Source organism: Salvia splendens, chromosome 11, assembly GCF_004379255.2.
Source record: "Salvia splendens isolate huo1 chromosome 11, SspV2, whole genome shotgun sequence".
Taxonomy (NCBI): Eukaryota; Viridiplantae; Streptophyta; class Magnoliopsida; order Lamiales; family Lamiaceae; genus Salvia; species Salvia splendens.
This window is the reverse complement of record NC_056042.1, coordinates 619,307-684,637: the sequence shown is the minus strand read 5'-3', so window position 1 is coordinate 684,637 and position 65,331 is coordinate 619,307. Positions and strand designations below refer to the sequence as shown.

Here is a 65,331-nt window from a genome sequence, read left to right as displayed (position 1 = left end):
GGAATTTTATTTGCCGAGGAGCTTGTGGTAGTGGTCCTACTATGTCTATACCCCATTGCATAAAAGGCCAAGGGCTTTGCATAGTGGATAGATCGGTCTGCGGCATCCTTGGGATATTTGCATGGATTTGGCACTTCGGGCATGTCTTGACGAGCTGCACTGCTTCTTGTACCAAGGTTGGCCAATAATATCCCCATCTTAGAACTTTTTTAGCTAAAGCTCTAGCTCCGATGTGGCTGCCGCACGATCCTTCATGAACTTCTCTGAGGATGTAGTCCGTCTCTTCTGGCCCTATACATCGTAATAACGGCTGAAGGTAGGACTTTCTGTATAAGACTCCTCCATGAAGTTCGTACCGAAGTGCTCGGCATGTGATTTTCCGAGCTTCTCTCTTATCCTCGGGCAGTTGTCCTTGATCTAGATACTGTAAGATCGGCGTCATCCAGTTCGGCGAGCTGGTTACTGAATGTACCTCAGCTTCATCAATGCTTCGATGCATCAATTCTTCCACCTTTGAGCTTGGACATGCAGCTAACTTACTTAAAGTATCTGCTCGGCTGTTTTCTGCTCTGGGAATACGGATTATCCGAAAATAAGAGAAACTTCGGCTAATGCTTTGCGCTTTGTCTAAATATTTCCTCATCCTCTCATCACGGGCTTCACTTGTACCCAACATGTGATTCACTATGACTTGTGAATCACAATGGATTTTGAGAGACTTGATACATAGACTTTGCGCTAGCTGGAGTCCGGCAAGGAGGGCTTCGTATTCGGCTTCGTTATTAGTGGTTGGGAATGAGAACCGAAGTGAATAGGTTACCTCGTGTCCATCGGGAGCGATAAGCAGAATACCAGCTCCACTTCCCGTTTTATTCGAAGCTCCATCTACGAATCCGCTCCAGCAGTCTGGCGGCTCTTCTTCGGATTCCAAGGGCTGTGCTAGTTCGGCATTGGCAGAATTTTTCTGTTCGGCAATGACAGGGATTGCTTGATCGAACTTGGCCTCTGCAAGAAAATCTGCCAAGGCTTGTCCCTTGATGGTTTTTCGAGGTAGGTACTCGATTGAGTGTTCTCCCAGCTCTATGGCCCATTTGGCGATTCTGCCTGATGCTTCTGGCTTGGTCAAAACTTGCCGAAGAGGCAGATCGGTTAAGACGCATACCTTGTGAGCATAGAAGTATGGCCGCAGTCTCCTTGCTGCATTTACTAACGCCAGAGCAATTTTTTCCAGAGGTTGATACCTTGTTTCTGGACCTCTTAATGCTCGGCTTGTAAAGTAGATGGGAAACTGCTTTAGGCCTTCTTCTCGTACAAGCACCGCGCTAATGGTTTGATCGGATGCCGCTAAGTATAAGAAAATCACTTCGGCATCTGTTGGAGCAGAGAGAATTGGAAGCTCGGCTAAATAACTTTTGAGCTCGTCAAAAGCCTTTTTCTGCTCGGCTCCCCACTCAAACTTTGGTGCCTTTTTTAACACTTTGAAGAACGGCAGTTGCTTTTCGGCTGCTTGGGAAAGGAATCTATTCAATGCGGCTAGACATCCAGTTAGTCTTTGCACATCGTGTATGGACTTCGGCATCGCCATGTTCTGAATAACTTGAACTTTTGAGGGATTTGCCTTGAGTCCGTCCTTTGAAACCCAACAACCCAGAAATTTTCCCGAATCTACCAAAAAGGTACATTTTTGGGGGTTGAGTTTGAGGTTGGCTTTTCGGAGCACGTCGAGAGTGGATTTGAGGTTGTCTTCGTACTCCGAAGTGCTTTTGCTTTTGACAACTATGTCGTCGACATACACTTCAACCTGTTTTCCGATTAGGTGCCGAAAAAGCTTGTCTACCATCCTTTGATAAGTGGCTCCGGCATTCTTTAAACCGAATGGCATCTTTTTATAAGCGAAAATGCCGAAATCGGTAATGAAAGCTGTTTTCGGAGCGTCACTCTCATCCATCAACACTTGGTGATATCCTTTGTATAAGTCAAGAAAACAGAAAATTTCGAAGCCGATCAAAGCTTCTACTTTTTTATCTATATTCGGAAGGGGATAGCAATCTTTAGGACAGTGCTTGTTTAGATCGGTAAAATCTATGCACATCCGCCATCCTCCTTCTTTTTTCTTGATCATCACAGGATTGGCCACCCAAGAAGGATATTTCACCTCGAATAGTACATCCGCTTTTAGTAATTGGCGGACTTCGTCATGGATGACTTGGCTTCTTTCTGCCGCAAAGAGTCTTTGCTTCTGTTTTACTGGCCGGATTGAAGGATTAATATTTAACCGATGAGTGATTACCTCGGGGGGCACTCCGGTCATGTCCAACGGAGACCATGCAAAGACATCTTTGTACTCCTTGAGGAGCTGAATGGTCTTTTCCCGGAGTAGAGGCGTTCCTGCGAAGCCGATCTTGACCGTTCTGGATGGATCATCTTCGTATAACTGAACGGTCATTGAGTTCGGCTCTGAAGTGACTTCGGTCATCTCGCTTGCCTCTGACTCCGGTTGCTGTGATTGCTATGCTTGATGGTGCCGAACTGATTGCTCGGCACTTTTAAGCGCAATCTGCAGACATTCTTTTGCTCTCTTTTGATCACCTCGGATGACCGCTATCCCACCTTTAGTGGGGATCTTGATGGTGAGGTGATAAGTAGAGCAAACAGCCCGAACTGTGTTGAGCCAGTCTCTCCCCAGGATGATGTTGTACGGGGACCGAGCTTTCACCACAAAGAACTCGATCATCGTATTGGAGCTTGTAGGCGCTTTTCCCACCGTGATCGGAAGGCTGATAATACCTTCAGGGCGGGTGTCCTCCTGGGCGAAACTTTTCAGAGGAAGTGGAGCCGGACTGAGCCGAGCTGGATCCACTTCCATTTTATCGAAACATTCTTTAAAAAGAATGCTGACTGACGCTCCTGTATCCACAAATACTCTGTGGATCAGTTTGTTTGCCACTCCGGCTTGAATGACAATAGCGTCTTGGTGAGGAGAGATGGCTGGGACGGGATCGACATCTGAAAATGTAATCACTTCGTCTTTCTTCAGCCTTTTATGTGTTGGCTCCTCTTGATTGGAACCTCTGCGTTCTGCTTTTAGGGACGACTTAGTCTTCCCGGCAGGGAGAGCATCAATAGTCTGGATTACTCCATCATATTGCGGCTCGTCGTCGTCTTCGGGATCCTCATGCCTTTTCGGATCCTGAGGATTGCAGTTCGCACCTCTCTGCCTTTTGTTCTTTTTCGGCTGCTTGCTTTGGTATTTTTTTAACGTTCCTGTTTTCACAAGAACATCAATACCTGCAGCCAAATTTCGGCACTCCTCGGTATCGTGACCGTGGGCTTGATGGAAGGAGCAATATTGATCCTGAGGTCGCCGCGCGGCTGATTTCGTCATCCGCTTTGGTTTTTCGAACATATCGGAATGTAGTTCGAAAATTTCCGCTCTTGACTTGTTTAATGGTACGAACTGAGCGGGCGGCTTCTCAGGATTGAGACGTGGCCCCAATCTGCCTTGTACCGGTGCCCTTTGAATTCTTTCAAAAGGAGTTCGGCGAGGAAGCACCTGGCCGCTTTGATCGGGCTTCTTTTTCTCTTCTCGGGATGAGCTGTCTAAAGACCGTTTTCGACGGTCTGCCTCATCCGCACGGGAAAACTGGTCCGCAATGTCCCACATTTCTTGAGCTGTTTGCGGACCGCACTCCACGAGCTTTCTGTAGAGAGCTCCGGGCAGGATTCCATTTTGGAATGCCGAAATGACAAGTAGATCATTGAGATTATCTACTTGTAGGCATTCCTTATGGAATCTCGTCAGGAAGTCGCTGATCTTTTCGTCGCGACCTTGACGTATAGAAAGCAGCTGAGCCGAAGTAATTCGGGCTTCCGCTTTCTGAAAGAACCTCCTGTGGAAAGCATCCATTAGATCTCGGTAGGATCTAATGCTGCCTTGAGGAAGGCTGTCGAACCACCTTCTGGCGTTCCCGATGAGCAGCTCGGGGAACAGCTTGCACATATGGACCTCATTGAGACCCTGGTTCGCCATATTATATTGATAGCGTCCCAAGAAGTCATGAGGATCCACTAGCCCGTCATAAGTCATTGACGGTGTCCGGTAGTTCCGCGGCAAAGGAGTTCGGGTGATATCGTCCGAGAACGGAGTCTTTAATGCTCCGTACATGGCGAACCCGATATCTCTTCGGTACGGAGGAGATGGAGTTCTCCTGTGGTTCCGGTACCGAGGAGGAACAGGAACATGTCGGGGTTGAGGATTCTTTCTCCTGGAAGACACGTCACTACTGCGGTAGTGACTTTCATGTCTGGATGAGGAGGGAGAATCCGCCGTTGTCTTCTCCGGCTGTTGGCTCTTCTGCAGGAAGGTTAAGAACTCCTCCTGCTTCTCGGCCAAGAACAGCTTGACAGCTTCATTTAAATCGGGCTGCTGGGAAGACTCGGTGCGATCTCTCCTGGAGTGGCTTGTTCCTTCTTCGTGAGAACCGGAGGTAGATGTCTCCCGAGGCCGTTTTTCAGACCTGCGAGCTGGACTAGCTTCCTCACGGTTATCACGAACGGTATTATGGGTGTTATGTGATCTGGTATGCATTTTTTTTGGGGTGGAAAAAGGGTCAAAAATTCGCTTTATCACAAATTTGGTTCTCTGTTTCCCACAGACGGCGCCAGTGATGGCTTGGCGAATTTTTGATGGTGATGAATGCAGGAAAATGCAGATCACGACACAGAGATTTACGTGGTTCGATTTACTGAGGTAAATCTACGTCCACGGGAAGAAAAGAGGGCAGAGTTGTATTGCTTGATCTGTTTTCTACAGCTTACAATACAAACTTGCTATATGATCTTTTATGTCTAGAGAGCTTAACCCTTCTTTATCTGATCTGAGTTCTATTTATACATTGAACTAAGATCGTGGCTTGCATCACCACTAATGATGGTTGTGGATGTCGTGGAGGTCATGGAGATCCTGCATGGGTCCACTATCTTGCATGAGATCCTGCATGAGTCCACTATCTCTGTACTTGGTCCACTATCCTGCATGAGTTGACTATCTTCCAGTTCGGTCGAATACTGAGACCGAACTGCTGAACTATTGCCGAGCAGCTTTAGCCGATCTGAGAGTAGAGCTTGACTGGTCGGCTTTTACCGAGCTGTAGGCTAGGGCCGAACTCTTTGGTAATGCCGAACTGATACTCTTCCTTGGGCTTTGGGCTGATGGGCCGTCACTGCTGTTGGGCTTGTTTAGTCCGTACCCCATCAATAAACTTTGGAGCTGATGACAAAAATGATGGAGAAGAAAAAGAAGAACAAGTTGTGGTGGGGTTGGAGAAAGACGTGCGCAAGTTGGTTGATAAAGTATTATTACACGGTTGTTGTAGATACAGTGTTTGGCTTATCAAAGGCATGATTGGTATCGGAAAGACAACTCTTGCGAGACAAGTATACAACCATAAGGACGTCGTAGGCCTGGTTCGAGCACCTGGCGTGGGTGTCCATTACTAGTGACAAGAGTATCAAAGATACACTTGTGGATCTGATACAACAGATGATGGTAGACAGTGAGGAACTGATTGATAGAGATTATTTGTTGGAGGAAAGGATAATCGAAGTCTACGAAAGATAAGGAAAGCGATTTTTAATGGTTTTCGACAACATGCCCCAAGGAATGGACTGGAGATACATCTTGCGACATTTAGATGATGGTATATATTTTATTGCTCATCTCTGAAAGAAATTAAATATTGGTTCATTCAAATCACAATCATATATTGGTCTAATAGATGATTTGGATAAAACTTTGAAGTTATTGGAACCGGTGTATGATCAATTGGATTGGATGAAGATAGTAAGGCATGTTTCTTGCATAAGTCCTTTTTTTAAGGAAAATGCAATAATGAGGGAAGAAAAGTTGGATCAAATTTGGGTTGCATATGTCAAAGGAACATGTGCTGTTTTACTTTCGGAATCCATTATTGAAGCAGTGAACGAAATTCAATTCGAACATCAAGTTAAAAGGAGTCGAATGAATCCTCTACTACACATGCTATCAATAAAAAAAGCGGAGGAGGAAATCGGCTTGGAGATCTTGAACAGCAATCGAACTGCAAATCGAGGCTTCTCACACCACCATTATCTGCATTCTCTGCACTTGTCACTAACTAGCTAATTTTGTTGCTCGATTTTCTTCTCGATGAAGGCTTTGAACTTCGTCCTTGGATTTGATTGAAATTTTAGGTTTTTTCTTGTGTGACTAGTATTACTATTTGATTTGGCTGGTTGAATCGTTTCTGGTGACACCATTTGGCCTAATATTTAGCTGGATTTGATTTGATTGATAGACGGAGAACCAATATTGATCCTCTTCATTGAAGGAAATTTTTTTAGCAGGATTTGATTAAGGCGTGTAAGTTTAAAAAAATGCTTTCTGTATATGATGGATGATGATTAGTTTTCATTCCGTGTGATTAGTGTTTTTTCTTTTGTCTTATTGCATACTTTCTATATAAGTATGATGGATATTGCTGATGATATTTGAAATTGGACATTGAAGTCCTTTAAAATTTTAGTTTCAATTGACTGCACTCCAACCGTTCGATGAATGATCTTCCTCCGTCCGTTACATATGAGACATTTATTTTGGGCACACCTTTTAGTTTATGCAAACTAGATTTTCTTATTATATAAGTTAGTTTCTTCTTTTATACATTTTTATAGTGGAAATTAGATTATTTATTAAAGTAAAGGTTAATTTCGGTCTTAAATATATGACCAAAATATGAATTAGATGAGGAGCTCAAGCCATGTTTCTTGTATATGTCCCTTTAACAAATAAAATTGAATTCGTCTATCTTCAATTACAGTACTCCCGTCAGCCTTACATCGAATACCTGTGTTGTGAACTTTTCGATTGAGTAATTTCGTCGAGCACATCTTGTGCTCTGCTCTATTGCATTTTTGACGGAATGTATCACTAACTGCTTGATGAAACGCCACATCACGTCTCTTTTCTTGACCTCTTTCTCTGCTTATCATCTGATCTTTATTAATTCCATTATAAAAAACGATATGTCGAATATAGTATGCCCCAACCGTTCGACGAAATGCTCAATAGAAATATAACAGCTTTTGAAATGGAACATAAACACAAGAAAATTGGATAAACACAGAAATTAGTGTTAATTATAACAATTTGATTATATTGACTAAATTCCACTTTGTAGAGCAAGTTCATTATAGATAAGCACATGAACTACAGAGCTATTAATGCTAATTTTATGAACTATAGTTGATTCAATTAAGGCTAATCAGCCGATTTCTTTGTCTCTTTGTTTCTTCTCGTGTGGCATTAACGTTGCAAAGTTTTATCGGCAAAATGATATGCTACAAACGTATGCGAGCATAATCCTCATTCAATGTGTATACTTTATTTGTTTTATAAATTTAGTTTGACTCAAATATATTTAAAAATATTATTGGTATTTTTAATTTTATAACATTTTAAAAAATTAAAGTTCAATTTATTATTTTGTTCATTTCGAGTTTTAATTTTTATAATATTAAAAAAATGATCAATTTAATTTATCCAAAATATACTCCTATAATTGTTGTACTCTCCTATTTATTAGTAAATCATTTCAAAATTCATAGAAAAGCACAATACATCCAATTTAGTACGGTCAACCGCTTGAGCTTCAGTTTTCCCAATTCAGTTCCATTCAATTCATATCATACATTGTTTCTGACCATTTACTAATCTACTAGTTTTCCCAATCATGTATCTGACCATTCAATTCATAGACTCATCCATTTACTAATCTACTAGTTTTGATTATTTTGTACTAGATCTTTTAAGAGTTTATCTTGTGCTTTTTAGGGTTAATATAATATCGTATCCATTTTGCTATTAAGAAAAGACTAAAGTCCAAATTGGTTCTTTTAAGAGTTTATCTTATTCACAGTTGTTAAACCCTAGCTAGCACCTCGTTCAATTGGTGCTCTTTCTCATGTTGGGTATATCCCGTGCCTTAAACCTTGTCTTCTGCTGTACTTTATCTGAATTTTTTTCATAATTTTATAATAAATGTAATCTTGTCGGACAGGAATTATAGTGATACAACATAAAATGAAATACAACTCAATGGATGAAGGTCACAATTACAATTCAATTACAGTACTGTGGCCTCTGAAGGTGGATAGTTGTTTGCTCTTTTTTCCATTATTTTTGTATATTGTTCTTAAATCTTGATTGGCTTTTTTGTTGAAATGCAGCCAAGTCTCAGTCAAATGTGAGAAAATGTGACAGCCCCAGATATTATAAAATTTGGTATAATGGTGATACATCAAGCAAAGCTGACAATTGACTCATGAGAAGAAAGCTTTGGATTCTGAAAAGTTGGATCATATTTGGAAGCTTTGGATTCTGAAAAGTTGGATCATATTTGGACTATAACATGTTATCCATCAAAGTAGCAGAGGAGGAATTGGGGTTGGAGATACTCAGGAATAATGAAAATGATCGACCCTCTCAGAGTCCTCGTCATCGTATCATCCATGGTGGCAGAGACAAGTTTAATCACTCCACGAATCAAGACAAAAATCTTGTTTCTCTCATCTTCCATGGAGGTGGTCGCTACTTGGGCGATGCTTAGCCCGTCTTACTGAGAGAGTTTTGAACTACTCAGTATACTCGTCATGGAAGATTTTGGGGGGAAGAGATTAATTGAATCAATCAGCACATTGGCTGAGTTAAGGTATTTGGAATTGAGAAACAATTACATACAAGAGATCCCGCACTCATTGGGGGGCTTGAAAAAGCTTGAGGTTTTTGATATAGCTCTAAACTTTTTTTCTGGCTCAACTCAGATGCCGTTACTCTATTTCCTAGCTCAAAATTGGGTGCTATCTAGAGATCTTAAGCTCAACACTAGCCTTTCTTGGAGCTGTTAGAAAATCTAAATTTTTATGTGGTTTATGACTTTAAAAATCAATAGTGGCTATTTGAGATAGGGAATATTGTAAAAAGTGTATACCAGGTAGACATTATATTTCCAAAGATCATGAAACAAGTAAAAGGGTATAAGAAAAAACAACCAAACCTAATTTCTGCACAAGAACTTGTAAATGTGACAGCCCCAGATGTTACAAAATGTGGTACTGATGCATGAAATTGTGATACATAAAACGATATCGACTTCAACCATCTCCTCGCCTACTCCATCAGCGTCCACATTCTCATTGTTGCCTTTGTACTGCAAACAAGTCAAGTTCATAGTCTCATCAAAAGAAGAAATTCCTCAAAAAAAAATTAGCATCAAATTCGAATATAAATACCTGTGTATATGTTTTCTGAGGGTTAGGAGGAGGAGGTGGTGGAAATGGCAAGCAGGATGTTTTCAATGTATCTTCCAAGACATCAGCTCCGTTCGAGGGACCAACACTAACCTGAAACCACTCACTCATCTGTTTCAGCAACCTCGACGTCTTTATCAATTGCATTAGCCACTATGATTAATATATTTAATTACATCAAAAATGGATAAACATTCCAAAGTAGGGGATGGATGGTAAACAAATGATGGTTTATTTACGCAAATAGTTTAAATAAATACCTTGAGGTGATTTCCCATGAACTTCGACACGTGACCTCAGCCTACGTGAGGAAGAATTCGGTTCGCCCAAATTCTGAAGCTCACCCTGTGATCTACAAAGACACAAAATACCATGCGAGTCGTTACAAAACTTATTCAATAGACTGAGAAACTAAGGCAATAAAAACAAAGAGAAGGAAATATTATTGTCAAGCAAAATGCATACCTCTTCAGTTCGCCCTCCTCTTCACTCGAGGAAAATACCCTGCGAGTCCCTACATCTAATTCAAGCTGCGCAACCAAATTCTTAAGCTGAGCCTGTGATCTGGAGAGACACAAATACCATGCAAGTCGTTACAAACTTATTCATAGACTGAGAAACTAAGGCATTAAAGACAGAAAGAAAAAATATTATTGTCAAGCAAAATGCATACTTCTTTAGTTCGTCTTCTAATCGCAAGTGAGAGTAATGTACTTCGATGAACTTTTTGACGTTCGTAGTAAACCTAGAGAAATGGTTAAATTCAAGAATAACCGAATTATCAGACTACAATTAACAAGAACCTAGAAGTCGCGTAGTAAGGATACCTTTCCCGCTCTTCTTTCTCTTTCGAAAGTTGCCTCTTAAGTTCATGAACTTCAGAAGTTAACGAATCAGCTTCCTTAACCTTGTCCTCTAAGTACATCTGTTCAGAGAGCACAAATATACAGTTTAGAATAATAAAATCAAAGAACCTCGAGGGGATTTTTTCATGCCAAAATTTATGAATGGGAAGTAATGTAAAAGATAAACTAACCTGGAGCGTTTTTTTGTCATAGTGCGCTTCTCTCATCTGTAGAGAAAACAAAAGAACGATGAAGACGCCAAAAATGGGACAACCAGAAGATGAAAGAAGTTCTAAATCGGAAGGCCACTATCTATCAGACCTTATCTAAAGTCCCATCTGACATCCTGCCAGAGTAATCACCACGGGCATCCCAACGCCTTCTCTTCTGCACATTTCTGTCATCACTGCAGCAAAAGAAAACTAAGAGGCAAACACTAGACCATTGTCCCAGCCAAGTTTCATGCGAGTAAATATAGGATATAAGCAAAAAAAAAAAGTTTACTGAACCTACATCCTTTTCCCAGGAGAGCTGTCTCCTGCAAAACAGAAAAACACAAAAAAGTAAAGAATGAAAAACTCATTTGAAGACTATGGTAAGATGTGTCTCGTACCATGAGTGGTTTGTATTGCTTTTCCCTCTCTTTTATCTGGTGAGTTACGCGATGGAGAACGGTTCCTTTGGAGCCTTTCTCGCAAGTCAAATTCACCTCGATGTCCTGAAATATTGAGAAATGTCATAAAACATATATCGATCAGTTGTAATTGATACTTAAGCTTACCATCACTCGAACAAATGAGCCAAAGAAATAAAAGGCTCTCTGTGTAAAGATAAATAAAACCTTCAACGATCAATGAAGCAACTCAAATCATAGAAATCCTCTGCTACGCTGTGATAAAAACATAAAATCAACTATGCAGATTCTTCACATCCCTGTATGAAAGCCACAGATCCCTTCCCAGTATCTTTCAATGAAGAAATTACCACTCTCTCCAAGAATATATACAGTGCACAATATGCATTCGGCCTATTCTTGGGCCCTCATATATAACAGCAGATTCAAGATGGACGATGATTAACCAAGAGAAGCCGAGAAAAACACGACAAAAGCAGTATCTTGGACGAAGATTTTTAATTCCCACTGAGATGACAAAAGATCAAGACAAGCATCAGAAGTAGCATGAACAGAATGCATAAACTAATATCCTGAGTTAATTATATTTGTATTATTTCACCAACAGCCATCTATCTGTATCAAGAAAGAGACACCAATACAAACACTAACTCGAATTATCTGAAAACAATCAACAACACTAGCATAGAACAAATAATACATCAAACAAAAATTAGGGATTGTGAAACAGAAAAAAGAACTAACAGCAAGACACTCTAAAATTGGCAACAGAATACAATGTAAAACTCGATTATAAATTGGGCGATTAGAGTTAAGTGTCGAGAATTGGATATGTACGATAAATACCAGTAGAATAGCGGCGGGGTTCGGCGGAGCCTTGGGCAAATTGCCTTGTCTTGTGCGCATCCCTCCGATCTGCCATCGTTTTCTTCTTCAATTGAAATCGCTCCGCCGATTAAACTAAACAATGCCCGAAGTCAAATCGCAGAAGCTATAATCACGCAAAATTGGGAGCTCGCTCAAGATGAAAGGCGATGGGGATTACCTGCACCGCCAAGATCAGTTGATGAAATGGCGATCAATTGGATTTCAATTTCAAAACCGTTTTTCCTGTTAGTTTAATAAGCATTTTGGATTTGCTTTCCTTCATTTTATTTAATAAAATACTCTTTCAAAGCTTTAAAATAATCAACTTTTTTAACAGCGAATAAACTTCTAACTTAATTACTAAATTAGTGTAATATGTCTCTGAAATTCATTATTTCTAAATAACATCTTTTTAAATGTATAAAACTAATACATTAAAAATATGACTCACATCCTGCTAAATTTTTCAACCAACTTTCTATAACATTTCTTAAAACACGTATCCGATCAAATTATGAAGAAATTTAAGGGACGGAGGGAGGGAGTAATTAATTGTAGTTTTTCAAGAGGAATTATATTATATGTGTTGACAGAGTATTTATTAAATATTCCATCAGTCTGAGTAGAGCATTTTTTTTGCAAAAATTTATGGATTTTTTATTTGTGAGAATTTTATATTATGCATGAGATTTTATACAGTTTTAAATATTTTGTAAATTTAGTAGAGAAACAAAATACTAACAACATCAAAATACTCCATAAACGGTTGATTTATAAACATAACAAAAACAATATGAAAATTAAAACTTGGTGCTGATAAAGAGATGTTCTTAATCCTCATAGGTCTCAGTTACAGCTAACACAACTGATAATGTGAAAGGTTAAATGAAAAAAAAAAAAAAAACTAATTTTTGTGCAAGAACTTGAAAATGTGACAGCCCCAAATTTGGTAAAATGTGCATTTCTCTCATCTGTAGAGAAAACAAAAGAACGATGAAGGCGCCAACAATGGGACAACCAGAAGATGAAAGAAGTTCTAAATGAGAGTATTATTATTGGAATTTGAAATATAAAACATTTATTCGTGCAAACATTGATTAATTTGACATGTCAAATGGCATGGCAATCATCCCGCCATCCACCGCCAAATCAACTCCGGTGACAAACGCCGCCTCATTCGAGGCCAGAAACGCCACCGCGTCCGCCACATTCTCCACCGTAAGCATCGCCCCTTTCAAGCTCGTGTAGCGGCCTATATACTTCTCCACATCCGCTGGCGTCTCAGTCCCCTGCCTCGCGGCAAGCGGCGTGAGCACCGCCCCCATCGACACGCTGTTCACCAGAATCCCGTGCTTCCCGAGCTGCAAACTCGCCGACCGTACCAGCCCCAGCACCGCCCTCTTCGACATCACAAAGTCCGTCACGTTCACCGTCGCCTTCTCCGCCGCCGCACCCGCCGCGCAGACGATAGACCCTCTCGTCCCCAATTCCACCATCTTACGCGCCGCCTGCTTCACGCACACCGCCATCCCACGCGCATCACGCGCTCGTACTCCGACAAATCCAAGTCCAGGATGGTCTGAGGCAGTGGCGGATCTAGGGGGGGGCAGGAGGGGGCGGTCGCCCCCTCCGTGCGACTATTTTTCCCTTATCGGGATGTAATTTTACCATGTTCGCCCCCTCCGTTTGCCTCCGGCGTCGCCCCGAATAACAAAAAAAATAGCCATGTCCGCACTAAACCAAGCTAATACTATATATTCCGCCCCCTCCATTTCCGGATCCTGGATCCGCCACTGGTCTGAGGGGAGCTGGCCAGGATGCCGGCGTTGCTGAACATTATGTCGAGGCCGCCGTACGTCGTCGCCGTCCATTCTATCATGGCCTCAACATGTTCCTCGTCGGTCACGTCGCACTGGACGTAGCTGCAGCGCTGTAGGCCGATGGATTCGGCCACAGCACGGCCCCTCTCGGACTGGATGTCGGCGATCATCACCGCGCTGGCCCCATAGTCAGCAAGGGCGCGGGCGGTGGTCTCGCCGATGCCGCTGGCGCCGCCGGTTACAATGGCTACTCTGCTGATATGATCATATCTCTTATGATCTCCCAATTATTTAGGTTTCCTTTATTCACCATATCTTTCCCATATTTGTTTAGATATTTGTTTCTTGTTCATTAAGTTAGGATAGTAGTATTCTAGTATTATAAATTGGAGAGATTATATCATTGTAATGAATGAATCAAGGAATCAATGAAATATTTTTCCTAAATTTTACTTGTGCAACGAGCATATTATCGTTCCCTATTGCTGCTCATCGGAGAACGTCCGAGAACCGGCAAATCGTGAGCTTTCCTTCGAGCACGTCGAAGGTTTGGTCACAGCAACTCGCGCGAAGATCGCCATTCGGTCACGTTACGGAGGACGTCCGTAACAACTGGTGCTTTCATTGAGAGCTCATCCTCCATCTTCGTTCATCAATAACCTATTCACCACCAATATCCTTAACAGTGCCTTCATTGCGTACTCACCATGACTGGATTGGATGAACGTCTACCGCCGACGGGGTTCCTCACCGGAGGCAATGCGCAAGTCCTGATCGGAGACTCTTCGCGCCGCGCGTCCACAAGCGCTTCACGCGGCGACGATCAGCCGCGATATCCGCGATGCGATTTCCAGGCGGCCGCCGAGGCGCCGCACGATGTGGCAGGAACAGCCGCGATTTTCTCCACCGGGTTGGAGAAGATCTTGGCGCGATTTGACAGAATGGAACTCAGGCTGGAGAAGTTGGAAGCGCCGCGCGTTCCCGAACCTGATCCCCCTATTTCTCGGACGAACTTGATGACGAAGGGTATCACTCCCCGCGCGACGCTTGGGCGGCAGACGACGATGTCCACCAGCCTTTCATCCACGGACGACGAGACCGTGGTGGGGATATCCATCGTCGACGAGGCGCTGCCCGCGCATTACATTGGCGCGACGACCGTCTTCCGCAGCAGAACGTTCATCGGGCGCCGTACAGCGATCGCCCCGAGCCTCGGCACCGCATGTGCTGGGACAGGCCGCGGGATCGATACCTGGGGATGGAAGAGTCCGAACAACAACACTATGTGGACTTCTATTCCGGATCGAGGCGTCGCCGGACATGCTGGGATCCGCCCTCCCGTACATCCGGTTGTCGTGTGGGAGAGATTCGCGCTCCTCCGCTGCCGGAACCACCGCCACAGCCGGTACCAGAACCAGAACTATTTTATGGCCCGACGCATCGTGGAACATCGGACACTCCCGAGTCAAAACACACGACGCGCCCCTCTTTCGGCCCCCGAGGCTTTCTTCACACTGATTCAGACGTGTCGTCACGATTCCCACCTAGTGCGTATACTGGCCAGCAGCGAGAGCAGCCCCAAACCCGGAACCGGCACCTGCACCCCACATTCCCAAGCCCCCGTACCCCCGCACAGCCACAACTCATTTTCGACCAGAAGCCACCGCTGCAGCACGTGCTCGACCAACAACCACAGCCAAGTCACCGCCGCGCAGCAGCGCCACCGGCCCCTGCGGCTGCACCGTCCCCGCCGCTGCACATGGATCAGCAACGATCGCCATCCTGCGGCCATCCTACGACTCACCTCCGTCAAGCTGAGGGCTGCCTCGAATTGTCCACTACTGTGAAGCAGCCCCTGCTCCAACGCCCGCCCTCCTGCCTGCGTTCCCCGAGCCTCCACTCTGCTACGAAGCTTGTTTCTTGTGAAGAGAAATACTTGGGAATTGAGGGTGATGCAAAAGTATTGAATCAAGTTGACTTGCGGCTCAATGAGAAGAAATTAGTAGATGATGAAGTACGAGCTATAGAGGTGGATAAAATTGATGACGATGATGGTCTTCATGATTCAAGTAAAAAGAATGAGGAAGAGGCATCGTTAGACGATGTAGAGGAGGACGATTCCGTAGAGGAAGTGCCGAAGGTCATCGCCTCATTCCCTGTTGTTCAAGTGCAATCCAAATCTATTGTTGAGAATTGTTGGGGCAAGAAAGGAGATAGTGCTTACAACGGTTTGTGCATAATTGTTGGTGTCTATGTGGATTTGAGTATCAGTGATGTTACAAGTATGAATCATCGATCAACATCGCTCGATACCGATGCAAGGTTGATCCCTCCGCGCAATGACATGTTGGATTCGAACATTTTTGGAGGCGTGGACAAGCTTGTCGTTGTGGCGTGGAATTTTGCCAACAACATTGGGTCTCCTTTGTTGATTTTTGACAAATGTGATAAAGGGAGACGTTCAGCTGTTCGATACGTGTTTGATCCAGGAGGAGACGCTTTGCTAAAGCTTTTGCTTTCAACTTTCGTCAATGGTTCGTGGTTCCCACCTTGAGGACAAGGTGGATTTCAATCGTGGGGGAGTTGATACGATCATATCTCTTATGATCTCCCAATTATTTAGGTTTCTTTATTCACCATATCTTTCCCATATTTGTTTAGATATTTGTTTCTTGTTCATTAAGTTATGATAGTAGTATTCTAGTATTATAAATTGGAGAGATTATATCATTGTAATGAATGAATCAAGGAATCAATGAAATATTTTTCCTAAATTTTACTTGTGCAACGAGCATATTATCGTTCCCTATTGCTGCTCATCGGAGAACGTCCGAGAACCGGCAAATCGTGAGCTTTCCTTCGAGCACGTCGAAGGTTTGGTCACAGCAACTCGCGCGAAGATCGCCATTCGGTCACGTTACGGAGGATGTCCGTAACATCTGCCTTCAAGCTTTTTCTTGGTTGCCATATTTATTGGTGTTGATGTTGTATTTTTCTTAACCAAAGGTTTCATGTCTCTACTAATATATAGAGAAAGTATCGAGACAATATTATTATTTGTCTACACTTATTCTAAGTTATTCTCTCTTATTTTACTTTTTCTACCCTCTTCTACATTATTCTCTCTCTTACTTTACTTTCCTCCACTTTAACTATATATTACTCTTTTCGTCTCATAGTAAAATAAGAGAAAGAAGGTGAATGATATGGTAAAGTAAGAGAGAGGAAGAGAATGGTATTTAGAGCATTAGCAATAGTGGCCTATCTCCGAAGCTCATCTCAGAGTCTATCTCCATTTTTCCTTGCCACGTCAACAGGGCCCATCTCAGAGCCTATCTCCCTGCAATGAGAACTCATCCCATAGCCTATCTCAGAACACATCTCATTTCCACATCATCATTATTTTTATATATTTCACTTGTAATTATTGGTGTAAATTAAAGGCAACGTAATATATGAAAAAAACAAATTCATCAAAAATAAAATAAAACATAAATAAAACATCCTACATTAAAAAAACAAAAAAAAAGATAAAGATAGATAAAATTGAAATTCATATCACCATGGAAAGAATTAAAATTGAAATTGAGATCGAAAAGGGATGAATGTAAATTGATGGAGAATGAAGCATATGTAGGGGATTAAAAATTGAATTAAATTAAAAATCGGCTCCGTCATCGACCCGAGCCTCCGCAATGGAGGCCCATCGCAGGGCTGATGCGGAGCCCATGCGCTATCGGCTGGGGCGATTTATCGGTCATGGGGCGGAGGCGTTGGGGAGGGGGAATCGACTCTCCCTCTGCAATGGTGACCTATGGGCGCTGATGGGGAGGCCGATCGCTAAGTAGAGTTAGTGGATGCTCTTAATGCAAATATTTTTGTGGGATAGATGAAAATAGAAAGTGTATATATTTTTATGGGACGGGGGAGTATGATTTTTCTAAAAGACTTGTTATAAACGAAATCTTAAACTTAAAATGAGAGAGGGAGTACAGATTTATTGATTGATTTTTAAAATTGCAATGATCGGTTGGGGTGTTGTGTAGTGTTGACTAATTAAATAATTGAATCTAGTGACCATTCTTGAATTCTAGACGTGCACGACAGCTCTTACGTTCTAAAATTACAAATTTGCTAAACTACAAAGTCCACAATCAATTCAAAATAGCCAAATACAGTAGTTTGATACTCACGAAAATGTTGAAGTCTTGTAGAACAAAAGTAAATTAAGTCGAATGTCTTTCTAGATAGGGAAAAATAAAACGAGCGTAGAAAATATGGGCCGAGAATAAACTAAGAAAAAAACATTAAAAAATGTACTTTCTGTGCATACTTTTCCTTGCTTCAATAAGTCCGTAGATTGTATTAAAAAATTAATCTCGTCTTAAATCATAATTAAAAATGATTAATGTTATTGAATTTATTGATGAGCAAATTTGGACTTTAGTTTTATGAATATTGTATAATATTAAAGTTACACTAGACATGTGGCAATCACCCATGATCAAACCATAAGATGTTGCAAAGATTCAAGATCTTGCATTAACATTACATAGAAACAATCCAGGCTTTATTAGTTTATCATGGTAGCCTCAATTTATTTCTAATCTTCTATTGAATACCCATGATAACACTCCATATCTTCAAATTAGAAAAATAAAGACCTAAGAAGATGCAACATATCTTTTATTGAATTCATATCAATAGGATTGTAGGTACACCATTATGCAATTAAGAAATAAAGTTAAACTTGTTCTCATTCCAATTTTTTTGGCAGAAATCGTTAAAGAGAGAATATTGTAAAATAGGAGTCTCATTCACTTCCCTACAAATGTCCTCTCACTCTTATATTATCATTTCTCCAATATTTATAATTTCAAGTCAATGTAAATGGCAACAGGAGTATTCTATTTTCAAATTTTATTTATTTTTGTTAAATGGAATGAAGTTTAAAAGGAGCAATTACTAAATAGTTCAAAAATAGTATACTATAATATAATTGTTCAATGAAATTTAAGTTATAAATCACAACAACTATTTTCAACTTTAACTATCACTATCTATCTTGGCACACATACAAATTTCACTACTACTACTAGAAAATACTCCCCCCAATCAGCTAACATTAGTCCTGTTTTTCGATTTTAATCGGGGAGCCCCATTTTACTATTTTAGTCGTGGAGTCCCATTTTTCAATTTTGATTGGTCCGTATATAATAGTTTTAATTCACTTTTACCATAAATGATAATAGAGTCTCACTTTCCACTAACTTATACCACTCATTTCATTTAAAACTAATATATACAAATTCATTTCACTTAAAACTAATATATACAAATGAAACTCCTGTTCTATAACTTTTTTCCACCAATTTTTCATATTTCTCAAAACTCGTCCCTATACAATTTTCCAACAATGTGACTCCTATTAGGAGAAGGAGGGAGTAATTGGAAAAAAATAACACTCACATAAAATTATTTTACAGCAATGCATCCTCAAGAAAGAAACATAACAAAAATGTATGTGAATATTACTACGACCACTATATAATAAAGATCTGGTAAATCTGGGTACATCACTTCTGTTTATTGTCTTGGTCAAGCAACCAATTTCTAAAAAAAAGTAAAATATGATAAAACTGTAATCGCACAAAACGGCTCCATGGACGAACGGTCAAGATCGATCCACAGATTCCTATCAAGATGCGAAAGCGTTCGTTATTGGTTCAATCATGACATCGACGGTCATCGCTGCTGCTACCGACGACGTGGCATCGAACCGACGGCGGAGAAAATTAATACAAAAACAGAGATAAAAATTCAATCTTTAAACCCTCAGAGTCCCGTTTCAAATCAACCACACAGCGGCAGAGCCACCGCCCCGGACCGAGCACCGATTGCAATGCCACATAGGCCGACAATCGGTGGCGGTGGATGGAAGCGGCTAACGGCTCAAAACGGTGCATTTTAAAGTGTCATACGGCACTTCCTATTCTTGGGATTTCTTCCTCATTGGTAAAGATATAAAATTAAGCTATTGATATCGATGTAGGAGGAGACAGGTAGTTTGATGCCATGAAAAAAAATTGACATCAAACTGTTTAATACTACTGGGTTTGATCTATGCTTCGGAAACTAGAGCAATCCTCACTTCAATTGAAGAAGCTCACCATATGAAGCAACAAATTGGGGAAAAAAAGTGTTGAAGCAAAGCCACCAAAAAAGCAAGCTAAGATGAACTCAAAACCTGCTTATTTCACCGAAAGTGACATTAAAGCTACGAAATCGATTTATGCTTCCCGTGACACGTAAATTGGAATGCCAATCAACGCAACGCCTATAGAAAGCAACAATCCAATCAAATCGACTAATTTGCACAAAATTTATGAGGTGTTTCCGGGATTCAATGATATTAAAAACTCACCAATCAGGATAGCCACAAATTGAATGTTGCGTCCGTGCCATTAAACCGAGAGGAATGGATTAATCAACCGGTATTGGTAATGGACGCGTGAAATTGGAGATTTTGGAGAAAAAATTTTCTCAGTGGAAGGAGAAGTCGTTAATTTAGAAAGCTCACGGATCGGAATCCACTGCCTCAAACACAGAGCTTGTGCTTTATCTCATCATAGCAAAAACTGGATAAAAAGGAACTGATTTTGGGAAAGGCTTCAGTGTGTGTAACAATCAGATCATTGATGGTGATAAAAATCATAACCTCACTGAAATCCGCTAAGATAATTATTTTTTCATCATAAGCCAAAGTAAATGAGAAATTAAGAGCTGAAACGACTGAATTGAAGAGTGTGCTCAGACAGCCAAGGGTTGTTTCGTCAAATGCAAGATCAGAAACTCTAATCCACGAAAAATTGCATCATCACCACACACAAATTAGAGATAGGTAGCAAATTGAAGAGAAATTTCCAGAAAATTAAACAAGTTGTATGCTCAGACAGCCAAGGGTTGTTTCGTCAAATACAAGATCAGAAACTCTAGTCCACGAAAATTTGCTTCATCTCTGCATACATTTTGCCAAAAAATAAATTGCAGAAAACAAAAACGAATTTGGAAAAACAGAGATTAGAAAACCTAAATATGCAATTGGAGCTGGCGGAGGGCGGAGCGACCAGTGAAGAAGAGCGGTGGAGGAGAGCAGCTGGAGATATCTGAAGGAGAAGAGAAGGAGCTGTATTTATGCTTAAAATTTGAGCGGCTGAGTTTGCTAGGGTTTATGCGATAGATATGGTAACTGAATAATGGGCTTTTCTGATCTGCTATTCATGACTCTGGTGGGCCGAAATACCCAATTCTAAAACACAATTCATAATTCTAAAAGGCCCAGTATCACTTTATTTATTTCAAAACTTTATTTAGTCATTGCAACTTTAGACATTTTAAGTTAAGTCTAAAATTCCTTTTTAAGATGTCAATTCAGTCTAAAACTTGAGTTAGCCTGAATACTTTTAAATGTACGTAGAGCTTTATGGTTGAAAATTTCTATGTAAATTTTTAGTGTAATTAGCTTACAATTCGAGTATCTTAAAATCAGATGGGATGAATCAAGTTACTATAATTTAAATAATGTATAATAATAGATGAAAAATAAAAAAATATAAGAAATAATTTCAAATTCAAGTCTTCTCTTCAATAATGTTTACACGATTAACATTAATCAACATTATTCTGAATAATCACATTCACCAAATTGAACAAATCAAGAACTCAAATACAAATTGACCAACAATCACACTTTTAAAACTAAAATCATAATCAAACTCAATTAATGACATCAACATATCAATTAATAGCAGAGCAAATCCTCCTAATGTGGCCAGCATTGCCAGTCAAAACACCAATTTTCCCCATCTTCACCATTGATTCAGCAAAATCCTTGAAGAAACTTGAACTCCCTGCTGAGGTAGAATGTTGTTGCAAATATGCATTTGTCTCATTGTTGTTTAGTAGAGCTGCATCGGTCTCGAAAAGCCCTCTCCTATTCTTCACTATCGTGAAATAATCGATGTCGAACTCGTGGGAGCTCCCGGGGTCCATTTGGATAATGGACGTCTGGTCTCCGGTGGGGCATCTCCTTTTCAAAGCGGCCACGTAGTTTGGGTCCATGCTAGGGTCCGCGTCGTTTCTTCCCGTGAAATTGTATATACGGCCGGCGATGCTCGAGCAATGGGAGATTCCGATTGTGTGCCCTCCTATAGAAGATTGGTAACTATTAGGAATTTTCTGAATCAATCTATGCATATTATATTCGCCCCGTCATTAAATGCCTTTTTTTGTCACTCACATTTAATTATAAAATTAATACTATATAAAAGTGTGACACGGGTCTCATATCATACTCTTGTTTTACAAAATTTGGTTTGAGTATTGTATTCCTATCATGCATTTGATATGAGAATAATTTGTGCAATACAAAATATACAACATTAACCTATTCTTACATGCAAGTTAATGTAAATTTACAAAGTTTAATTATACCTATTATATCTTTACATATTTAATTATGAAGACAATAGAGTCACCTATATATACGTTTCTATGTTTGATATTTAAAAAAAATAATATCTAAAATTAATTTTAAGTACATGGTCTTGTTTTTTGAAAGCATGGTATATACAAGTAAATAATATTATACTTTTTTACCTGATAAAACAACAAGATCCTTCACATTCAAACCCTTTGAAGCAAATGAAGCAATCAATTGAGTAATATTGAAATTTGGAGGTGGTAAATTAGCAAAAGCCCCATTAGAAGTCGACACATTTCCATCTCTTCGACCCAAGGGAACTGACCAAAATGGTCCCTTAATCTGTAAAACAAATTTAAATTTACTATGATTATAATATAAATGACTCCAATAGTGCTTTGTGTGTTACTAATTTTATTAAAATTACTAGTAATTACTTGTGAAACTGCATCTCTAGCGACTAGAGCCAAAATATCAGCACAAGAAACTGTTAGAGGGCAATGTTTTTCCACGTCCGCTTTCACTGCATCGACTACTTGGAACCCTCGAAGGCTAAGGTTCGGAAAAGCATCCCTTTCTGCTGTGTTGTTCGAAGTTGAGTTCAATAGTATGGATCCATCACACCCCTGTTCAGAACAATGATGTAAGAAAATGGGGTTTCACCCTTTGATAATAGTCGAGTACTACGAGAGAGTGTGTTCTGAGTAGCTCGATTTAGATGGCGCGACTTGAGAAAATTAAAGCATATAGTATAATGTAACTTTCTAAGAAAATGGGTTTTCATCCTTTGACCTAATAGTCACAATCTGACTTATGCCAGTCAGTGACTGAGCCAGACATTTCACGTAGGGGACCAAAAAATTATTCATTCAATGTATAGAAATCTAACTTATCACTATAATTGATGATATATAGAAGTTTGAGTACAAGAAATAAGGATAAAATGACTACGTACCTCGACAAAGCAGTCGTGAAAGTGCATTCTCAAGAGCGCAGGCGCAAGCGACGGTGCACGAGAAATGAACCTCGCAGTTGTCTGATTAACGATGCTTTCTAGCTTAGGGCATGTATTGGAGTAGAAATTGGCTTTGAGCCTTTGTGCATTAGCCTCGTCAAGAGAAATGAAGGCTAAAACGCAAAGCAAAATAAGCTTTGAAATTGCCATTATGTGAAATTCTTGCTCTTAATTGATGTTTAATTTGAAAATAGTGATGTGTATGGAGCTCTTTATATAGTGCCATTTTGTGATGAACGAATTGTAATAGTAGAGTAAAGAATGCATGTATTGTAGTATGAAATTAAAAGGTAGGGCTTGACTTTTAAGAATTTAATTCCTTTTTCCTTTGGTGCAATTATTGTAATGCTTGGTTGGATGTTTGTAATTTATAAACATGCAAAAGACAGAGTGTTTAATCATTGAATTGTTAGTGTTGTTTTGACTTCGGTACCTGCGCGTATGTTGTCGTTTGATGATAATTTGACTTTGTCTTTTCATAATTCATATACAAAGTGAATGATATTATATAGTTTATATGTGAGAAGTAAATTTATGAATTAATTTAGCCATTTATATTTGAAAAGAAACTATATACTGTATATAGTTTATTTAAATAGATCGTTTCATGGATTTGGAATTAATATGTAGTAGTACCGTACTGCTTTCTATGTCCCTGAAAAGTACTCCCCCTGTCTATGAAATATTGTCCAAGTTTGACTCGGTACGGGTTTTAAGAAATGTAAAGAAATTGAGTTGAAAAAATTAGTGAAATAAGGATCTCATATTTATATATTGGTTTTATAATAGAATGTGGGTGTAAAAAGTTAGTGGAAAGTGGGGACCATTTACCAAAAATAGAATAAAAAAAAAGTGGATAACTTTTCACGTACGGACCAAAATGGTAAAACTGGACAACATTTCACGGACGGAGGGAGTATGAACTATTTTCTTTTTAGTCCGTTCCTGAAAAGTATGAACTGTTTCCTTTTTAGTCCGTCTCTGAAAGGTATAAACTTTTTAATTTTAGAAACTTTCTTTTGTCTAATGAGGTGTGACTCATTTTCCACTAAAAATACTTAAAAAAAATTCTTTTTTATCTACTGCATCAATAAATATATGGAGTAGTTAAATTTGTAATAATTTTTCACACACGATGCTCCACGAAACCCGTTCAATATCTTTTTCGATATCAGCACGTTGGATTTTATTATTTTATCATTTTACAGAAAAACGATTACTTTGAAACTATGTCAAATCAGTTATCCAATCATATGTTTAGAACATTGGTAATCTTTTCTTTCTCCATGTATTAAGCAAGCAAATCAATATTTAAATCTCTCTTGAAGCTGGAAACCGTAACACCAAAGTTACATAGGAAAATTTTGCTTGCGGGAATGAATTTTTCATTTGATGGTGAAGTTTAGCTAGCTGTCACATATATTAAATAAAATTAACGTTTTAAATAACAACTAGCATTAATTTGCATGTTCTTGGGGGTAATAAATTAATAAAGACAATGAATCGCAATAGTCTTCTAACAGATATATAACGATATTAATTATATGTTACATTACTTCTCTATAAAATTTAATCAAAATGTTTGTGTCAAATTTTAGTGAATATATTTATTTAGTAACTTGTTAATTTGCAAATGACGCTTTTACTTAATTAGGTGTCGAATATATAATGATTAATTATGGAACCAATTTGTGTTGAAATAATTACTATGATATCATATATATCAAATTTAATATTTTCATTTGTTGAATTACTATAGAGCCAGTTTGTATTAATTAAGAAAGAATGAGATGGAAGAGAGTCGGGAGAAAACAAGAAACGAGACCGAAAGGAGCCCAGTAAATAAATTTATTTGATTTAATATAATACGAGGTTGTTTCGCTACGTGCAATGCGACGTTGCTTTGATTAACGTTCGTTAATGTCACGTAAGCAAATTATCAAGCTACGTCAGCATCAAAATTGAGACAAATAAGAAATAAAAACCCTTTGACACAGTGATACAACACATATGGAGTACTAATAATTGGATCAGACCGATCCACTTTATTAAATTAAAGCAATAATATATGTTAGTACAAAATAATCCAAAAGCAGGTAGATCTAGAGCAAGTAAAGTACCCGAGTAGGTATATTTGCATAATTATCTAATTAATCTAATTAAATAATTAAGATATAGTACGTTTTTAATCTAATTTTAATTTCATATATAACCAAGATGATAACATAAGGTAATTATTTCAATCTATGTACAAAAGCATCTATTGTAATTCTTATTTGATGACTTTTTACAATGAATGATCTTTAATTTGCTGAATGAGTGTAGCATTGGAGTTTTTATCTTGGTATTAATCATGTTTTTTTGTGTATGCGCTAATGCTTTGTTATACATATATATACTAATGCTTGTTTATGTTAATACTTTTTTGTGTATGTAGTGTATTAGTACAATAGTAAATCATAGTAGGGTATAAAATTTTAAGGTCTAGAGTAGTGTTAAGTTAATATGATATGAATATTATTTTTTATTTTATTAAGAAATGAAGTTTTAGAAGACAATTTATACTATGTGTTTCAATAGTAATATTGGATTGAGATATAATTATCCATTGGAATTTGGAAGTAGAAGAAAGATTATCAAATAAAATAAATTTTTGTCGTGAGCAATTATATAAACATTAATTCCGACAAATTCAACGCCATATATTCTGTGAAATAATGGGCCATTCAATCCCATGTTACGACCTACGATGTGACACAACACAACATAATTAATTAACTAATCTTCCAATTTTTATGGGAGAGGTAACCAATTGATCATTACAAAATTACATAACAATTTTTAAATGGGAGAGGTATAATTTTGGTTCACCACCAAGAATATGGCTCCTAAATAAAAATCAATATTTCATGGGATTCTCTAATTTTCTTGCATAAAATAATTAAAAAATTAAAAGTTTACACACCATTTACTGAATATTTCAAGTGAGAAATCAACAAGCTAATTTGACTTTCAAACGCCATATTTTTAATTACATGTCAAAATTGTAACCTTTTGAAGAGTTTGAAGTTTTCTAAACTAAGCAATAATCTAAAATAATTTTTTAATTTCCAGCCCAATGAGTGGATCTTGCAGTTAAACTCTCCGGCCCAATAAAATTTTTACAATGGAAACAAAAATAAAGTAATGGGCCGTACTATAAAAAGGAAGGGCTTGCTATAATGTTTAAATTTGGATATTTTAATATTGCATTTCCCAATAAAAGTCATGATTATATACACTATTTCAAGCGTCAACTCAAACAACGATACTGTTAGAATTAACTAAGGTTGCGTCAAGTTTATATGTTGGAATTTAATTCTCTTGTTAGAGATTATATATGTATAGACACAGAGAATACATTTATTATGATTGTTTCTATTCGTTAATAACTTATGATTATAAATAATTACAGCGGAAAGCATGGGGCTGCGGATAATTATAATAAATATATATTGACAATCAATAATGTAAATCAAGACAAAATAAATAAAAAAAAGTGTTTTCCTCGATATGATAAAAAGGCGATTATAAGACCATCCACAACGCGTCTCGCGCCGGGCTCGCGTCTCGTCTCGGAGAGACGAGACCCCCGCGAGACGCATTGCAGCGCCCATCTCGTCTCCAGCTCGCGACCGTCTCGTCGCGTAGCTCGTCTCGGAGAGACACGAGACGAGCTGTCTCGCCACGCGCCCGAGACACGTGGCACGTCCCCATGCGTGCGTGACGCCCACTCGCTGGCCCGCGAGTGGGCGTCGTCACTGATGACGCAATAATTCATTTTTTTAAAAAAAAAATCGATTTTTAATAAAAAAATTTTTTTTCAAACGGTAATATTACCGTTAAATATTTATTTTCATTTTTTAAATTTTTAATTTTTTACTCTATAAATAATTCTATTCCATACTCATTTCAAACACAAACACACATCTATTCCTCTCAAATCCTCTCTATCACTCCAATTTCCATCTTCAATCAACTCAAACAAATGGATCCTTTTGAGCAAATGCGCCAATTAATGGAACAATCACTCGAAGAAGATCGACGACGAGAGGCGGAGGAAGCCGCACCACCCCCACGACGCTCCCGGAAGTACATCAATCGGAACCGGGAGGAAGCCGCCGCACGGTTAGTACGCGACTACTTCGTTTTTATTTTTTTAGAATTTTAATTATGTCTTCGTTTTTTTTAATGTTAAGTTGTAATATTGTTTTAATTTTAATAAAGTGTGTTTGTTTAAATTGAATTGGGTTTTAAAAAAAATTATAAATTAAATTGAATGAATAGTAATTAAGAGACGGTATAGAGACGGTTAAGAGACGGAGCGTTGCAGGTTCCGTCTCTTAGTTAAGAGATGGAGGAAAAAAGGACAGTGGGGCCCTCAAATAGTGCTCAAATAGTAGTTAAGAGACGGTTTAAGAGACGGTATAGAGACAGCGTTGTGGATGGCCTAATCCTCATGCTTTGATTTATGAACCATACCAATTACTCGTAGCAGTGTTTTGAGCCTTTTGTTTTCGTCAATTTATAATTTTTTATTATCTCTCCAAATTTATTCCATACCTCAATCCTTCTCCTACAACCTTCATAAATCATAGGAGTTGTTTGTATGCATATTCAAAATAATATTTGCCTATTAGACACAAGACATATATGCATATAGAGGTATAAATGATTTCCACCATTAATAATATGAAGAAATGTTAAACTATTTAATTTGGTACTAGTTCATATTATTAGAGAAATATTATGTTATAACATCTTATATAAGCATTATTCACGAGTATTGTTTTCGTTTAGGTGATTAGGTCACGTTGATATTAGTTTTTTATTTTATCCATTCTACTTAATTATAATATGTTAACAATGATTATTAGTTATTAATTTGTTAAATAACATAAAAATCAAAGTTCTGTTTAACTCAATAATAATTTATACTAACTCCATTCTTTCCATAAAGTCACATCTTACCCTTTTAGCATCCTACAATAATAATCATATTTTTTTTTTATCATAAATGATAAGTAGACCTCATATTCCATCAATTTATTCAACTCACATTTTATTAAGTATAAAACTAATACATATAAATGGGACTCATAGTTCACTAATTTATTCAACCTTCTTTTCTTTATATTTTTAAAAATTCGTGTCCACATCATAAATCACCTTTAATTTGACATATGCCATATAAAATTATTTAAATTGAGAAAGTAGTTTTAAGATAGTATTTTACAAGAGAATAGATATACTCAAATTTCAACGGTCTTAAAAAATAAATTGTCGTCATCAATAATTCAAAATATGTACTCCATCTCAATAATTAATGAGCTATACTTCAACACAAAATAGCTCTGAAATTAATACAAACCATGAAATTGATTGAAACCCAATTTAATCCTTATTATATTATCTGTACACAATCAATAATAACACATTTACGATTAATTCTTTTCAATTAATCTTTGTAAGGACGTGCATGTGTTGCCTCAATTTCTCCCTCTCCAGTCTCGTTCTTTTTATAAATATGTTTTCTTATCAACTAATTAATTAAGTCTAATTAAATTTAATTAATTAGTACAATGTGCATGCGTGCATGCAAATATATACTCCCTCCGTCCTACATAATTTGACCCAGTTTTCTATTTTGGCCCGTCCCACATAATTTGACCCATTTTACTTTTATCATTTTTGGTAGTGGACCCCACATTCCACTAACACATTCCTACTCACATTTAATTATAAAACTAATATATAAAAGTGAGACCCACCTTCCACTAACTTTTTCAACTCACTTTTCATTATATTTCTTAAAACCCGTGCCCGATCAAAGTGCCCCAAATTATGTGGGACGGAGGGAGTATATATATTCAGTGAGATGGAGATGAAGTGTAGGGGTGACACGTAAGCCTGATTTCGGCCTATGTGTCGAACCGGGAGCATATCCACGTGGCCAGAAGCCATTGTGCAAAGCCACTTTCAATATTTATCCGTTTAACTCTTTTCACAATAGTAATCTTCACGTCGACTTGAATCTTACTCAGCTTCAACATTTGACTCAATCTTTGTTCCTTCACTTTTGTTCTTACTCAGAAATTTAGTTTTTCCACAAATTATGCTCACAAAAATAGATTTTTGAAACTAGATAGCATTTTATTGATGAAATCAAGCCATTGGAAAAATGTTGACAAGAAAAACAAAATGAAATTAAACATAATTTGAAAATAATTTTTGAAAAAATGCCGAAAGTTGTAAACATTTAAATGTTGAAAAAATGCTGAAATATATACATATATTTATTTATAATACACTTTACTCATAAAAAAGTACTAGTAAATAAATAATCAAAGTGCTATGAAACCGACTGCAACCGTCAGCTGCAAATTTGGACTGCAAAATGTGGAGCAAACAACAGAATCGCAGCCAGAAACCAGCAAACCCATTAATGGAGAATTAACAATTGATCTCTCAATTTTTCTTGGTTTCTGCAATTTCCCTTATCCTCTCCACCGCTTATAAATACCGCCATTTCCCTCACCATTTCTCATCAATTCCTTCATTCACTTAAACTGTATATCGATTTTTAAAATACCAAAAAAGCAAAAAGAATTCAATTCAGAGTTCTATCATGGCTGCATCTTCTTTCTCAGTCCCTTCAATGGTGAGATTTCCATTTCAATTTCCCCAATTTCTTCCTACATTTCTGGAAAAAAGCTTTGTTAATTTTTAATTTCTATGCTAATTGACAGATCATGGAAGAGGAAGGGAGATTCGAAACGGAAGTTGCGGAGGTGCAATCGTGGTGGAACTCGGAGCGGTTCAGGCTCACGCGCCGCCCTTACTCCGCCCGCGACGTGGTGGCGCTCCGCGGCCACCTCCGCCAAAGCTACGCCTCGAACGAGCTCGCGAAGAAGCTATGGCGAACCCTCAAAACGCACCAGGCCAACGGCACCGCCTCTAGAACCTTCGGCTCACTTGACCCTGTTCAGGTAACTGAGCATCGCACTGATACTAGTTTTATTAAATAAAAAAAATATTAATAAAGCGTCTTATTAACTGAGTTGTGCTTTTATTTAGGTGACAATGATGGCCAAGCACCTCGACACGATCTACGTGTCGGGGTGGCAGTGCTCGTCCACGCACACGAGCACGAACGAGCCCGGGCCCGACCTCGCGGACTACCCGTACGACACGGTCCCGAACAAGGTCGAGCATCTGTTCTTCGCGCAGCAGTACCATGACCGGAAGCAGCGCGAGGCCCGGATGAACATGAGCCGCGAGGAGCGGGCCCGGACCCCGTTCATCGACTACCTAAAGCCGATCATCGCGGACGGGGACACCGGGTTCGGCGGCGCCACCGCGACCGTCAAGCTGTGCAAGCTATTCGTCGAGCGTGGCGCGGCCGGGGTGCACATCGAGGACCAGTCTTCGGTGACGAAGAAGTGCGGCCACATGGCCGGGAAGGTGCTGGTGGCGGTGAGCGAGCATATTAACCGGCTCGTGGCGGCACGGCTGCAGTTCGACGTGATGGGTGTGGAGACGGTGCTCGTGGCCCGGACGGATGCCGTGGCGGCCACGTTGATCCAGACCAATGTGGACACGAGGGACCATCAGTTTATCTTGGGGGTGACCAACCCGGCCCTCCGGGGGAAGGCGCTGGCGACGATTATGCTGGAGACGTTGGAGGCCAGGAAAACCGGGCCGGAGCTGCAGACGATTGAGGATAACTGGCTGGCGATGGCGAACCTGAAGACGTTTTCCGACTGCGTTGTGGATGCGATTAATGGAATGAATATCGGCGAGGCAGAGAAGCAGAGGAAATTGAATGAGTGGATGAACCACTCGAGTTATGATAAGTGCATCTCCAATGAGCAGGGTCGCGAAATCGCGGCCAGGCTTGGCTTGGGGAATCTTTTCTGGGACTGGGACCTGCCCAGGACCAGAGAAGGATTTTATAGGTAAAGGAAAAAAAAGAATCTTTACAATTTCCAATAAAAACAATTTTTTTAGAACTTGCCATGCTACGTGTCAACAGGTTTAAGGGATCGGTCCATGCGGCCATTGTCCGTGGATGGGCCTTTGCCCATCACGCGGACGTCATTTGGATGGAGACATCCAGTCCTGATATGATTGAGTGCACGGAATTTTCGCGTGGTGTGAAGGCGTTGCGGCCAGAGACAATGTTGGCCTACAATCTGTCTCCGTCTTTCAATTGGGACGCGTCGGGGATGACGGACGAGCAAATGGTGGACTTCATCCCGAAAATCGCCAAGCTAGGGTATTGCTGGCAGTTCATCACTCTGGCCGGATTCCACGCCAATGCCCTGATCATCGACACCTTCGCTAAGGATTTCGCCCACAGGGGAATGCTGGCCTACGTCGAGAAAATACAGAGAGAGGAGAGGAAGCATGGCGTCGACACCTTGGCTCATCAGAAGTGGTCCGGTGCAAACTACTACGATAGGGTGCTCCGGACCGTGCAGGGAGGGATTACCTCGACCGCGGCCATGGGAAAAGGCAAATTATACATCCATTCTTATCGTTTTATAATTCGTTTAGCGAATGTTATGTGGTTGATGTTCTAAATTTTGTTTGCGCGAATCTTGTAGGAGTGACGGAGGAGCAGTTCCAGGAGACGTGGACTAGGTCCGGGGCGACCAGTGTTGCGACTGATGGCAGTGTCGTAATAGCAAAATCGAGGATGTAGGGACGTGGAAGGACTATATATATATATTGGATGATAATATTTGTATTATCAACATATTCCATAAGGGAAAATAGATGTTGATTTCCTTTCTTAATCTATATATGGTTCTTCTTGTGTTCTTGCATTGTAAGCTCAAATTCTTCTAATATATTAATTTCTCGATATTCGATATTTTGCTAAAAAGAATTAAAATAGAAATGATTTGTGACAATAGTCTAAATCCAAATCTGGTTAAATTATTGAGAGAAATAGACTTGTTTCAACGTAAGTGTAGGATCTGAGATTTTTTTTTTAATTTCAGCATAAGTTTAGAATCAAAGCAATCACACGAATCCAAACCGCCGAGATGGCGAAATCGAGCGCCGACGACGACGAGCTCCGCCGCGCCTGCGAGAATGCGATCGACAACACCAAGCAGAAGATTGTGCTGTCGATGAGGGTGGCCAAGACAACCGGCGTGTGGAATAAAGCCGGCAAATTGGGGCGCGGCAGCGCCATGGCCAAGCCTCGCGTTCTCGCAATTTCAGGTGAATTTGTAATCTGAGGCTCTGTTTTCGTGAATGATCACGTGAAACGCGAGGACGTGGATGATTTGGCATTATTTGCTTGAGCAATTTGATGATTTTGTGTTCCTGAATTGAGCTTGGAAATTGATCAATCTGTATTTGTGGGTTTCATTTGCTCAATTTTGAAGATCCTCTGTTTTGAAACAACTAGTTTCAACTTTCAATGGTGTTAAAATGTGTTCAAGCAATCATGTAGTGCAAAATACATAGGACCGGTCGAGACTGAGCCCGCCGGGCTTATTCCTAAAAATCTATCGGGCCGCGAATAATGGAATCCAACTAGGCCTAAAAATTATTATACAGAGTGCACTCTTTTTTGGAATTGGACTGGGCTGGCCCGAACTGAACAGGCTTCTGAGAAGCCCGGCCCGGCCAAAAAAGAGGTTGGATCGGGCTGGTTTTGCTAGCTCTAGTTATGCATTGCTAACACCTCCTCTCATGATTGGCTGCAGTGACGACGAAAGGTAAAAGGACGAAAGCATTTCTCCGGGTCCTGAAATATTCTAATGGAGGTGTTCTTGAGGTACGAATGTAGTGTTCAGCTAAGCTGCGAAGGCTTCCTTCCATTGAGACCTGTGCACTAGTTTAGGTGAACGGGCTTGATTATTATAGTAGCTTGATATGTCATTGGATTATGTGGTCGAATATAATGACACTTGTCTTAGAAGATATATAGATACTGATAATAGAAGCTACACCTATGAACATTGATAATACATCACAGGGAAGCAAATGATACCGTGTAGCGAGATTTAAGGATTCTTTTTAAGGTTTTTTGAAGTTCATATTGGTAAGCTTATACTAAGATGTTTATCCACATATGTAGCCTGACAAATTGTACAAGTTGAAGCATCTTTCGAAAGTGGAAGTTGTATCCAATGACCCCAGTGGATGTACTTTCATACTGGTAACTCATTTCTATCTTTTTTCGTTTATCGCCTTATATGTCTTGTAACAATCAAGACAGTTTCTTACATTTTATGCATGATGTTTTTATGAAGGGTTTTGATAACCTTAAAAATCAAAGTATTGCCCCACCTCAGTGGATGATGCGCAATGTTGATGACAGGTATGCTGTGAGTTTTCTCTAAGATTATTTCCTAATCTATCATCTTTCTAAGATGATGATTTTGTGTTGTAGGAATCGTATTCTGCTTTCCATTTTAAATATCTGCAGGGATTCGGGTGATCTTCCTAAAGTTGTTGGCATAGACATTGTAGAGATGGCTCTTTGGGCTAAGGTGCATTTGTCATATGCTCCGTTTATCTCTGCACCTTCACTTTCTATAAGAGTTTCTAAAAGAGTCTTCTTAATTCAAGAATAATGTATTAATGATTTTAAATTTGCATTTTTAAAGATATGTCTAGTGTCAACTGGTACTGTGTTTGTTCTTAACTTTTACCTCTTATGCCTGTTGCCATCTGTTCATAATCTTAATTTGGCAGTTTCTTTTGTCCACAACAATATTAATTTTTGAATATTTTATATCTTCTATAGCAAAACACTCAAGTAATTCCTAAGCCACAGCAGACAACCTTTCAAGAAGGGTTTACTCCAGTTGGCATCACAGAAACTGACATGCAAGTGACAGTCGAAAAGGAACTAGTGTCTCAAGCTGAAGAAGAGGACATGGAAGCTCTCCTAGATACGTATGTGCTTTTATTTCGAAAAAAATATTCTCTCTTTTGCTGTTTTTATAAAATCTATTCAATTGTTTGTGAATATCCACCACAGCAAAGTTTTGGAAAGTCATAGTAAGAGAAGGTTACAGTGTGAATCGGTTTTTATGAATGTTGTTCATGAGTCAACTTGAAATCTCAAAAATGACCAAAATTTCCTCAAAGCATGTTCACAATCAGCAGGTTCAAGCTCAAAGATATGTCAGATGTAGCTCATTTATATATTTCATAAAAGTAATTCATGCTGAGTTGTTGTGAATCTGTGCAATTTTGCTTCCTACACTAATGAATCATCCCCATATTTCTGTGGATCAGCTTTTGTCATATTTCTGTTTTGTAGTTGCATACCAATTTGTATTCATTTATAAGCCCCATATTTCTTAACTTGGTGATATTGTTACTGAGAATTGGACAAAACTGCAGTTACGTCATGGATATTGGTGAAGCAGACGCGTTTTCTGAACGGTTGAAGCGAGAGCTTCAAGCTTTAGAAGCTGCAAATGTTCACGCAATCATGGAGAACGAGACTTTGATACATCAGGTAGTTCTTTTTTTCTTTTACCTTTTTTATCTCATGCCTGCAAACATTTGTGAACTATTTTTTTGACAGATGGGTTAATATATCTGTACTATGTAGTGATCCAATTTGCCATTTCTACAGGTACTGCATGGGATTGATGTAGCTAGTACCTGTGTCGAGGATATGGATGAATGGCTATGCATGTTTAATATAAAACTAAGGCACATGAGAGAGGACATTGAGTCGGTATAGATCTCTAGACACTTAAGTTTGATTTCTTCTTACCAACAAGCTATCAATCATTCTTCAATTAATAACCATCCTTGGTGGCCTTGGTGCAGATTGAAGCGGGTAATAACAGGCTCGAAATGCAGTCAATGAATAATAATTCCTTAGTTGAGGAACTTGACAAGCTTCTCGCTAAACTGCGTATGCCTCCTGAGGTCTTCCCATTTCTTTATGTACTTTTGTGAAAGAAACTTTATGCTTATGTTATATGGCATATTTGTCTAAGCTTTGGTTTTTAATTTGGTTTTCTCCACTTAAATGCAGTATGCAGCTTGTCTTATGGGAGGTTCATTTGACGAATCAAGCATGTTTGACAACATGGAATCGTGTGAGTGGCTAGGAAGTGCTTTATCGTCTCTCGAAGAGCCCAACTTGGATCCTTGCTTTGCAAAAATGAGAGCTGTATGTAGCCCATCTGCCTTGCTTCTTCATCTATGCTTTTTTATTGATAAATTTTTTTTACAAACACAGTTATAGTCTGATCCAATTTCTTATTTGTGAAATTGGGAAAAAATCTTTATAGGTTAAAGAGAAACATTCAGAACTCGAAAATATGAAAAGCACATATGCTCGAAGAGCATGTGAATTCTTGAAGAAATATTTTACGGGTTTGGTGGATTTCATGTTAAATGATAAGACCTATTTCTCTCAGGTACTGCTATGAAGAATTCTTTCTAGTTGACAGTGATTTGGCAGTGGTAACATATTAATCATACTCTTCATATTTTGGTGTTTATAGGTTGGGCAACTGAAGAAGCCCGATCATGCAGATCTGCGTTACAAAAGTAGGACATATGCTCGCCTTTTGCAACACCTGAAGGTGAAATGATAAGTAATGGAAACAAACTTCTCTGACGTTGTGTAGTCTTTTTGCTTCAGTATTTCTGATATCTGTTATTTCTCTCTTGTAAAGCATAGAGTCTTGACAAAAATTTCTTGGTCCCTTTACGGAGAGCATACTGCAGCTCGATGAATATGCTTCTAAAGCGGGAGGTGAGAAAATTTGACAAACTACTTAGCAATATGCCTTTGTATATAGAAATGTGCAACCAATGTTTAAAACAACATGAAAAATAGGTTTCACATCTCCATGACAGGCTCGTGAGTTTGCAATCGAGCTTCGCGCTAGTGTATTATTACCGAGGAACCCAATTGTATGGCTAGATGGTGCTTTAAGTGCTAATCAAAGTACTTATGAAGACACTTCTACTATATCTGAAGTCTATACATTAATGCTCACAGTTTTCATCCCGTGTCTTGCCGATGAGGTTACCATCAAACTGTCTCGTCTTCATGATTTCTGATTTCTTGTCCTTACCTCACAAGTTGCCTGTTCACATGAATCTCTCAGTGTTCCTTCTTTGCACAATTCATGTGCTTCGAACTCCCACCTCCTGCTCCTGCTCCTGCTCCTGCTCCTGCAGAAGATGATAATAACAGTAATAATGATGCCGTTGACAAGGGAAATGCGGGTAAAGACGAATCAGTTGACTTTTAGCGCACTTCAGCTGATTGAACACAGCTATCACATTGGTTTTACAGGTAAGCCAACATTGGATATGGGGGCGTTGAATGAATGTCTTCAGGAGTTGCTCGATGGTTTGCAGGTATATTGGATTCGAGTCCCGCACTGCAATTTGTTCGTATACTAATATATCACCAATATACATGTTATCAATGCCTTTTGTGTTAACCATTTTTAGGAAGAGTTCTTTGGTCTGATTGACTGGGCTTATAAGATCGATCCTCTTCGTTGTATATCTATGCACGGGACTACTGAACGTTATCTTTCTGATAAGAAATTCGATCAATCAGGGTTTGTGCATATGTTACTTGACGACATGGAAAGCAGAATCGGTATGCTATTTAGTCGTGTAAGTATCAGATCAATCAACTCACATTCTAATGAATTGTTTGGAGCGCTGGTTTGATGGTGTTGTTTATTCGCAGTTTGTTGATGATATTTGCCGCCAAATTGAAAAAAATGAGAAGAATCTTCGACAGGTCGGAGTGCTGTCATATATACCAAGGTAAAGCCAACTTATAATGTACATATTGCTTAATGAAATGATCTCACTTCAGTAACTTAATTGGTTCATTCTAAAAATTTGATGCTATATATTTGAAGGTGTGTCCAAAATAAATAAATGCCATTTATGAATTGAGGAATTTCCTCATCGAATTACAGTGATTTCGTCTGTTCTTGTAATCAAATTTATTGGATCTAGCTTGTGGATAGGTTTGCTGTTCTTGCCACTCGTATGGAGCAGTACGTCCAAGGGCAATCGAGGGATTTGGTTGATCAGGCTTACACAAAACTCGTGCGTGGTTGATCAGACAATGCATTTGTTTTCGTTTCTGGTCTTCTTTGAGATGATTAAATAACATCAATTGCAGGTCACTATAATGTTCGTGACGTTGGATAAAATTTCTCAAGGGGATGCAAAATACACAGACGTCTTGCTCTTAGAAAATTATGCAGCTTTTCAAAACAGGTACCATCAGCTTCATTTTTTTTTGGTTTGTGACTCTTGTTTTATTTTCCATTCCTCGCCGAATAAACAGTGTTTATGAACTGGCCAACATCGTTCCCACTCTAGCGAAATTCTACCACCAAGCAAGTGAAGCTTACGAACTAGCTTGTACACGCTTTATAACTACAATCATATACTATGTAAGTGCTCTCTCCCACATTTCACATCACTTTCTTCATGAATTTCATTTACATTACTTTCTAAAATGCAGCAATTCGAAAAGCTCTTCAATTTTGCGCGTAAAGTAGAGGATTTGATCACCTCAATCAACCCAGAAGAGGTAAAAACAGATCAGCATAAGCTCTGTTGTTGTGTATATATATATATATATATATATATGTTTCTTGATCTAAAAGTTGGATACAAATAACAGATACCTTTCCAACTTGGGGTGTCGAAATCTGACCTCCGGAAGGTCATAAGATCAAATTTATCCGGGGTATGTCGAGCTGCTAACCTATTCCCCGGGCATGGTCGATATTTTCTGAGAACATTTCGTGTTTGTAGGTTGACAAGTCGGTCGCTGCAATGTACAAGAAAATGCAGAAGAATCTGACCTCCTCTGAGGAATTGTTGCCTTCATTATGGGACAAGTGCAAGGTTTATATAGTAATTTACACAAATTTGGAAACATAGATTTTGTTCTTTAAAATACAAAATTCTGAATTGAACACTAATTGATGGTGTTGAATTATTGCAGACTGAGTTTCTTGATAAATACACTGTGTTTGCTCAGTTAGTAGCAAAGGTATATCCAGCTGAGAATGTTCCAGGTGTACCAGAAATGAGAGACATATTGGCTTCCATGTAGTGAATATTATTATTATTATTTATTTTTAATTTATGTGTAGTCTCTTTGATTTTAAAGTTTCATTTATTCATTAATTTCATTAGTTTTGTTGAAATATATGCATAGACTAATCTCAGATTGTGTCTGTAGACAATCTTAAGTTTATACAAGTACCCAGTTTTAACCTAAATTATAGTAACATGAACTTGATTTTAATAAATCAAAGTAGAGGGATTCAATATCTTCTTACTATATGTCATTGGCTTCTATAGGATTAGGATGCCACCTAAATTTCTTACAGCAAATTACTTGAAAAGTAATGAAGTATTGTCATAATTTTGTCCATTTCATAACTTTGAAAATTAGCCAGAAAAATAATGAAGTTTGAATTTATTCACAATTATTACAATGATTTTTATTGGTGAAATAATATCAGTTTTGACCGTTTAGAAATAATAGGTTGACGTTATTGCCACTTAGTTAAACAATGTCATTTACATAAAGAAAATGATTAAAAAAAACATCAAGAATATGTTCGTATTTGACATGGTAGTGGCTTGATATTTTTTTTCTTAGGATAATTGCAAACAAATCCAAACTACGTAGGCAGCCAGATTTTTTCACAGGGTAATAATTCCGAACAAATCTAAACTCCGTGATTTTTCAGTATGATTTTTAAAATTGCTAATAAAACAAAATTAACCAAATTTTATGATTTTTTCAACAACCAGCCAAAATTTTAGTAGCATTCTCCTTCACATTTTTAAGTTGGGTTGATTACTTATTTTATGTGAACTACTCGAATGTTTAAATTTCCAGAACTGAACTCATCTTTTTTTAAAAAAAAAGCAAAAATAAAAAAAAAATTGTGAATTAATTGTGTGTGAGAGAGAGAGATCTAAAAAGTTGGCAACTTGATTAAGTAAGAGTCATAACCAACTTGAAATATAATTTCTGAAAATGGTGGGAACAAAGTCAAGATTTATTTGAAAAAAATTACTACTATATCAGAAAAACAAAATCTTAAGTCTAAGCAAGTGTCCTATAGAACTTGATGAATTGGAGAACTGCAAAATCAAGAATCAAGAAAGAATTTGTTTTCACAATGCAGTTGTCAGTACTAAACTCTCAACCATCTGCTCATCAAAGAGTACACAATTTCCATTTCAAGCCCTCTTTTTCCGCAAAAGCGGCCGTCTCCCGATTGTAACGCTCTTCTCCAAGTAACCGAACAAACCACGCAACACGGCTAAAACTGCAAAACCCAAGAATGGGTAGTACAGGTTTAAGAGCTTATCAGATGCTCGGTTGGACTGTTTCAGCTCGGCTAGTATTGCAACCTGAAATCAAGTAATGTTCGGTTCAGAGACGAGCATGAATTCCATTGCACTGAAACGTATATACACACACACACACATGATCATGATAAGAGTAAATGCAAGTTCAATCAAGATTCAATTTTTATGATCATAAAGAGGAAGAAGAATAAGAATAAGAAGAATAAGATGTTCAATATGTACAATCAAGTTTCTTTTCTATTATCTTGTTTCCTTACTACTTTCACTAAACACACACATGATCAAACGCAGTTCAATAAAGATTCAATTTTTATGATCGTGAGAGAGGCCGAAGAAGAAGATTAAGACAAGATTAAGATATTGAATATGTCCAATAAGTTTGTTTTCAATTGTAAGGAAACAATCTTCTTTACTAACTACTTTCACCAATATATCGAAATTATACTCATCTCATGGCAACATCAACTAACACACTATACATATGAGAAAGCTCATCGGACGATTGACGGTTGTAATTTGAAAGCTGGCAATATGAAAATAGCTCTTAAAGGTTTCATTTGACATAAAAATGCTTCAATAATTTGACTATACATCGAAAGAAACATGAAGTTTGGGACCATTTTTCCCTTCTAAAATTTTAAGATGTTTCTAATCATATGCAAGATCAACATTAAACTCAAATTTAGGGAAAGTGACTGAATAGCTAAAGCTCCACATCATAAACAAAGTCGTAGCAAATAAATAAGTTCACCAATTTTCTCATATCATAACAAATACCAACAAGAAACAGAAAACAGAAACACAGCTCATCCATTCAAGCCAACACAATAAGTAGATGTTTAGCACAGCTGAACAGTGGAGCCAATAACCACATACGGATCAAACAAGCAATTTTCATTTTATCTGACAATTTTCGGTGATTACTAAACCCAGATCAGGGCAAGAACTGCTTCTTAATCATCAAGATTCAAGACGCAATCACACTAGCAAACAACCTAAAGCAAGTCATTTCATTCATATGCCTCAAAAGTTCCTACATTCACATATAATGATATAATCACCACCCAAAGTGATTGATTCCTTGATCAATGCTATAGGAAAAGTGTAATAATCATCTCAATCTAAGTAAATGAAACCACAAAAAGTCAATCTTCGTGCATATTTCCGAGATCAAACAATAATTCTAAAAACAAAACTTCTCCTTTTCTTCATCTCAGCAAATCCATCAATAGAATAAGCACATTGTAATAATCATCTCAATCTAAGAAAATGAAACTGCAAAAATTTAATCTTGGTGCATATTTCATGGATCCAACAATAATTCCAAACACACAAGATAACATATTTTTCAAACACCCAAAAAATTGTTTACCATGGAAGTCAAAGTGGAAGCGCCATACAACAAACAGGTGGTGCTCAGCCACGATCTCCCAGCTGCAATGGCGTAGAGAGAAGCGACAGCGAGGGGCCACTGGAAAACGAGCTCCAGCCAAACAATCCCGACGAAGAAATGCGGCTTTTCGGAGACCAAATAGTCGCCGTAGTTTTGCGTGTACCAGCTCTTGAGCTCCAAGAGGAACGGCGGAAAGAGGTGCTGCGGGAGGCAGGTCTGGGCGTCGAGGAGCGGCGCTGCGACGGCGATCATGAGGAAGAACACGAAGAGCACAATGTCGACTAGATTGCAGAGGACGCCCATCTCCAAAAAGATGGAGTTTTTAAGTGAGAAAATTGTGGGTTGTGAATTTGTCTGCGTTTCTTGATCGACGGTGTAATTTATGCAAAGGGGATCTCAGAGCATCCGCAAACAATAGCGGACGTCCGACCGCCGTGCCGATCTTCCGTCCCGGACGTCCGCTATTGCATCAAATGAGGCGGACGCGGACGTCCCCGACGGATGAGAGGTCGTCCGTCGGTTTCAGCGGACGTCCGTCGGTTTCAGCGGACGTCCGTCCCGACGTCGGCTATTGCGGCGTGACGACGAACGTCCCATTTTTCTGATTTTTTTTAAAAACTCTATATATACGGCTCGTCCCACTTCGTTTCATTCGCATCACTTGTATTAACGAGTTTCTATCTCTCTACTTTCATTTATTTTGAAGATAAATGGAGCACGACAGTGATTTTCCCGCCACGAGCGAGTCACAAACGCAGACGTTCCCGTTGGAGGTGGGGGAAACGCCGGCGGAAATGCAGGGATGCCCGGGATGATGCCCGGAATGGCGGCAATGATGCCCCAAATGCCGACGATGATGGGCGGGTACTATAATATGTACCCTTGGGCGGGTGGGATGGTGCCCCAAATGCCGGGGATGATGCCAGGTATGGTAATGCTTGGGATGGTGCAGGGGGTAGCAGAGTGAGGGTCTCCCAATCACATGGGGACAATGTGTATCGCCCCTACATGGATTTATTATGTAGTGACAGTACTCAACTGGAGACTCAGTTCACCGGTAATGAGACTTTCTCTTTGGAGGGGCTGGGGTTATCTCCGGTCCGGGAGTCTCCCACTGAGATACCACCGGCGACAGAGGGATGGGGCAAGGGCAAGGGTAGGGGCACTTGTCAGTCCTCGCGTGTCCTCATCGACGAGGGTGGGGCGGGGGACGAGGGAGAGGAGAAGGAGGAGGCCGCGAGGGAAAGAGGACCGTTTAGAGCGAGGCAAAGTGCGTCGCGCTGGCAAAGGCCTGGACGAGTATAGTTGATGATCCCTACATCGGGGCTAACCAGACTATCGCCAGGATGTGGTGGCGCATTAGCCAGAACTACGTCAAATTCAGCCCGCCGGGTGGGAAGCATCACAGTGGAGAGCAATGCCGGAAACAGTGGGAGCGACTGAGAAGATATCTCACCCGATTTACCGGCATCTACGAAAACAACGTCCGTACGACAACCAGCGATATGTCCATGGAGGACGTGAAGAGTTTGTCCATGCACCAGTTCATCGACAAGAAGAAGAAGTTTGACGTCTTCAAATACTGGGATGTCTATCTTGTGCTGCATGATTCCGCCAAGTTTCGTGCGGGTGTTGAAGCTGGCTGGCCGAAGCGGACGGAGCTCAACTCCTCCGGCGAGTACAGTAGCAGTGTCGGTTCCCACGACCTCCCTAAGCCGCCACAGATGTTCTGACCCCTCCAACGTTTTCCCGCCGCCGTCGCCCGGTTGGTCAAAAGACCGCGATGCAGGCGGCTAGGGGAAGCGCCAGCAGGTGGTCTGGCCAAGGGGACGACGAGGAGTGAGTCGGGGGCCGTGTGTGTTGAAGCTTTGGGATGTTTTTTTTAACTATGTAATTTTTTTTAATTATGTATGTTTTTTTAATAAAATGGTTGTATTTTTCCTATATTCGTGTTGAAATTTTAATTATGTAAAATTGCATATTTGTATACTTGTGAATTTTAATTATTGAGATGTCTGCCGGGATGTCCTTGGGGATGTCCGTTATTGTGAAGTGAGATGTCCTTATGACGGGCAGGAGGTATTTTGGGATGTCCGCCGGGACATCCGTCCTTATTGTGGATGCTCTGAGCTCTGAGTTTGAGTCTTGACCTTTCTAATTTGCATGTAAAACTAAAAATCAGTATATATTTTGGAAATATTTTGAACACCAAAATTTGGTAGCTAATCTAATAAGTTTGGGTATATTAGTATTGGATTTGTTGAACAAACTCATTAAGTGAAGTGATTTTACAAGAATTAAGAATGTTTTGATGAAGGATTCGGTATAAATTCGTTTATTTGGATATAGAGATATGAGGAATAATATGATACATACCTTATGTGAGCAACATTCCCGTTGACGCACGTTCAACGTTGTTCGTTTCGATTTACATATTTAGTTTGATTATAATACATTAGAGAATGTTATTGAAATTTTTAATTTCACAAAATTCAGAAAAATCAAAGTTTGATTTGTTATTTTATTAATTTATTTAAAATTACAGAGAAAACGAGCAAATCGAGCTTTGATTTTTTTTTTATCAATTTTGTGAAATTAAAAAATTTCAACAACACTTTTTAAATGTATTAGAATCAAACTAAATATATAAGCCAAAACAAACTATGTTAAATATGCGTTAAATGATAATAGTGCTGACATAAGATATATAGCATATCATTCTTTGCGAAAGATACTTATTCTACAAGTCTATAACAAATTTATACTATTAATGCTACTCGATTTGATGAACTGAATTGAATCTTATGAAAATTGTTTATTTAAATATATACGGCTATATATCCAATCTCGGGTAATATCATACTACTATAAAATTAGTCATGATTTATGAGCCTAAGTCTTTCGTGTAATGATATCAAACAATTTTGAGACAATTTAATTTCGAGCAATTGATCCCTTGTGCAGCACAATTAACTAATTCTCATATATTCCATTATAGTAAATTACTATTATACACATAAAAAATTAAATACTGTACAACCTTCCGCCTTTCATCTTGTTTGCAAAACCCCCCAATTTGGAACCCTAGATCACATCAATCAAGCCAGAAAAAATGAGCGAGAGGCCGGTGCCGAGAAGGCACAGTCCATGGGTCGACGAAGAGGTCTATAAACGCGAAGTCAAAGCTCACAGATGCAACGATCGCGTCGAAGATGTCATCTATGTTAGTAATCAATTCGATCAAATCTCCGCTGTCAATTTCTTTTTGTTTTTCCCCTATATTACTACTGCATGAATTCGGTCCATACCTTTAGGAATATGAAAATGGCGATGTTTTGGTTAGGCATTACGAAAATGCCGAGGAAATTATATGCTAAAAGATGTGCCCTTTATTCAACTTTTTCCTCATTAAACAGTTTTATCAGGTGGAGGCAGTTTCTAATTTGCTTTGTGCTGAGCCTTTTTAATCAGTTGTGGTATTTGAGAATTTTTACTAGGTGTAAATGATCTGTACAGATGATCAGCTAGGAAATAGTATTGAATTTGAACTGTTGAAATTCGTCTGTCTTAAGACAATGTGAATCTCGTTGCTCGGTAGGTTTCGACTTGCTAATGGAGTGAATACTAAATTGTTATCATTGAGCTGTTATGTGTCACCACATGTGTATGTGCAAAGGCGAACTCTGCTAGAACACAGTTTCGATCATTTTCTAGGATGACAATGTAGCATGTAATGTGTACGATGTTGCATTTATAATTACAGTATATAGTTCCTAACATTAGATAGAGATGAATGTGCACTCAAATGGAAGTATCAAATCACTTGCTGAACCTCTATCTTGAGACCGTGAAGTCTAAACTATGTTGGCCATCTTGAGATGAAGTTTTTGTTTGTTAAATTATGCTTTGTTATTTGAAATGAAAGATTAAAGATATCTGCATATGAAATCATTGGCATTATCCCTTCAAATGCCCAGTCTTCCCTGTTATTGGTTTGGTGGCTGCAGCGAGCATATGAACTGTTTTGAATACGAATATTTCGAGTCTATTGATCTCTGTGTTTCACAGGCTCTATTTGAAGGCAACCCTTTCAAAACAATTCCAGCCCCTTTCAAGCTATTCTATCAGTGCATGCGATCAAAACCAGGGTACGTAAGTATTGCTCAGCATTGTTTGTGTGTTTTCTTTAATTTTTTCCGTTTCTATGTGATATTGTAAGAAATTCAAGCCCTTGGTTGTGGAGAATGTCGAAGGGGGGTTTGGTAAAGAATATCCTCGTTTTCTATTTGGTTGTGTTCAGAACTGGATGAAGAATGCTGCGCTCGTTCTTCAATAGAATGAGTTTTTCCATGCTTGTTCAGTTTATGTACATGTTTCTAATTTACTCATATGCTGAGATCAAAATTTGCAGGGAAGAGCCCACTGATCCCTTCGTCTACTTGGATCTGGATCCTCCCAAAAGAGAGGCGAAACCTGAGTAACTCGCTTGTTAAGTGGGGTTTATGCACCAAATAGGCCCTCTCTCGTGATAGACTAGTCTTTTGAGATGAGTCTCATGTTTGGTCCATAACAAAATACGATCTTGTTTATGATCATGTCATACTCCTACTCTTATGAAGAGTTATCTGCAAGTAGAGTCGGTCTTAAATCTCTTTTTGTAACAAAAGTATTACTATCTCTCATGCATTCAATACTTTTCAGGAAACTATTGCAAATAATCTGTTTATTTTGTTCAACTCTATGCGTAGCTTTGATAGACTGTTCAATCCGCACGCGCGCACACAGTTAGAAAGGATGTTTCATTTATCTTATACTCCATCCATCTCATTCCCATTAAATATGCAATATTTGAGAATCAGCACAAGATTTTATGTAGTGTTTCTATTTTAGGAAATATTTCAATTTTTAATGAAAGAGTCTAAAAAAGAAAATGTTTTATATTTAATAGGACAGATGGAGTACTTTCTCCGTCCTATGTTAATTGAGTTGTACTTATTTTAAGTGTGTCCAAATTCATGATAAAAGTGAATTTTGTTACCAACTATTCAGCATTATTTTAAATGAACTGAAAAAGTGATAAACGACATAACATCATATTATAACAAATGATCCTAAACACCATTTCTGCATATAACTGGAAATTATAAGCTTCAATTTGAACAATTATACTCCCTACGTCCCGCACTACTCGCACTTATTTCCTTTTTGGGCGTCCCAAGTTACTTGCACTCTTTCCATTTTTAATAAAAATTTTCATCTACAGCCGTAATTTTTGACTTTCCTATACACTCATTCCTTAATCTCCGTGCCGAAAAGGAAAGGGGCGAGTAGCCCGGGACGGAGGGAGTATCATTTATCAATCGAGATAATTTGGAATTCATCACTATTTGTACTGTTTGGATTGGGATGGGTTTGTACTCGACATACCAATAAGGCAGCGACAATGAGTTTATCCTGTGAGCACCGATAAGCAAACGCCAAATAAAAACGATCATTTTCGAACAATTCATCTCCATCATTTGCACTATTCATCGGGTGACAATGAGTTTATCGAGTCCGCACCAATAAGTAGACGTTGGTAAAAAATCTAACATTTCTCCATGTCTATGCAAGGCCGAATTTTATTACAAAAATTAACGAAAATTACTCTTCGTGTATGACATGGCATGGCAGTTGCTTGATCTTGAAGGAAGCAAAAAAATTCTCCATCCCCTTTTCTTCGACAGGATGTAAAATAATGGAAATGTTTATTCTAACGTTGTACAGTTTTGAGGAAATGTGGTTTCATGGCTCTCTTCAAAATGGCCTCTCTTACTGCAATATCAGCTGGCGAATTACGTATGGAAGAATACCACCATTGTTGAAGTACTCGAGCTCCACCTAAAATACGAAGCATAAGTACAAAACAAAACCTTCAAAACGGAGATGCTAAGAGTGCATGGTGAGTGGTTTTACCTCAGTGTCGAAACGGACAGTGCATGTGAACTGCTTTCCATTGTCCGTGCGGACAGTGATGTCTTGGCCAGGGCGGATATCGGATATTTTGCTAGGAAGGTCAATGGTGTAGCGTTCCTGACCTGTCAACCCTAATGTCTCGGCATCCTCACCAGCCTTGAAGCATAGAGGCACAATGCCCATTCCCACAAGGTTACTGCGATGGATCCTCTCAAACGATTTGGCAATCACTGCTTTAACTCCCTGTTGAGCATCGAAGGTGACTCGATTAAGTTTGGTCATGCGTGTTCTGTCTAATAGGTTATAGCAGTAATTATAGCAGACTTACCAACAACATGGGGCCCTTCGCAGCCCAATCTCTCGAGCTTCCACTACCATACTCTGCTCCGGCCAAGATAATGGTGGCCTGCCCTGCAGTCTTGTATTTCTGGAAGATTCGTTTAGGTTAATACAAGTAGATTTCGGAGAGAGAGTATAATCCGAGAGAGAAGATATATGTTTATGTTGGAATAAATCAAGGGGATGTACCATTGCAGCATCAAATACAGAAAGTTTCTCTCCGGTTGGAATGTGGATTGTCTTCGGGCCAACTTCTCCTTTCAACAACTTGTTGACGAGACGGATGTTTGCAAAGGTTCCTCTTGCCATGATTTCATCATTACCACGCCGACTGCCATAGGAATTGAAGTCCTTGCGTTCAACTCCGCGTTCCATGAGATATTTGGCAGCGGGACTATCCTTGTTGATGTTTCCGGCCGGTGAGATGTGATCTGTTGTGATACTATCGCCAAAGTTCAGCAAGCAGTAGGCATCTTTTACTCCATGTGGGCCAGGAGGATCCATGGTCATATTCTTGAAGTAGGGTGGCTCGTGAATGTAAGTTGAAGTTGGATCCCATGAGTACAGCTTGTCATTGGGTACGATTAACTGATTCCACATGGGGTTGCCCTTAGTGATGGCCTCGTATGTGCTCCTGAACATTTCGGGCAATACACTCGACTGAACCGCCTAAAAGATGTAATCCTCCTAGTCAGTGGGTTCGTCAATTTAAGATAATGCAAATTTTAAAAGGAACAAAGATATTTTGCATACGTTAGCTACTTCCTGAGTTGATGGCCAAATATCCCTGAAGTATACTTCTCTTCCGTTCTTGCCTACACCTATTGGCTCTTTCTCGAAATCAATATCAACCTGTCAAAGGAAGTAAACAGGTGACAATGTATTCAGCATTCTGAGGAAAACACAAATAAAATAGGGTATTTCTCGTTCATGGCACAAATAACCTATGCATGCTTCACTTAACTTTGATGATCGTATAGAAATGTATTAAGAAGAAATCACTAACCGTGCCGGCAAGGGCATATGCGACAACTAGAGGAGGTGAGGCAAGATAGTTTGCTCTTGTCAAGGGATGGACACGACCTTCGAAGTTACGATTTCCAGAAAGTACTGCAGCTGCAACAATGTCTGGAGAGCACAGCGAAAACTGGATTAATCAGACAAACTTCACAAACATGCAAAAGAAGAATGACAAACAAGAGTATTGATTCGGTAGTCATATTCTTAAGATGTAGAAATACAAAGCTGCACAATCACCATTTTCTGATATTGCAGCACCAACTGATTCATCCAATTCACCAGAGTTCCCGATGCATGTTGTACAACCATACCCAACGATATTGAAGCCTTGATGATTCAAGTACTCCTGCAGCCCACTGCACAGTTGAAAGCACACATTTTCAGTTGTCTGCGGCAAACTATTGCACATAAAACTGAAGTCACAGTCAATACCTCCTATCTAGATATTTCTTAACAACTCCAGAGCCTGGAGCAAGGCTTGTTTTCACCCATGGTTTTACCTGATATGTTATCCGCATTAGCTTTACATCAAAACAACATTTCAATTAAAAAGTTCAGTTGCGTTAATGATAAAACAGCAAACCTGTAGACCCAGATCGTATGCTTTTTTTGCTACGAGGCCAGCCCCAAGCATTACACTTGGGTTTGATGTGTTTGTACAACTTGTGATTGCAGCAATAACAACACTGCCATGCCTAAGTTCTGCAGGCTTCCCATGGAATGAAAACTGCGCTACTTTTTCCTGTGCTTCCTTGGGCACAGCAAATCCCTACATTGCAGTTAGACAATGATTTAGTAGAATTCCAGGTAACAGAGTTCCTATCAAAGATAAGCATGGCATAAAACTTTTGAATGTTATATCCTCACCTTGAATCCAACCTTGCTATCAAGGCAAGAGTGCCAGTCAGACTTCATTTCTTTCAATGTCACACGATCATGTGGCCTGTCAAATAAGTGAAAGAATAGGTATCACAAAGAGGTGAAATTAATAAAGATGAATGGAAGCACAGAATTCTTGGTACAAAACCTTTTTGGTCCTGAAATACATGGTTCAACATCTGACAGGTCCAGTTGCAAGTCAGATGAGTACACTCGTTCTTGTTGAGGCTGGCATTTAGAGAGAATGAAGAGCGAATATCAGAAATAAAGTGTTCTAAAATACCACTAGTATATCAGAACTAGCAAAAAGTCCTACCTCACTGTAGTCAACGAACATATTGTTTGCACGCAAATAAGCTTCAATCATTGCCACCTAAATATTGATACATTGGTGATTACATGATTAGGGAACTTACAGAATACTCTGGAAATAGATAGGTTTCATCGTATTTTAGACAATGGATATGTGCTTACGGTCTCCTCACTTCTGCCAGTTAATTTTAAGTATTGTAAGGTTACACGGTCTACAGGGAAGAATCCCATAGTAGCACCATACTCTGGGGACATGTTTGCAATAGTAGCTCTGTCAGCTAGCGAAATTTCACCTACACCAGCACCTGAACACAGAAATATATGCTTAATTAGGAGATGTAATAGAGACAGTGTGCGTGAAATATCGAGATTGAGCATAATTACCATGAAATTCGACAAACTTTCCAACAACGCCATGTTTCCTTAGCATTTGTGTCACTGTTAAAACCAAGTCAGTAGCAGTGACACCATCCCGTAACTTCCCTGATAACTTGAATCCAACAACTCCAGGCAACACCATGCTCATTGGCTGTCAGATAATAGCAATAGTCCATCAAAAGTAAAAGAGCATCACAATGACATTTAATGCCACAGTGTGGAAAGCACAGGATCATTTAAACCACTTATCCAGAAATTATAAAATAATAAATTAAATAATAGCTACTCCATAAAATATGATAAGTGGATGATGATCAAGAAAACAAAAACAACTTTGTCCTACAAACTGTTTGTACTCAACAAATGAAAAAAACTTCCACTTTAGAGTTTAAACCTGTCCAAGCATGGCTGCCTCTGCTTCAATACCTCCAACTCCCCATCCAGCAACTCCAAGCCCATCAATCATGGTGGTATGAGAATCAGTTCCGACAACACTATCTGGGTAGAGTATTCCATCATTGTTGAAGACGACACGTCCAAGATATTCAAGATTGACCTAAAACCGTAGCATTGCATATAACTCATTATATAGCACCAACATACTAAATGATAAGGCACAAAGTGATGGAGAAACTACAATTTTCAAATTAAATAAAAATCATTGAAAATTGCATAGCTTGCAAAATATTACGAACCCAAACATGGGAATTGCATTAAACAATTTCATGCACGAAAACAAACCACTAATGATATGCTCCATACCTGGTGCACAATACCCGATCCTGGTGGAACAACAAGCATGTTTTGGAAAGCATTAGAACCCCATTTAAGAAATGCAAATCTCTCCCTGTTTCTTTGGAACTCAAGCTCCATATTGGCTTGAACGGCATTTTCAGATCTAGCAACATCAACTTGAACTGAATGGTCAATAACTAGATCTACTGGAACCTGCAATACCATCAGACATTGAAATTAAAAATCTAGGAACTTTATTTGTGAAACCCTGCTTCTCATCTTCTAAGGATATCTTATTAGTCCTGCAACTTGATACGTCAAATTTATTAATTCCTTAATTCATAGTTCCAGAAATAAGCAGAAAATACAGAACATACCAATGGATTGATCTTGTTAGAATCATTGCCAAGCCTATTCATAGCATCACGCATGCAAGCAAGGTCGACAACAGCAGGTACACCAGTAAAATCCTGCCAATAGTGAAAAATATTTTCACATGATATCATCTAAGCTGTTATAATGAAGGTACAAATATAGTTCAACCACGACCGGTACCTGCAGAAGTACACGGGCAGGCTTGAAGGGGATCTCAACTAGCTTTGGAGAAGTTTTTTCCCAGTCAATGATCTTCTCGACATCTTCCTTAGTTACCTGGAAGCCGTCACAATTACGTATTGCTGATTCGAGAAGAATTCTGATAGAGTATGGCAGCTTATCTGTAATTACATAGCAGGCACAACAAATGCTCATTATAAAGCTCTATTTGATAACAACTTTGACTGCAGACAACTGACATCAGCAGATACATTAGAAAGAAGTGTGCCAATAGCCAGTCCAATGGCTTATACAAAAGTTTGATTAAATGGTGGTTATGCAGTGAAGATAGTAAGTTTGGGATTATTTAAGGAATAAGGAAATTGGATATCTCGGAAGTAAGAGTGCTCACCTATCCTTGGATCATTTAGAGCTGGCAGGCTGTAAAATTTTCCAAATTCACCACCACCAGGCTTCGGCAGACTGGTAAAAATTCCCTTAAAAGCATTCTCAGAAGCTGGAATCACATTAAAAAGAGTAAGCATACTCAATACAGGCATATAAAGCTATATTTCTGGAAAATTATATGCAATTAAAAAATCAAATCATTACATGAGACAGTAAGAATCATTGACAGAGGAAAAAAAGGTATATCCCATCAGAAAATCTAAAATTTAATGCTTTAACGTAATATTCTAGCTAAAATGTGGTCAATGTGATGCTGTAAAATGACAGAACATAACAAAACAGACAAGTATTCTTCAAAAGTTTCTCATATATCCAGAAAACACAAGTGAAACAGCAAAATAAACAGTGAATCCACATACAGTTTACCTTTTTGACTAAATACTCAAGTGATAAAGACAGGATGTGAGTAAAAAAAAAAAGACAGGATGTGAGTCAACTTCAATGACGTCAAACCAAAGAAAAATTCAAGCTCACTCATTTTGCTATTGATGAAACAGTTAGAACGATAACTTAGCCTTGGCATAAATCGATACCAAACAACAGTGGCGGATCCAGGACCCGAAAATGGCGGGGGCGGAACTTATATTTAAATATTAAATATTTAATTTAATATTATTTTTAATAATAAAATAAATAAATATTATATTAATATTTAAGTAGCACTAGCTTCATTAATAAAATATAAACATGCTTCAGCTTGCAAATATGTATTATTCATTTTAAAATAAAAAAATATATAAATATAAACATGCTTTAGCTTGCAAATATGTATTATTCATTTTAAAATATAAAATTATTGTAAATATATGTACATTTTAAATCACTGTAAATATTATATACAAAAGTGATATAAGTAGAGAACTAAATATTTATATTTCAAAAATATTTAAAATGTTTATTTTGTTACATAGAGAATAATTAAGATGCATGGATCAAATTATAAGTACTATAGGATAAAAAAGACTTTAAAACAAGATTAAAAATGATTTTAACTAAATAATAAATATAACAACATAATATATGCAACTTAGTAAAAGTTTAGATTACATAAAGTATTTAAAGGTATTATTTTGATAATAAAAGAAATATGAATGGATAAAATAAAAAATGAAAAAAAATATGTTTTTGTTGAGGATTGAACCCTAGACATCTTAGTTAAAAAGCCAACAAACAAACCATTGAACTACTACATTTTATATGACATTTATTGAAAATAAAAATATTTCTACATTCTACGGAGGGGGCGGATATGCTATTTTTGGCTTGATTCAATGAAAAATTTAGGCTCTCCGGACGGTCGGGTAGGGGCGACCGCCCCCACCTGCCCCCACCTGGATCCGCCACTGCCAAACAATCGCACAATTATCAATTGAACCTAAAAAAGATAAATCACATTCATCTTCCACCTCCACGACTAAAATTAAGAACGTAATTCTAATTCATTTTACACATCAATAAAAAAACAATCAAACATTTCAAAACAGATACAGAATCCAGCTGATCACACACACGATAATACATCCAACACCAATCGAAATTTAACGATCAAACAAAACAAACAAAAACGACAGTACCACCCACCCATGGTAGCGATCTTCCGATGCAGCAGGCTATCAGAAACTGAACAACCGATCCTGATCTGCGACGTAGGCGAATTCCAGCCAGCGCCGTGGCTCCATCGCGCCGCCGCCGACAAAAAGCTCAGAGATCGGAGATTCTGCTGCCCCGCGGAGTGCGAGGCGGCGCCGCCACAGGCAGGCGAAGGCGCAGCTGGCTTTCTACAGAGAGAGGAGAGCGTCCTCCTTCCCGAGGAGCGAGAAGCCCTCTTCAGGAGAGCAGAGGTGCCACTGGTAATATACATGACGCCGAATTCGATCAAAACAGCGTGTGTCAGTCACATTCAATTCAAACCAAAACAAAATCGGCGCAGTGGTGAGGATTGAGAGAGGGGAATCGAGGCCCGTGGCGATGAAGAAATGAGGAACATATACGTATAAATATGAATGTATGTATGTATGTGTGTGTATATATTTAGAAGAAATGAGAGGAATTGACGGAGATGAGATTTTATGGGAAGAGAGACGCAGCTGTTGTCGTCTTGTGGGGGCCACATGAGAGAGAAATGATACGACTTTGATTTTTTCTTCCCTTTTTATTATAATTATAATTATAATAGCCATAGTAATGAACAAGACTTTATGAAATTTCTTTTATGTATTAAACGGAGATAATAAATTAAAATAGTGTACATTTTTATCTTTCATTAATGTTGGAAAGCTTCTCATAAATTTAGGCTAGGTTGTGAATCATTTTCATTTATAATTATTAATTAGAACCTTCAAAAAGGTTTTGATATGTTACCATAGTTCTAGGTGGTGGGGTCGGAACGTGGCATGTTATTTAGGTAATGGCAACAAATAAAAAGGTACTGTATCAATTTATAGAATATGATAATAGTAATTAATTACCCAAGGCCTCATAATTGACTTGTAAATGGAGTATTCTATTATGCCTCTGACATTAGCTTTTCCCTTTTAATTATTCTTCTAATATATAAACAAAGAAGCTTCACAACTTTACTTCATTAATTAATTGGCTATCATGGTTTGTTTTATACTGTAGTAATTATTTTATATTGTTAGGTGCATTCGTTGCTAATTTGGCTAATCCCTCTGTGTTGAGACGTAAACCTTTTGAATATGCGAATTGATAGGAGCATGTTCCTAAATTATCTCCATATCTTATTATTCATTTAGCATTGATTTATCTTTTTTTTTCATAATTAGTTATTGATTCTCCATATATTTTGCTTAGGATATTATTATATTTGATTTACTAGATTTTGGTAGGATAATATTATATCCCCAGGAGACCTTCATATTATTCATTCAAGAAATATCAATTCAGTTTATCATTTATGGTTACTATATCTTTTATTCATCTCGTCAAACCCCAATTGACAGAGAACCCTGGGCTGCTCGACGGGAGGATCCCGCGAACGAACCTAACCCTTCTCCGACGACTTCGCGCTGCCGGAACCGATACGAGTACCCTCGTATCACGAATCATCATTTCATTCAGTAGTAGGTTTCAATGATTAATTAATTAATTGAGTTCCTATGTGTTCAACATCAATTGAATATAGATGATATGTTTAATGATGAATATGTTCTATTCAATTTAACGGTACCATTTGATGAATATTCAAAACACGAGTTCATAAGAATGAACTAAATCATCCATAGAGAATTACCCAACAAAAAATGAAAATAAAACCTTGGAATGATAAAGATGGCACAAACGTTTGTTTAAAAACACTTGATATAAGTCCATAGAGTCTTAATCGAAATCACTCCAAAAAAACAAGAGATTTAAATTCATAAAATATTTGACCAAATGAGTCAGGGTTCACAGAATAATTAAAATAAAAGATAAAATTAAAAAGAAAATCAAATTTTTAAAGGAAAACCAATCAATGTCAATTAATTTTGGTAAAACTTTTTAAGCAAATAACTCGCCAAAGCTGGCAATAAAATAAACCATAAATTTCATTTATAATGTGCCCTAAAATTTAGTCATTCTTCATAAATCAACTCATAACTTTTCAATTATTGGCCCACTTGTATGCATTTCAAACTAATGCAACTTGAAATGTTTCAAATAAATTGCCCTAGCCACGGTTAGCACTAGTCTTGCCTTATAAATCTCAAAACTAAATGGCTAATTAGACAAAATCATATTCAATTTTATAATCTCGACAAAATTTTAAACAAACTCACAAATTTGTGTTTAAATCAGTTAGACTCAATTAAAACCACATCCAAAAGGATTTTGGTTCAACCAATGTGGAAAGGCCATCATAAAATTTCACAACATATTTCAACCAAAGCAAGCTTTTTTTTTTCTTTTTTAGGTAATTAGAAAGGGTATCCACCGACAGGCCCAGTAACCAAAGCAAGCTTTTATTTACGAAGCATAACACAGTAAAATGGAGAATATTACACACTACACAAGCACAATACATTCAGCATTTTACTAGTCGTGTTCAAAGGATTTAGAGATCGAGTATCATAGAGTGATCAGTTTGACAAGAAACGACCCATCCACGAGCTGAAACGAGACCACGCCTGCTCGACTGCTGCAGCATCCTCATCGTCCAGCCCCATCTTCTTCCTTCTCTGTGCCCCTTCAGGTGAACAGTTCATAAAGGCATGCCCGATTCCGGGATAGAAGTAAACCTCATGGGGAACCCCTGATGCCTTCAACTTCTCTTCCAATTCTTTACCAGTCTGGAGAAAAACTCTCACGTTCAAGAAACATTCGATATTCAACGTTTGCACGCAAAAAACGTAACATACTTTTATGATGTGTATTTACATCAAATCACGTAGTTTTCTCCTCGAGAGAATGAAAGCAAGGGCACACTCAACATCACTTTAAACCCCAAACTATACTTGCTTGATCAAAAATGTTGCGAACTTTGGGAAACCATCAGCTTTGTAAAAAAAATGTCCGGACATTGAGAAACACAAAGGTTTTGGGGGCTGAGAAACGGACGTTGGACATTTTCGATACAAATGTGATGGTTTGGGATTTGAATGAATAATTCTTAAAGTTCGATACATTTTTTATAAAGCAAGTATAGTTTAAAGCGATATTTACCCAATATTTTTTCACAAAATGTTCGAAATCTTGACTTCAAAGATCCACCATATTTTGCGTTTATGAGATAAACCCAAAACTCGAACATATTTGCATAAAGAATTAACTTTCAAGTACACAATAACAAAGCATTTCAAGAATATATTGGCAATACCTTTGGATCAGAGAACCCGACAAAACCATCTTGTTCACCAAAGTGGGCCTGCACCGGAGCCTTAGTCTTGACAGGATCCGCGAGCTCAGGTGAAGGCACTCCGTAGAAAGCTACCACGGCATCAACCCCCGGTACCAAAACAGAGCTTGCAATAGCAAGAGCACCACCCATGCAGAATCCGGTCACACCAACCTAATTCGAAAAAAATCTTTAGTATACACTGCTTGAAATAACTAACATGTGTATAGTAGTCAGAATAGCGCCATCTCCTTATTTAAAATCACGAGGAAATTCTCATTAATAAGATTGAGGTAGTTAATAGCAAGCCATATCCGCCTTAAGAGTTTCCCGTTGAAGTTTATGACATGATATTACCATCTAATGTCAATGATCTAATAACTTATAGCCTAAAATCAATCGGTAATTCAGTACCAAAGTAGTTATATTCAAATTGATAGCTACCACACTCCTAACTTTCAACTTGATAATCAAACATAAACTGCGGATTGACAAAAGAAACGAGTGCAAACACTTAGAACTAGACATCAACTACAAACTCCTTCACAGTGTCCTGCCGAAAAGCTAGTAGAAATTGAAAAATTGGAATTTCAGTGGCGCACCTTCTTAGAACCATTTGCCTTGAGCCAGTTGACTGAGGCCTCGATATCCTTCACTGCACCTGGCCAATCGAGACCTTCCATCAAATGTTGAGCTTCCGCGACTTCCAAACCAACCTTCCCTCTGTACAAACTACACAGCACGAAAAAGGACTTCAATACTCGTACATTTCAACACCACAGAAACATATAGCTCAAGCAAAAGCTCGATCAACACGGGAATCTTACTCGGGAATCAATGCCTTGTAGCCAGAGCCCAACTGAGAGATTTTCTGGGCGTGATTCTTGACCTCAAAATCAACTCCCCACCATTCTTGAAGCACAACAATCCCAGGAGCATTTTCTTTCCCAATCACGTAGGCATCAAATGTCTATATGATTCATGTTCCCCAACACGATTAGAGCCCCAAAAAACAAAAATAAAATCATGAAGAAATTGCAGTCAAACAATTACTTTATCCCAAACAAAATTAAGCGCCCAATTTTAAGGAAATCAAGCAGGAAATGTTATCACTTTCAGTCTTTCACAAAACTTGCAATTCAGCTCAAAAGCAATTATCGAAAAATACGCGAAATCAGAAGAAATGAATTGTACGAAAATATGAAGAACTCGTCAAAACCAAAACTTTCTCCGATGAAATTGATGGGAATCGCGAATTGAAGTAAAACCCAGAAAAATTGAAGTGAAACGAGCTAAAGTAGTGTAAGCGCAAATGAGACGCAGGCTTACCCCGTTGTCTCTCTGAATCTGGACTTTCTTGAACGGTGAAGAGGCAGCTGCGTCGGAGGCCATTGCACGTACCTGAGAGAGAGAACCGGAGAGAATAGGAAGGGAGAATGGGGAAGGAGGAGTGGATTTGGTTCTGTAGAAGAGGGTTTTTGTAAGGAGCCTAGAACCTTGAGATATCATTGTCAAGATTTCTAAAAAAATCAATTTCTGAATTCTGCAACAAGGGTGTGTGTTTCACGTTTTAAAAAGGGAAATTTTTTCATTATTTCTTTTCCTATAAATTGACATTTATCTAATTTTTATTATTTTAAAAAAATGTTGTCCAATTTCTTATTTGAATGAAATCTATGAAATTAATAATATAAAAATTGTGTGTACGTATTGACCTAGTTATAGTGTGCATGCCCAATGATAAAAATCGATTCAATACACCAATCATTTACTTGCTTATTAAATAAAAACAGCTGAGATATAGTCTAAGAAATGATTTTGGGCATTTAATCAGAAAAAGCATAAAATTAAGATTTGTTGGTGTCTTTCAATCCAAAAACTGTATGGATAGACGTCATTGGTATGATTTCTCGACTCGCATACATATCGCATACAATTGTGTATGATTTAAATATTTTCAGTGAATAAATCCAATTACTTCATTATTTTTTCGTCAAACCGAAATAAACCAGAATTTAACCGACCAGCGTAGTTTTATAAGTACTAGTATAAGTTAGAACGATAGGCAATCATCCCACCACCATCCACCAACAAATCAACCCCCGGTGACAAACGCCGCCTCATCCGAAGCCAGAAACGCCACCACATCCGCCACATTCTCCGCCGTGAGCATCGCCCCTTTCAAGCTCGTATAGGGCGCGACATATTTCTCCACATCCGCCGGCGTCTCAATCCCCTGCTTTGCAGCAAGTGGCGTGAGCACCGCCCCGGGCGACACGCTGTTCACCCGTATCCCGTGCTGCCCCAGCTGCAAGCTCGCCGACCGCACCAGCCCCAACACCGCCCGCTTCGACATCACATAGTCCGTCACGTTCAAGTTCAACATCGCCTTCTCCGCCGCCGTACTCGCCGTGCAGACGGTAGCCCTTCTCGTCCCCATCTCCACCATCTTACGCGCCGCCTGCTTCACGAACACCGCCATGCCACGCGCGTTCACGCGCATCACGCGCCCGTATTCCGAAAAATCCAAGTCCAGGATGGTCTGAAGGGGACCCGGCCAAGGTGCCGGCGTTGCTGAACATTACGTCGAGGCCGCCGTAGGTCGTCGCCATCCATTCTATCATGGCCGCAACTTGTTCCTCGTCCGCCACGTCGCACTGGACGTAGCTGCAGCGCTGCAGGCCGATGGATTCGGCCACAGCGTGGCCCCTCTGGGACTGGATATCGGCGATCACCACCGCAACGTGCGCTGTGTTTGGACAAGGCGCAGGCGGTGGTCTCGCCAATGCCGCTGGCGCCACCGGTTGCAATGGCTACTTTGCCTTGAAGCTTTTCCTTCATCAAATTGTTCGACATATTTGGGATTTAGAGATTAGGGTTTATGATGCTTTACTAAGCAAAGGATCGATGTCTATATATATAGATAAAAAAAGATGGATACTCCCTCATCCCACAAAAATTGTCAATGGAAAATGAGTTAAAAAAACTAATACTCCCTCCGTCATAATAAATATGAAACATTTGGTTTCTGACACGAGATTTTATGCAGTGTTGTTTTGTGAGTTAGTGAAGAGAGAGTAAAGTAAGAGAGAGGGAAAAGTAGAGAGGAAATTGTTTCCATTTTAGGAAAAGGAAAACGTTTTATTTCTAATGGGACATAGACGGCTACGATAGAGTGCACGTGAATCCTACATTTATACAGTTTTATACTCCCTCTGTCCCCCAAATTTTGTCAAAGTTTGACCGTACACGGATTTTAAGAAATGTAATGAAAAATGGGTTAGAAAAAGTTAGTAGGACGTGGGTCCTACTTTTAAAGTATTAGTTTTATAATAAAATGTGAGTGAGAATAAATTAGTGGAATGTGGGGTCTATTACTGTTATGACAAATAGGGCAATTGTGTAATCGACAAACGAAAGAACGTAAAGAGACACAGAATTTACGTGGTTTACCAACGTTGTATTGGCTACAACCACGGGCAAGAACAGAAAACAAATTGTATTATGACTGCGGTTACCGATACAGATTTTTGTGCCCTACTTCTATATAAATAGATACAAGAGGCGAACTGGGCCTAATACCACAATTAAGGCCCAACACAGAAACATATCATAGCGTCGGGCCGGGGGCGTCTCCGCTCCCTCGGACCCCAGGCAAGGGGGCGTCGCCCCCCTTGACCCCCCAACTTGCTGATCGGGCAGCGAGACCCCCGTTTGGCTAGCGGCAAACAGTAATGATTCAAAGCATCCTAACAATTACCAAAAATGATAAAAAGTGAAATGTGAAAAAATTTGTGAGACGGACGGAAATGGAAAAATGTGACAAAATTTCAGGGATGGAAATAGTACTAAAATATATGATAGTGAAAATGTGTTAGTGGAATGCAAAATAAAAATAATAGAAGTGAACAAACTTTTGTGGAACATATAAAAATGAAAGTATGTGACAAACGAGTATGTTAGTAATTTCTATTAAACCAAATAGGGAGGCATCATATATATTTTAACCCTAAGCTCTATTTATTTCATTCAAATAAGCAAAGGATTTAGTATTCCGTAGATTTTAATTAATTAGAGTACTGAAGCACCCCCACTATATAGTGGTCATTAAAGTCTAGTTGAATTAGTTTAAAAGTTCAATAGACTTGCTAACATATTAAAAAGTTACTAGGGTAGGACAAAAAATTATTGACAAAAATTAGATTAATGATTTTTTAGAGCTTTAGAGCATCCACAACCGTCCTCTTGCCAGCGGCACGATTGTGGGCCCGGGCGGTACTATTCATGCCTGCTCTCTGGCAAGAGCACAACACCCACAACTGTGCTCTTCCGCAAGGACGAGCACAATTAATTTAAAATTCAATTTAAAAACCACAATAAATATTACTAATGACAAATAAAATTAAACATTACATAATTAAAATCCTAAAAATGAAAAATTACATAATTAAAATCCTAAAAATTAAAAAAACCACTACTCGTTGCCGAATTTCGCCCACATGTGGTTGATTAGGTCTTCTTGTAGTTGATTGTGGATTCGAGTATCGCGCATTGTGTGTCTTGTCTCGATCCTCTGGCCAACCGTCGTATGCTCGCCTCGGCGTGGGGGAAACCGCGGATGGTCGGCAAAGTAGTCGGCAACGAGCCTTTCGTGGGCTCCCTCCCGGTCACGATGGATGTAGCGGCGATTTGATCTAGTGCGTTGAGGAGGATGAGCGGGGGTATTCACCGCGACATATGCTTCGTAAGCGGCACGATGTTGTTCGTAGTATTCTTGTTCTTCGCGCTCCGCTTCCGCCATGAGATGAGTGAAATCCATTTGATGTTTTGAGTGAAGGTTGAATGTGTTGATAGTTTGTATAAGAATTATGAATGAGAGATGAATGAGAGATGAATTGATGTGATAAATGAGTGATGAATGTGTGTATTTATAGATGATTTTGGGAAAAAAAATAAAAAAATAAAAAAATAAAAAAAATTCAGAAAAAACGGGAAAAAAATGGCCATATTTTTGGGATTTGGAAAATATTTTTTTTATATTTTTTAGCATTATTTATAATTAAATACCGATTTTTTTTTAAAAAAAGTTTGAATGCAACGGCTACGCCGTTGCCCCCCGTGCCGCCACGTGTGCGTCCGCTGGCACGGAGTGCTCGATACATCGAGCAGCGCCGTGCCAGCGGCGCGAGCGCAGCTGCGGCGGATGGCGTCCGTGCCAGCGGCGCGGACGGCGGTGGCGACGGACGCCACCGCTGCGCATGCTCTTAACCGTCTACATGGTACCAAAAGTTCTGAATTCATGGTTTTGTATGTATGATTTGGTACGAGTAGGGATCTAGGGAAACCACTAATTAAATGCATAACTAGAAAGCACGAATTTAGTTCACTATAAAAGTGATTTAGTTTACTACACGAAGAAGTGAACCAAAACGTCATTACAATGAACTAAATCCTTCACAAAGTAAATACTTCAATATAATGGTGTTTTGGTTCACTTTTTATTTTCAAACTCATATTGTGAACTAACACACCCATATAGTGAACTAGATCGTTTTGATCTAATGACTGAGATTTGCTCTCTAGTTATGCACTTACTATTAGTTATACTTTGATCATCTTCCACAATTTGATACTATTGTTTATTTTTATGTCTATATATATGGGAGGGGCTGAAATTCATAGTATATAGTAGTACTAAAATATGGAGTAATGAATTTGTCAGAAAAAAAATACTCCTATAAAACTAATGGAATATCTACCAACACTATTTTTTTTTGTCTGCCACTGTGTGTGCGAATATATGTGAATATGATATGGTTAACGTAAAAGCTGTTTGACCATGAAAACTTAAAATATTACTATTAAATGTATAAAGTTATTAGTCTTAGTGAAATTAATTTCTACATTCGATAAAATTGAAACTTTCCACTCTTTATGCAATTCAAATTACGTTGTTACAACTGTCCGTCAAGAAAGATGCATCGATTGTAGATTTTCACAATCAAATGACTTAAAAACTTTTGTAAGTTTTATTTTAACCCATTCTATATTACATACATGAATTGGTGATTAATTAATGTGAGGAAAATCGAATCACTTAGAAGTTAGAATTTTATTACTTTTGTCTGAAAAATAATAACTTTTGAAATAATATGAATTTTAATGTTCATATCTTTTGAAAATATCCCCTCATAAATATTCATGAATATGGATGCTCCACAAAGCCAACATTGTTGACTTGTTTCAATGGCGGCAAACCTATTCTTCAAATATTGTGGCCAATGGCGGATCCAGGAACAAATTATCGTGGGGTCGAACAAGATAGTAAATATTTATTTAAAATAATTGTTTAAATTAATTATTTTTATAAATATATTTTTTAATATAAATAATTCATGCAAGTATCGATATTCTTAAAACAACATACTCCACTTTCTTCGTCCCGTTATAAGCGAGACTCTTCTTTTGGATACAAAATTTAAGAAAAAGACGTTTATGGAGCTAACTGAAGAAAGAATAAAATATGATCTTAGATAAAACAAAGATGCAAATAAATAATAAAGTAAGAGAGAACAATTATGTTATATTACGTATTTTGACAAAAAAAAATGACATACACATAGCATAATTTTTCAGTAACATACCAAATTTTTAAAGATTTAAAAAATTGAATATGAATAATAAGGTTGAAAATTTAAATTATAAAACTAAGAGTAGAAGAAATTAAGAAATATTTACTTTATATAAGTAGGTGGTTAATTTAGATAAATTGATTTTGCTGTAAAAAAAATATTACTACTACTACTATTTAACATTAATTGATAAGATGAGAAAATATTTTTAATGGACTTCTAAGAATTAATTCAAATAAAGAAAATATTTCAAAGCCCATTTTACAATTAGATAAGATATTTAAGATATTTAATCTTTTAAACTTAGTTAAATTTATTGATGCCGGTTTATTCTATTTCACGAGTGAATATAGGGATGAGAAAACAATAATGACATCGCCAATACCATTCCTCTTTCTCTTCGAAAACAAAAACCGCGGAAGGATTCTTCCCCTCCAACTCCTTCGTTCTCGACGACAGTCTACCTATCCGGCTGCCTCACTTCCTTCCTTTCTCTCTGATCAGTCTCCTTATCATCTCACACAGCGTGAGGACGTGAGGTGGGGGCGGAGACGTGAACGCCGTAGGGTCGGAGGCTGAAGAAAGTAGCTTTCCGGTGCACTCCGTGGCAGGTGGTGGGGTCGGCCGACCCCGCCCGACCCCACCTGGATCCGCCAGTGATTGTGGCCATAGAGAGTGGCTATAGCAAGGAAATTTGCAGCTCAAGTTATCCTATAAATAGAGATTATTTCTGTCGATGATGAATGTGAGAGAGTTGCAAAGCATAGCAAGTAGTGAGATAAAAAAAAGAAAGAGTTTTGGTGTCTGCATTGTGAAAGAAGAAAAGTGAGTATTTTCCAAGTTATTAAATTTAAAATACTAATAGCTCACTCCTCTTATATTTCCCAAGTTATTAAATTTAAAATTTGTGTTTCCCCTATATAGGGTAGAGAGAAATTCGTGAGCTTACTTGATTTGGATTTTTCACGAGAGCATATATAGAGAATTCGACTCTCTTTTGTTTATTTAGGAACGAATTGACATAGAAAACAAAAAAAAATGAACTTATAATTAGATATGACAAAAGGTAAAACCTTAGCATCCATAATAAGGGACGTCCGCCGGCCCTAGCCACTGGCCAGCGGCTAGGGCGTGGCGGACGTCCGCTATTGCGTTAGGCTAATGCGGCGGACGAACGGGCGACGGACGAGAGGTCGGGCGCAGATTAACCGGTTAGCCTATCGCTTGCCACCTATTGCGCAGCGAGTGATAGGCTAACCGATTTTCTTAAAATTTTTTATTTATAATCTATATTTACAACTCATTGCAATTCATTTTTTTTACAAACAACAATTAAAATGAATTAATCATATTTGTCAATTTATTTGCTAGGCTTTTGCTAGGCTGTTTTTTAGTTAGCCTATGGCTAGGCTGTGGGAAGTCCATGATGATGTGACAGGAGGAGTTTTTGGCTAGCCTATGTTAGTTAATGAGCTCAAGATTTCCAAGAATACAACATTTATAATATCTAGTTTCAATAGTAGACTAGTTCCAAGAATGTATTTATTGTTGTATCTCAAGAGTCTCCAACACTCCTATAAATTCATGGATGTTGGATATCTTTTTCAATCAATAAAGTATACAGCTATCTGTTTCAACATGGTATCAAGAGCAAGATTTCAATCCTATTTTTTTTTTGAGAACTCAGAGAAGTTCTCATCATCGTTCCATACCCCTCAAATCTCTTGACTAATCTAAGGCAGAAATCAGCCCCAACCACCCTTTCCGAACCTGAAAACAACCAAAACCAAGTGAGCCCCATTCAACCACAAAATACCAACAAAAATATCCAAAAACGTTGAATCTGTTTCATTAGGATTCAAGCTAGACGGGAAAAACTTCCCTGTTTAGTCCCGTCTCATGCGAATAATCATCGGCAGCCGAAAAAAAATGCAACACCTCGAAGGAGATCAAGCACCTCCCAAAATCACGAACCCAGAATTCAATAAATGGCAAGCTTCCGAGTTCACCGTGTTCACATGGCTCATCCAAAACATGGAGCCCAAACTTGTCCTGCAATTTGCTCAACACCAAACTGCCAAAGCATTATGGCGGAGCCTCGTAACTACTTTCGGAGTTAGAGCTGATCTCGTCCAAGTCTACGACCTGGAAATCAGAACCAACCAACTCAAACAAGGGAATGAGTCCCTTGAACAATATTGGGGCGACCTCCAACAATTGTGGGTCGAAATTGATGCCCGGAGGCCCTGCCCTTACACATGCTGCAAGAAGGGTATCAACACATACAAAAAAGAGACTGAAATCAAAAGGTTGTACCAATTCCTATCCGGTTTGGATGAAAAATATGATGCCCTCCGTCGAGAGCTCCTATAACAGAGCCCCGAGCCCTTGGCAGAAGATGCCTTCGGAATTGTCAAGCAAG

The 65,331-nt window shown here is 38.6% G+C and overlaps 8 protein-coding genes, 1 long non-coding RNA gene, 8 other non-coding genes and 2 pseudogenes across 20 annotated transcripts; 3 read left to right on the top strand and 16 right to left on the bottom strand.

Moving 5' to 3' along the window:
* Nucleotides 1-9,009: 9,009 nt before the first annotated feature.
* On the bottom strand, nt 9,010-12,005 carry LOC121753556. Of its 3 annotated transcripts, XM_042148765.1 has the most exons (13): nt 11,870-11,913; nt 11,671-11,784; nt 11,175-11,331; nt 10,804-11,079; nt 10,704-10,728; nt 10,512-10,596; nt 10,382-10,417; nt 10,173-10,270; nt 10,019-10,090; nt 9,811-9,909; nt 9,606-9,697; nt 9,328-9,438; nt 9,010-9,245 (listed from the first exon to the last, which is right to left on the bottom strand). In XM_042148765.1, the coding sequence occupies exons 4-12, from the start codon at nt 10,928-10,930 to the stop codon at nt 9,434-9,436; spliced, it is 639 nt and encodes a 212-aa protein (XP_042004699.1). In that variant the 5' UTR covers nt 10,931-11,079; nt 11,175-11,331; nt 11,671-11,784; nt 11,870-11,913; the 3' UTR covers nt 9,010-9,245; nt 9,328-9,433. The 3 variants fall into 3 exon arrangements, with proteins under 3 accessions (XP_042004699.1, XP_042004697.1, XP_042004698.1); XM_042148763.1 differs by lacking the exon at nt 11,175-11,331 and having other exon boundaries at nt 10,804-10,908; nt 11,870-12,005; XM_042148764.1 differs by having other exon boundaries at nt 10,804-11,331.
* A 783-nt stretch (nt 12,006-12,788) lies between these two features.
* Nucleotides 12,789-16,479, bottom strand: LOC121754993 (annotated as a pseudogene).
* Nucleotides 16,480-18,956: 2,477 nt separating this feature from the next.
* On the bottom strand, nt 18,957-20,711 carry LOC121754049. The gene is made up of 2 exons (XR_006040535.1): nt 19,936-20,711; nt 18,957-19,848 (listed from the first exon to the last, which is right to left on the bottom strand). It is a non-coding gene; the product is annotated as an uncharacterized LOC121754049 (long non-coding RNA).
* On the bottom strand, nt 19,149-19,292 carry LOC121756674. The gene has a single exon (XR_006041051.1). It is a non-coding gene; the product is annotated as a small nucleolar RNA snoR2/U65 (small nucleolar RNA).
* LOC121756675 lies at nt 19,465-19,529 on the bottom strand. Its single transcript, XR_006041052.1, has one exon. It is a non-coding gene; the product is annotated as a small nucleolar RNA U49 (small nucleolar RNA).
* On the bottom strand, nt 19,556-19,694 carry LOC121756676. Its single transcript, XR_006041053.1, has one exon. It is a non-coding gene; the product is annotated as a small nucleolar RNA snoR137 (small nucleolar RNA).
* Nucleotides 19,891-20,013, bottom strand: LOC121756661. The gene has a single exon (XR_006041039.1). It is a non-coding gene; the product is annotated as a small nucleolar RNA snoR80 (small nucleolar RNA).
* LOC121756653 lies at nt 20,050-20,147 on the bottom strand. The gene has a single exon (XR_006041032.1). It is a non-coding gene; the product is annotated as a small nucleolar RNA Z152/R70/R12 (small nucleolar RNA).
* LOC121756652 lies at nt 20,178-20,273 on the bottom strand. Its single transcript, XR_006041031.1, has one exon. It is a non-coding gene; the product is annotated as a small nucleolar RNA R11/Z151 (small nucleolar RNA).
* On the bottom strand, nt 20,314-20,401 carry LOC121756650. The gene has a single exon (XR_006041029.1). It is a non-coding gene; the product is annotated as a small nucleolar RNA Z157/R69/R10 (small nucleolar RNA).
* LOC121756649 lies at nt 20,452-20,539 on the bottom strand. The gene has a single exon (XR_006041028.1). It is a non-coding gene; the product is annotated as a small nucleolar RNA Z157/R69/R10 (small nucleolar RNA).
* Nucleotides 20,712-21,308: 597 nt separating the features above from the next.
* LOC121755169 (peroxidase 27-like) lies at nt 21,309-23,158 on the bottom strand. Its single transcript, XM_042150457.1, has 4 exons — nt 22,949-23,158; nt 22,431-22,619; nt 22,170-22,335; nt 21,309-21,718 (listed from the first exon to the last, which is right to left on the bottom strand). Exons 1-4 carry the CDS (start codon nt 23,156-23,158, stop codon nt 21,309-21,311), a joined length of 975 nt encoding a protein of 324 aa, XP_042006391.1.
* A 6,288-nt stretch (nt 23,159-29,446) lies between these two features.
* On the top strand, nt 29,447-31,928 carry LOC121754167 (isocitrate lyase). Its single transcript, XM_042149516.1, has 5 exons — nt 29,447-29,708; nt 29,797-30,036; nt 30,125-31,005; nt 31,083-31,564; nt 31,657-31,928. The coding sequence occupies exons 1-5, from the start codon at nt 29,676-29,678 to the stop codon at nt 31,752-31,754; spliced, it is 1,734 nt and encodes a 577-aa protein (XP_042005450.1). The 5' UTR covers nt 29,447-29,675; the 3' UTR covers nt 31,755-31,928.
* A 140-nt stretch (nt 31,929-32,068) lies between these two features.
* On the top strand, nt 32,069-38,247 carry LOC121753884 (exocyst complex component SEC3A-like). Its single transcript, XM_042149165.1, has 25 exons — nt 32,069-32,281; nt 32,773-32,843; nt 33,147-33,227; nt 33,322-33,389; nt 33,462-33,561; nt 33,819-33,970; nt 34,424-34,541; nt 34,662-34,766; nt 34,862-34,963; nt 35,073-35,210; nt 35,332-35,460; nt 35,548-35,628; nt 35,727-35,801; nt 35,906-36,076; nt 36,160-36,280; nt 36,351-36,415; nt 36,512-36,682; nt 36,759-36,838; nt 37,048-37,129; nt 37,206-37,303; nt 37,374-37,482; nt 37,554-37,622; nt 37,716-37,781; nt 37,850-37,942; nt 38,043-38,247. Exons 1-25 carry the CDS (start codon nt 32,101-32,103, stop codon nt 38,151-38,153), a joined length of 2,637 nt encoding a protein of 878 aa, XP_042005099.1. The 5' UTR covers nt 32,069-32,100; the 3' UTR covers nt 38,154-38,247.
* An 817-nt stretch (nt 38,248-39,064) lies between these two features.
* LOC121754259 (sigma intracellular receptor 2-like) lies at nt 39,065-41,203 on the bottom strand. The gene is made up of 2 exons (XM_042149631.1): nt 40,803-41,203; nt 39,065-39,472 (listed from the first exon to the last, which is right to left on the bottom strand). Exons 1-2 carry the CDS (start codon nt 41,124-41,126, stop codon nt 39,299-39,301), a joined length of 498 nt encoding a protein of 165 aa, XP_042005565.1. The 5' UTR covers nt 41,127-41,203; the 3' UTR covers nt 39,065-39,298.
* A 2,631-nt stretch (nt 41,204-43,834) lies between these two features.
* LOC121754070 lies at nt 43,835-45,559 on the top strand. The gene is made up of 3 exons (XM_042149404.1): nt 43,835-44,046; nt 44,892-44,971; nt 45,235-45,559. Exons 1-3 carry the CDS (start codon nt 43,936-43,938, stop codon nt 45,302-45,304), a joined length of 261 nt encoding a protein of 86 aa, XP_042005338.1. The 5' UTR covers nt 43,835-43,935; the 3' UTR covers nt 45,305-45,559.
* Nucleotides 45,560-46,295: 736 nt separating this feature from the next.
* Nucleotides 46,296-53,483, bottom strand: LOC121755180 (aconitate hydratase, cytoplasmic). 2 transcript variants are annotated; one of them, XM_042150465.1, is made up of 20 exons: nt 53,025-53,483; nt 51,388-51,492; nt 50,997-51,157; nt 50,819-50,911; nt 50,469-50,654; nt 50,101-50,262; nt 49,713-49,857; nt 49,491-49,633; nt 49,333-49,389; nt 49,165-49,244; nt 49,005-49,080; nt 48,721-48,906; nt 48,570-48,637; nt 48,375-48,493; nt 48,124-48,245; nt 47,871-47,969; nt 47,307-47,786; nt 47,107-47,205; nt 46,779-47,021; nt 46,296-46,703 (listed from the first exon to the last, which is right to left on the bottom strand). In XM_042150465.1, exons 1-20 carry the CDS (start codon nt 53,302-53,304, stop codon nt 46,635-46,637), a joined length of 2,973 nt encoding a protein of 990 aa, XP_042006399.1. In that variant the 5' UTR covers nt 53,305-53,483; the 3' UTR covers nt 46,296-46,634. The 2 variants fall into 2 exon arrangements, with proteins under 2 accessions (XP_042006399.1, XP_042006400.1); XM_042150466.1 differs by lacking the exon at nt 53,025-53,483 and adding an exon at nt 51,588-51,765.
* A 1,906-nt stretch (nt 53,484-55,389) lies between these two features.
* On the bottom strand, nt 55,390-57,823 carry LOC121755181 (protein usf-like). The gene is made up of 5 exons (XM_042150467.1): nt 57,607-57,823; nt 57,105-57,247; nt 56,880-57,009; nt 56,260-56,451; nt 55,390-55,732 (listed from the first exon to the last, which is right to left on the bottom strand). The coding sequence occupies exons 1-5, from the start codon at nt 57,784-57,786 to the stop codon at nt 55,523-55,525; spliced, it is 855 nt and encodes a 284-aa protein (XP_042006401.1). The 5' UTR covers nt 57,787-57,823; the 3' UTR covers nt 55,390-55,522.
* A 497-nt stretch (nt 57,824-58,320) lies between these two features.
* Nucleotides 58,321-59,136, bottom strand: LOC121756000 (annotated as a pseudogene).
* Nucleotides 59,137-65,331: the final 6,195 nt, after the last annotated feature.

Coding starts and splice junctions, on each gene's coding strand:
- LOC121754167 (XM_042149516.1), top strand. CDS start 29,676: ATGGCTGCATCTTCTTTCTCAGTCCCTTCAATG. Junction 31,006..31,082: donor ACCAGAGAAGGATTTTATAG/GTAAAGGAAAAA, acceptor ACGTGTCAACAG/GTTTAAGGGATCGGTCCATG. Junction 31,565..31,656: donor GACCGCGGCCATGGGAAAAG/GCAAATTATACA, acceptor CGAATCTTGTAG/GAGTGACGGAGGAGCAGTTC.
- LOC121754259 (XM_042149631.1), bottom strand. CDS start 41,126: ATGGGCGTCCTCTGCAATCTAGTCGACATTGTGCTCTTCGTGTTCTTC. Junction 39,473..40,802: donor CTTCCACTTTGACTTCCATG/GTAAACAATTTT, acceptor ACTTGATTTCAG/GTTGCAATACTAGCCGAGCT.
- LOC121753556 (XM_042148763.1), bottom strand. CDS start 11,746: ATGGCAGATCGGAGGGATGCGCACAAGACAAGGCAATTTGCCCAAGGC. Junction 10,271..10,381: donor ATGACAAAAAAACGCTCCAG/GTTAGTTTATCT, acceptor CTCTCTGAACAG/ATGTACTTAGAGGACAAGGT. Junction 9,910..10,018: donor TTAGAAGACGAACTAAAGAA/GTATGCATTTTG, acceptor GTGTCTCTCCAG/ATCACAGGCTCAGCTTAAGA.
- LOC121753884 (XM_042149165.1), top strand. CDS start 32,101: ATGGCGAAATCGAGCGCCGACGACGACGAGCTCCGCCGCGCCTGCGAG. Junction 33,228..33,321: donor GTGGATGTACTTTCATACTG/GTAACTCATTTC, acceptor GTTTTTATGAAG/GGTTTTGATAACCTTAAAAA. Junction 37,782..37,849: donor TAAGATCAAATTTATCCGGG/GTATGTCGAGCT, acceptor TCGTGTTTGTAG/GTTGACAAGTCGGTCGCTGC.
- LOC121755181 (XM_042150467.1), bottom strand. CDS start 57,786: ATGATATCTCAAGGTTCTAGGCTCCTTACAAAAACCCTCTTCTACAGA. Junction 57,248..57,606: donor AGATTCAGAGAGACAACGGG/GTAAGCCTGCGT, acceptor TGAATCATATAG/ACATTTGATGCCTACGTGAT. Junction 57,010..57,104: donor TACAAGGCATTGATTCCCGA/GTAAGATTCCCG, acceptor CGTGCTGTGTAG/TTTGTACAGAGGGAAGGTTG.
- LOC121755169 (XM_042150457.1), bottom strand. CDS start 23,158: ATGGCAATTTCAAAGCTTATTTTGCTTTGCGTTTTAGCCTTCATTTCT. Junction 22,336..22,430: donor CTAGAGATGCAGTTTCACAA/GTAATTACTAGT, acceptor TTTGTTTTACAG/ATTAAGGGACCATTTTGGTC. Junction 21,719..22,169: donor GGATCTTGTTGTTTTATCAG/GTAAAAAAGTAT, acceptor AATCTTCTATAG/GAGGGCACACAATCGGAATC.
- LOC121754070 (XM_042149404.1), top strand. CDS start 43,936: ATGAGCGAGAGGCCGGTGCCGAGAAGGCACAGTCCATGGGTCGACGAA. Junction 44,047..44,891: donor GCGTCGAAGATGTCATCTAT/GTTAGTAATCAA, acceptor TGTGTTTCACAG/GCTCTATTTGAAGGCAACCC. Junction 44,972..45,234: donor TGCATGCGATCAAAACCAGG/GTACGTAAGTAT, acceptor CAAAATTTGCAG/GGAAGAGCCCACTGATCCCT.
- LOC121755180 (XM_042150465.1), bottom strand. CDS start 53,304: ATGTATATTACCAGTGGCACCTCTGCTCTCCTGAAGAGGGCTTCTCGC. Junction 51,158..51,387: donor TCTAAATGATCCAAGGATAG/GTGAGCACTCTT, acceptor ATGTAATTACAG/ATAAGCTGCCATACTCTATC. Junction 49,245..49,332: donor TGTTCGTTGACTACAGTGAG/GTAGGACTTTTT, acceptor TCTAAATGCCAG/CCTCAACAAGAACGAGTGTA.